This window comes from Pipistrellus hanaki (assembly GCF_964339955.1).
Source record: "Pipistrellus hanaki genome assembly, chromosome: 1".
NCBI lineage: Eukaryota > Metazoa > Chordata > Mammalia > Chiroptera > Vespertilionidae > Pipistrellus > Pipistrellus hanaki.
The window spans coordinates 148,147,473-148,219,561 of NC_140503.1; the positions used below are offsets into that span (position 1 = coordinate 148,147,473).

General features: G+C 38.9%; 3 protein-coding genes across 4 annotated transcripts in view; all 3 read left to right on the plus strand.

Moving 5' to 3' along the window:
* The first annotated feature begins 4,377 nt into the window (after positions 1–4,377).
* Positions 4,378–7,050, plus strand: H2AZ1 (H2A.Z variant histone 1). The gene is made up of 5 exons (XM_084886108.1): positions 4,378–4,798; positions 5,289–5,366; positions 5,694–5,807; positions 6,178–6,307; positions 6,611–7,050. The coding sequence occupies exons 1-5, from the start codon at positions 4,796–4,798 to the stop codon at positions 6,670–6,672; spliced, it is 387 nt and encodes a 128-aa protein (XP_084742234.1). The 5' UTR covers positions 4,378–4,795; the 3' UTR covers positions 6,673–7,050.
* Positions 7,051–8,300: 1,250 nt separating this feature from the next.
* Positions 8,301–51,986, plus strand: DNAJB14 (DnaJ heat shock protein family (Hsp40) member B14). 2 transcript variants are annotated; one of them, XM_084884485.1, is made up of 8 exons: positions 8,301–8,582; positions 25,996–26,164; positions 34,778–34,923; positions 40,657–40,842; positions 42,387–42,481; positions 43,211–43,320; positions 44,125–44,297; positions 46,682–51,986. In XM_084884485.1, exons 1-8 carry the CDS (start codon positions 8,450–8,452, stop codon positions 46,804–46,806), a joined length of 1,137 nt encoding a protein of 378 aa, XP_084740611.1. In that variant the 5' UTR covers positions 8,301–8,449; the 3' UTR covers positions 46,807–51,986. The 2 variants fall into 2 exon arrangements, with proteins under 2 accessions (XP_084740611.1, XP_084740612.1); XM_084884486.1 differs by lacking the exon at positions 25,996–26,164 and having other exon boundaries at positions 8,344–8,582.
* Positions 51,987–62,898: 10,912 nt separating this feature from the next.
* Positions 62,899–72,089, plus strand: part of LAMTOR3 (late endosomal/lysosomal adaptor, MAPK and MTOR activator 3) — a 15,557-nt gene continuing 6,366 nt past the window's right edge. Inside the window, exons 1-3 of the mRNA XM_084884505.1 lie at positions 62,899–63,803; positions 64,059–64,104; positions 66,797–66,831. Coding sequence (XP_084740631.1) covers positions 64,096–64,104; positions 66,797–66,831 — 44 coding nt within the window. The 5' untranslated portion in view covers positions 62,899–63,803; positions 64,059–64,095. The remainder of the gene's footprint in view (positions 63,804–64,058; positions 64,105–66,796; positions 66,832–72,089) is intronic.

The following is a 72,089-nucleotide window of genomic DNA, read 5'->3' on the forward strand; positions in this document are numbered from 1 at the left end:
AGCAGAGGCCAGGGCTGGCCAGGGCGTTGGGAAGCAACCCAAGCCTCCTGCTTGCTCCAGCTTCATGGCTGCAGCAATCTTGGTTGGGTTAATTTGCATACTCGCTTCTGATTGGCTGGTGGGTGTGGCTTTGTAGGCATAGTGGAGGTACAGTCAATTTGCATGTTTCTCTTTTATTAGATAGGATGACCAGTGTCCCACTAAAAATGAGAAGTTCTGTTACTGAAGAAGATGGTAAAATATTCATAGGGTTATAACTAGGAATCTCTGCCACACTTAACTTCTAGCAGCATCTTCCTTAAACCAACCTGCCATTCTGGACAAACTTGCTCCTAGTCCATTTAAACATAAAAACCCCCAGCTGCTTCTGTCCTTTAAACTACAGCAGTGTTTCCCAAACTTCTCTCATGATGAGAATCACCTGGTGGAGTTGTTAAAATACATATTTCTGAATCCCAACTAAGAAGTGCTAAACTAGAATTTTTGGGAACATATAGGTAAAATTGTATACTTAACTAGTGCTCTAAGCTTACTTAGAGCTTAGAGCACTAGTTAAGTATAGAGCAGTAGTTAAGTATACACAATTTTACCTATATGTTCCCAAAAATTCTAGTTTAGCACTTCTTAGTTGGGATTCAGAAATATGTATTTTAACAACTCCACCAGGTGATTCTCATCATGAGAGAAGTTTGGGAAACACTGAACTAGAGGAACAGTCAATTTGGCAGCCAATCGGGTACTTATTTTGTAACAGCCCTTATTAATGTAGTCATTTTTAAAATGTATCTTTATTGTTGACAGTATTATGGAGGCTCTTCTCCTTTCCCCCATTGACTCCCTCCACCCAACTCCTGCCCCCAATAATGTGGTCATAATAATTAAAGCATTGCTTAAATTTTCCTCTTCTAATCCTCTCAGCCAGTCTGTATAAAAGTATAACGTATCATATATGTATAGTATATAATACTTGATCATGATGATAAATAACTATGTTACTGGTTTATGTACTGGTTATGTATGTTACTGGTTTATGTACTTAATATACATTGTATCATTATTTTAGTGTGCTCTTTTTACTTATGAAAAACTCTGCTGTCAAACAGTATGCCTGCTACACCAACAACAGCCTCATACATCTCATGCTTAATCTCTCTCTTGATTACATTATTTTCTCTCATGCTTGATTTAAGCTCCTGTTGTTTTGTACAGCAACATGCTGTAGCCTAGGAGCAACCGGCTACATTGTATAGCCAAGCTATGTAGCAGGCTATACAATCCACAATCCAGATTTGTGTACAGGCACTCTCTGATGTTTGCACAAGGATGAAACCCCCAAAGGAGAATTTCTCAGAACACATCCTTGCCTATATTAAGGAGCTAGTTGGGCATGACACTAAACAATAAGAATTACATATATATTATACTAGAGGTCCAGTGTATGAAATTAGTACACTGGAGGGTGGGGGGGGGACCTTCAGCCCAGCCTGCACACTCTCCAATCTGGGATCCCTCTCACAATCCAGGACTGCTGGCTTATACCAACTGCTCGTGTCCTGCCTTCTTGATTGGCCCTAACCGCTTCTGCCTGACAGCCTGATCACCCCCTAACCACTCCCCTGCCAGCCTGATTGATGTTTAACTGCTCCCCTGTCAGCCTGTTTGCCCCTAACTGCTCTCCCCTGCAGGCCTAATCCCTCCAACTGCCCTCCCCTGCTGGCCATCTTATGGTGGCCATCTTGTGTTCACACAGGGTCAGGATCTTTGACCACATGGGGCAGCCATATTGTGTATTAAGAGTGATGGTCAATCTGCATATTACTCTTTTATTAGATAGGATAGAGGCCTGGTGCATGGGTGGGAGCGGCTGGTTTTCCCTGAAGGGTGTCCTGAATCAGGATAGGGGGTCCTTGGGGTGTGGGACAACCTGGGCAAGGGGCCTGTGGTGATTTTCAGGCTGGCCACGCCCCCTGGCAATGCAAGCAAAGGCGCTGGTATCTGGGATTTATTTATCTTCTACAATTGAAACTTTGTAGCCTGGAGCAGAGCCAAGCCTTCTGCTCACATCTTGGAAGCAGGGAGTTTATTTACCTTCTATAATTGAAACTTTGTAGCCTTAAGCAGAGGCCTGGACCAGCCAGGGTGTGTGGAAAGCTTGGCTTCATCCATCTCTGAGGAAACCCAAGCCTCCCTCTTACTCTCTCTGTGGCTGCTGCCATCTTGGTTGGGTTAATTTCCATACTAGGTCCTGATTGGCTGGTGGGTGTGGCAGAATGATGGTTAATTTGCGTATTACTCTTTTATTAGATAGGGTATGTGTATTAGCATAAATGCAAGTACAGGAGAGTTAAGCGAAGAACATTAACATATGTTCCCCTTACCTTTTCAGAGTAGCAAAGAGAGTAAGTAATCTTACAACTGCTGTGAAAAGTGGAGAAACTGATACTGTCCTTTTCTTCAAAGGAAAACTCTTCAGTGTATTAAATCAATTTGGAGATTTTAGTTTGTATTTTGGATGACTTGGTCATGTTTACTTTGGACAGGTTTCAGGCTTGCTGCTTTCACGTCAAAGGAAGACAATGTAGCAAATATGAAAAAAGTTTCTGGAATCAGTTTATTTTATTCCAGTATCCAATGCATAAGATAATAGCAATTATCCATGAGTACTTACTACGTGACAAAACATGCTGGAGTGTACACTGCATAACTCTCAACATGAACACAGGTGTGACTCTTTTTGCAGAAGAGGAACTGGACGCTCCAAAAAGTAAGATGACACAATAGAAAGGAAGCATATCAGAATTCACGTCTATCTGCTTCTGAGCTCATTCCCTTAACTACTAATCAGGGATGCAACAGTGAATTCCTTTAGTCTGGCCTCATAGTAAAGAGTACATCTATGTATTGTATATAAAATGTTATGACCAAATAACCTGAACTACTGGAACTATTGGTCAACCAGTCACTATGACCTGCACTGACCACCAGGGGGAAGATACTCAACGCAGGAGCTGCCTCCTGGTCAGCCTGCTCTCACAGACAACCTCCCCTCCACCCCCTCAGGGGAGGGGCTTCGGGAGGTTCACTGGCCAGCCCCCTGATTGGGACCTTGGAGGGGGATGGGGGGAATGTTACATTGAAACCCAGTCCAAAGTACTTAAAAGTACTTTTTTGCCCAGCTGGCATGGCTCAGTGGTTGAGAATCAATCTATGAACCAGGAGGTCATGGTTGGATTCTGGGTCAGGGCACATGCCCAGTTGCAAGCTTGATCCTCAGTGGGGGACATGCAGGAAGCAACCGATCAATTATTCTCTCATCATTGATGTTTCTATCTCTCTCTCCCTCTATCTTCCTCTCTGAAATCAATAAAAATATATTTTAAAAAATGAAAGAGTACTTTTCCATAAAGTTTCTTCATGTCAGAAATATGTAAAAGAGTAATTTTCCATAAAGCTTCTTCATGTCAGAAATATGTATAAGTGTATACACTTATACACTATTAAGCACTGCAAATGTGAAAGATTAGATCACTACTATCTCCAAGCAGCTGGGGGTATCCACGGGTAATATTAATATATCAGTTGTAAGACTAAGTAACAGGCATTATGATAGTATTATGCATACAATACAATGTTTTAAACCCACTGTTTTCAGTTGTTTACACAGACCATCTGTAACTGCCTGTGAGTCATGTTAGGAGTTATCCAATGACATTTATGTAACATTTGTCATGTAGCAAAATGTGTCGTATAGAAAAATGGACACGTAATAGCTTTAAGGCATCACTAAATCAACTGGAGACACCAGATTATAGGTGCAACCCACTGATGTGCAGTCTCCAGGTAAATATAGTTTATGACTTGATTAAAGAAAAGAATAGCACCTCACTCCAAGCCCTCTGTGTGCACAGACCAAAAGGTCTCTTGTATCCAGCGAGGCTGCTTTGCTGCACCATTTGTCCCCGTGCAGTGATCCCCTGGGGAGTTTCCAAAGTGGTGAGAAGGGAAGAGGTGGGAGACACCGCTGCAAAGGAAGTGGGGGTGCAGGGTCCTCATCAGTCGCCGCGGTAAAGAAATGCAAAATCTTCACAGGGGCTGTGGTTGGCGGAGGAGGCGGGACGCATTAGCGCTGTCAGTCAAACGAACCTCAGGGATGGATGATAGATAGCGGGGTGGGGAGGCGGGTGCCCCGGAAGAAGGATGTAGGCCAGCGGGTCTCCGCCGGCGACGCGCTGGGGGAGGGGAGCGTGTGTCGGGGGGAACAGGAAGGAGGGCGCCTTAGACCCGAAGGCAACTTCATGCAGCGGCCAGAACCCGGCTAGGCAACCAGGGGGCGCTGCTGCGGTGCTCCTCCCCCAAAGCCTCTGCGCTCCTCCTCCCAGACACGTGACCGCCATCGCCGGCTGCCCTCGATCCCGCAGCGCAGCAGCTCGCTCAGTTTCTGCCTCCCGCCGCCGTGCCCTTCTTCTCCCCGGTTCCCATCGCTCCCGTCTCCCCCCTCCTCTCCCCGCGTCCCAATAGCGGCCCGAGCTGCCGAGCGCCCGCCCCGCCACCCGTCCCGGCGCCTGCTCATTGGCTGGAGCCTCAAGGACGCGTCCCGAGGGCGGGAGGCAGCCATTGGTGGGATGAGCGATCCGAGTGCCCGGATGAGGGAACATTCTGCGGTATAAAGGGAGCGGGGAAGGCGGGAGACGGCGCAGTTTGAATCGCGGTGCGAGGGAGTAGGCGGCGGGATCGCGCCGGGCGTCTGACTGCTCCTTTCTCTGCCTCGCTCGCTCGGGCTTCGGCAGGATTCGAAATGGTAAACTTCGCGGGGGCGCTCGGAGGCTCCGCGGGTTTTTTTTTTTGTTGTTTATTTTTTTACACCGGAGGAGAGGGGAACACACGGAGCTGGGGGTGAAGCGGCGGCGGTTGGGGACGCGCGGAGACAGTATTTGGGGAAGCCGGGGGGGCAGGCGATGGTGCCGGGGGCGAGCCGGCAGCCTCCGATCCCGCGGCGGGCGGCGACGGTTGAGTGGCGCGCGCGGCGCCGCCGGGGAGCCGCGGGCGCGAACGGGCGGGCGGGGGCGCGCGGCCGCGGCGGGCGGGCGGGCGCGCAGCGGGGGGCGTGCGGGCGGGATCGCCCGGCGGCGCGCGGCGGCCGGAGACCCCGGCGGCGGGGCGGGGGGGGGGGGGGGGCGGGAACGCTGGATGGAGCGGGCCGCGCCGCGGTGGGGGAGGGGCGCGCCGCCCCAGTAATCCTATATTCTCTGTCCCCCCTTCCCTCGCCGGCGGGCGTGTGCGCGCCGTAGGCTGGCGGTAAGGCTGGGAAGGACTCCGGAAAGGCCAAGACAAAGGCGGTTTCCCGCTCGCAGAGGGCCGGCTTGCAGGTCAGTGGCGGCTCGGTTGCAGCTTGGGGGGGATCGTGGCGTCTCCCGATCCTTTTTCTTGCGCATCATTGCTTCTGGATGAGCGTGTCGTGTCTGTGCGTGGGTGATGCGGTGTTGCGACTTGTTTTGCGGATTGGATAAATATCGGGGGGGGGGGCGATCACGTGTGTCGATACGGGGCGGGGAGGGGGTGGGGAAACGGACCCCGGTGCTGCACCAGCGTCCTTGCTCCTTGCTTTGGCGCGCGTTTGATTTTATTTATTTATTTATTTTTAGCATCTTTGATTCATATCTCTTGTGCATTTGTTTTTGCTTGAAAATGTTAAGTTTCCAGTGGGCCGTATTCATCGGCACCTGAAATCTAGGACGACCAGTCATGGACGTGTAGGCGCCACCGCTGCCGTGTACAGCGCAGCCATTCTGGAGTACCTCACCGCAGAGGTAACTGTGGGTGCACGCCTATAATCTGGGAATGGTTGGCTGAGGGGGGGAGGGGTGGGGGGGAGCGGTAGGTGGCGAGAGGGAAGGAGGAAAGTGATGCAAGAAAACTCCCAGGCCCTAAAGGCTGCGAGGAGCCTCTGCGAACGCTAGAGGGAGCTGGTGGTCATGAAGAGATCCTACTGAGCTGGAGCTGCTCTTGGAAATAAAATTGCGTGCCCCCTTTATAGCTCAGGCCATTTTGACACTCAGGTAGTGATGGGGAGAGGAGGGAGACAATTGCTAGACGTATATGTTCGTGAAGGTGTGTTCTGTTCTGGATCTTGGCCTTAAAGAACCATTGGGAGAAAATTGATGAGTCTTTGCCTTGTAGGTACTTGAATTGGCAGGAAATGCATCAAAAGACTTAAAGGTAAAGCGTATTACCCCTCGTCATTTGCAACTTGCTATTCGTGGAGATGAAGAATTGGATTCTCTCATCAAGGCTACAATTGCTGGTGGTGGTATGTGAATTCTAAGATTTTTTTACTTCAAATTCCTTTAGGGAAAATAATTCTTAGCTTTTTAAAAATCCCCATTAGTAATTTCTAATCTAAAAGAGGACCCCAGAGCAAAATTTCACTGATGGTACAGTATGGTTCCATCATGAATATTGATGTGGAATAACTTAATGAGTTTTTACTTTGCATACTTGAACTGTCACTTTGAAAGACATCTGTCAAGTTTAACAACTCTTCTGGTTTAAGTATAGTGCAATTCTCTAAATGTGTATTAAAAACTAGAATTAATCCCTGTCCCTCTCCTAGGTGTTATTCCACACATCCACAAATCTCTGATTGGGAAGAAAGGACAACAGAAGACTGTCTAAAGGCTGCCTGGATTTCATATTATCTCAGGACTCTAAGTACTCTGAACAGCTGTCCAGTGTTGGTGATTCCAGTGGACTGTATCTCTGTGAAAAACACAATTTTGCCTTTTTGTAATTCTATTTGAGCAAGTTGGAAGTTTAATTAGCTTTCCAACCAACCAAATTTCTGCATTCGAGTCTTAACCATATTTAAGTGTTACTGTGGCTTCAAAGAAGCTATTGATTCTGAAGTAGTGGGTTTTGATTGAGTTGACTGTTTTTAAAAAACTGTTTGGATTTTAATTGTGATGCAGAAGTTATAGTAACAAACATTTGGTTTTGTACAGACATTATTTCCACTCCGGTGGATAAGCTCAATAAAGGTCATATCCCAAACAAGTTGTGTTTTTTAAATGTGCGTCATTGTAATAGAATCAGTCGCCTTCCTTTTGAATAGGTATTCATCCATCGGTAATCTAAGCATATATCTTCGCCAGAAATTCAACTTAATTTTCTATATAAACAGCAGGCCAAACTGTAAATTGTGTAATTAGCTATTAAAGATTTAAAAACTTTGGCAGGAACTGGAATGGGACAAGTTTTTTAGGCTCTTTGTTCATCTCAGTCTGCATATTGGCCAACCTTGCTGTATCTGACAGCACTGCCCTGGTGCAGGATTGCTGTGGTGGACTGGACTGGGGGCGGGGAGGTGAGGTGAGGGGGCGGGGAGGCAAATCCTGTATTTGGCTACCTTCACAAAAGGAGCTTTAAATTCCGGCCTCAGATAATGTTTTCTGTGCTGCACAATATAGGAAGCTGAATTATTTGATACTTGGTAACATCTTTCGGGAATACTATTACATTTTACAGAAGGGAATTGGGACTTGTCGGGATTCTGGTATTTCCAACAAGGGTAACAATAGCTTGAGTGAACATTGTAAAAATGGTTATTTTGTGATCGAGTTGAGTCGGTTGTTTTGACCTTTTGTTTCTGGCAAGTTGTCTCAACCTTTTAAAATTTGGGTTATGATTCCCAAACAGTGAGTCGGCCCCTCCCCCAGGAGAACAACATTCCCTGGCAATGGTACCTTTCTTCAGTGACAGTACTACATTCCCACAAAGCGGTTTCCTCCTGTTTGGGGCATAAGAAAATTCGGGATAAGACCAGAATCATTGCACACAGTTGGCTTTGAACCTCACTGGCATCCTATCAGACAATTCAATGGGATCTGGGTCAGGGGGAATGGTCTGTCCTGAAATAAGGCAGGTAAAACCAGCCCCGCAGTTAGGTTCCAACCTGCTCGCTGTGCGCTCTCCACCTGCTCCGGAAGCGCTGCGTCAGGCCTGACAGCCGGTGTCACCTGACCGCGCCCTCCCGGGCTGCGGCCGGAGGCGGGGCCCGGCCTCTGGGAATTTTCTGAAAACCATCCCCACCGCCCGTCCTCCGTTCCCCCCGGCCGCCCAGACAGCGGGCTGCGGCCGGCGGGGGAGGGCGGGCGCGCAGCGCGGCCCCGGGGCCCCTCCGCCCCTCGGGGAGCCGGCCCGGAGCTGGTGGGCGCCGCGCGCAGACGCCGCGGGGGCTCGGGCGCCCGGGGCCGGCGCCGGGAGACGGGCTCGCGCCGGGCGGCCCGCGGGGCGGGGGGCGGGAGCCGCCGGAGGAGGCGGGGCTGCGCGCCGGTGCGCCCGCCGCGCTCCGCCCCGCCCCGCACGCCCCCGCCCGCCGGCTCGCCTCCTCGGCCGCCGCGGCGGCTTCCGCCCGGTCCGCGCTCCGGAGGAAACGGAAGACGCGCCGCCAGCCATGGAGGGGAACCGGGACGAGGCGGAGAAATGTGTGGACATCGCCCGGGAGGCGCTGAACGCCGGCGACCGCGAGAAGGCCCAGCGCTTCCTGCAGAAGGCCCAGAAGCTGTACCCGCTGCCCTCGGCCCGCGGTGAGCCCGCGGCGTCCCTCCCCCCTTACCCTCTGCTCCCCTCCGCTCCGGAGGCCCGACCCCGGCCTGCCCTGCCCCCACCGGCCCCGCGTCCGCCCGGCCCCCCGGGGACACCGGGAGGAGCTTCCCGACACCCTGCCGCCCGGGCCAACCGGCCCGCTGGGCACTGGCCTGGATGGCCTGCGAGGTGCCCGCTGGCAGCTGACAGGCGAGAGCTGCGGGTTCCATTCCACCAGGAGAATGTCCCTGGGAGACTGGTCAGGTCCCCACCTCGCCTCCCCAGAGTGGGCTTTATTTCCAGGCGGGGTGTGCGGCCCTCTCTCCCTCCCCACCCTCCCCCCAAAGGAGGCCTGGACCCTCAGTGAAGTGCCAGGAGCTGGGACCTCAAGTCTCAGGTTCCAGCATCTCTGGCCAAAACATTGTTCCCAAAGCAAACGTTTTCTAACACCTGAGATGACATTGCTTTTCCCTGGGAGGGAGTTGCTTTAGGAGGAGCACAAATTTGACAAGAACGCTAAAGTGTCAGTAATAATTTGCAACATAGTGTTTGATTTGCTGACACCATAATTAGCCACAAATTTGACAAGAACGCTAAGGAACAGAGTACTGGACTCTTAGATGAATTCACCCTGTTCATGACTTTGCAGTGCTAATAATAGCGAGGTTTATTGAGCACTTACAAAGTGCCAGCCCATGTGCCTAGTGTTTTGTATGAATTACTTCATTTACTCCTCAGAACAAGTCTATGTAGAGGTACAGGATTCATTTGAACAGGTTTACCCATATGGAAACAGACTATCTTTTTGATGGATGGATGGGTGGATGGGTGAATGAACAAATGAATGAATGAGAATATCTACAAGGCTACATAGTAATTAGTAGCAAAGTCAGACTAGTTCTTGTGCTTTCTAGCTCCAAAAGGCATTTAACCACTACGCTATAGTGCCTTGCAATCTATACTAATAAAAGGTTAACATGCAAATTGGTCACAATGCCCTCACAGTAACAACCGAACAGCAGGCTGTTGGGGGCCACCAGGCTGGCCTTGGGGGGAGGGGGAGGTAGTGAGGGGTGACCAGTAGGGCAGAGGGGGGCAGTGAGGGGCGACCAGGGTGGCGGGCGGGCGGGGGCGTGGGGGAAGGGGCAAGAGACGGGAGGGGGGGGGGAGTTAGGGGAGAGCAGGGCAGCAGTTGTGGGCAACCAGGCTGGTGGAGGCGCAATTAGGGCTGACCAAGCCTGCAGGGGGGGGGGGGGGGCAGTTAGAGGTGATCAGGCATGCAGGCAGGTGAGCAGATAGGAGCCAGCGGGCCCAGATTGAGAGGGATGTCCCAGGGTCAGGCCGAAACAGGCAATTGGACATCCTATGAGGAGTCTCAGATTGGAGAGGGTCCAGGCTGGGTTGAGGGACCCCCCACCCCGGGTACAAATTTCCTGCACTGGGCCTTTAGGCCTATCTAATAAAGAGGGAATATGCTAATTGACCATGACTCCATCACAAAGATGGAGGCCAAGTTCCCATAAGGAGCTTTAACAAGCAATCAGCAGGGATCTGAGGCTATGCTCTCTCCCGCCCCCACGGGGCTTGACAGGGGATCTCAGGCCGTGCCCCCCAGCATGGCTTGACAGGGGACCTCAAGGTGCAATTCCTGTCCTAGTGCTGGGCTAAGGTCCTCAGGTTGCTCTCCCTGTCCCAGCACCAGGGCGGGGGACCTCCGGCCGCTCCACTCACCAGGTGGGGCTTGATAGAAGACTTCAGACTGTGCCCCCCCCCCCCCCCCAGCAGGGCTTAACAGGGGACCTCAAGGTGCACCCCCAGTGCTGGGTCTGGGGAACTCGGCCACGCCCCCACCCAATGGGGCTTGATGGGGGACCTGAGGCTGCGCCCACCTCCCCCTCCCGGTGCTGGGCCAGGGGACCTGAGGCTGTGCCACCCTGCCTGGTGGTGCTTGCCGGAGGACCTCAAGGCATGCTCACCGCCTTGGTCTGGGGACCTGGGACCTGAGACTACGTCCCCTGCCCGGCAGGGCTTGACAAGGGTGGGACTGGCTGTGTCTGGATCTAGCCCAATTGGTGGTGGTGGGGAAGGAGGTTGGGGGAGGACAGACCAGGTCTGGGTCTCATGCGATTTTGAGTTGCATGTGGGTAGGCAGGGACTTGACTCTGGGTCCCGTGGCATGCCCCAGACTCTGACAGGAGGAAGGCTTTCATATACATTTTACGAATTTTCTTTAATCTCTGACATTTATAGAGAAAGGGCAAATAGCAATATTAAATTATTTTCTCTAATTAACCCCCCTTTAATTTGCACAAATTTCATGTGCTGGATTACTAGTGTATATATAGATATATAGATATATGCAAATTGTCCCCACAGGAGTTCACCAGGGGGCGGCGTGGAACGAAGGCAGGCCCCAGCTGGCATCCCGAAGGCCCAGATCGGCCCTGATCACCCACCAGGCCTAGGGACCCATGCATACATTACGTGCACCAGGCCTTTAGTAGGATAATATTTCACTGGAGACTTAGGTATTTCCAGGTTAAGAAGAAAATTAATAATGAGTATGTGGAGTTCTCTTAGTTCTTAGTTTCTACATTGTTGAAGCATTTGTATTCTTTTGTTTTTCTCTGCCCTTTCATTATATCACTATTGAATACTATAACAGAGAGGATGGGAAAGGGAAGTGAAAGAAAAGAGTTAATATATTTTTTTAATTTGGCAAAAAACACTTAATATTTACCTTTTTAACCATTTTTCAGTGTGAAGTTTAGCACTGTTAATGATTTTCACCTGTGGTGCAACAAATCTTCAGAATTTTCCATCTTACAGAACTGAAACTCTATACCAGTTAAACAGCTTTCCATTTTCCCTACCCTCCATCCTCTGGCAACCCCCATTCTATTTTCTTTTGAAATGTGACCACTTTAAATACTTTATACAAGTGGAATTATATATATCAATTCTTCACTTAATATAGTCCATATGTTCTGCAATTTTAACCAAAAGGATGTATAATGAAAGCATATTTGCCACAGGCTAATTAATATAAACAAAAGTTAAGTTCCTGCCCTGGCTGTTGTGGCTCAGTGGTTGGATGTAGTCCAGGGCCCCTAAAGGTTCCTGGTTCCATTCCCTTGGCACATGCCAAGTTTCAGGTTTGATCTAATTAGAAGATGTCCGAGAGGCAGCTGATTAATTTTTCTCTCTCACATTGATGTTTCTCTCCCTCTTTCTCTCTAAAACAAAAGAAAAAAAGGGGAAAAAATCTTTTAAAAAAATTAAGTTCCTATGGCATCTCATCAACCTTATAACAAAATGAAGTTGAGCAAAACAAGGGCATGTCTTTTTTTAACTGGTTTATTTAACTTAGTATGATGCCCTTCAGGTTCATCTATGCCGTAGCATGTAGTAGGATTTCCTTTTTGAAAGTTGCACAATATTCCATTGCCTGTGTATGCCACATTTTCATTATCCTCTTATTTGTCAATAGACACCTAGACTGGTTTTTATATTTTGGCTATTGTGAATAATGCCACTGTGAGCATGGGTGTGCAGATACCTCTTTGTGGTCCAGCTTTCAATTCTTTTGGGAATATATGCAGAAAGGGAATTGCTGGACTATATTGAAAGTACTATTTTTACTTTTGGGGGGACTGTTACACTGTTTTCCACAGAAGTTGCACCATTTTACATATTCCCACCACCAGGGCACCAGAGTTCCATTTTCTCCACATCTTCATCAACACTTGTTGTTTTCTATTTACTTGTTTTTTATTGTTGTTTTATAGTAACCGTCCTGACCAGTGTGAGGTGATAACTCACGGTGGTTTTGATTTGCATTTATCTTATGATTAGTGGTTTTGAACATATTTTTATGTGCTTGTTGGCTATTTGTATATAATCTTTAGAAAGATGTTTGCTCAAGATGTTTGCCCATTTTTTAATTGGGCTATTTTTTTAGTTGTAGGACTTCTTCATAAAATCTGGATATTGCCGAAAGTGGTAGAGCGTCGGTCTGCGGACTGAAAGGTCCCAGGTTCGATTCCAGTCAGGGGCATGTACGTTGGTTGTGGGCACATCCTCGGTAGGGGGTGTGCAAGAGGCAGCTGGTCTGTGTTTCTCTCTCATCGACATTTCTAGCTCTCTAGCTCTCTCCTTTCCCCTCTGTAAAAAATCAATAAAAATATATTTAAAAAATAAATTAATTAAAAAATAAAATAAAATCTGGACATTAACTCCTTATCAGATACATGATTTGCAACTTTCCCCCCTAGTCTGTAGATTGTGTTTCATGATTGTGTCCTTTTATGCACAAGAATTTTTAAGTTTGGTGTAGTCCCATTGGTCTATTTTTGCTTTTATTGTCTGCTTTTGATGTTGTATCTAAGAAATCAGTGCCCAGAGTTAATTTTTTAAATTCTCCCTACAGTATGAATACATTTCATTTAGTCACTATCTAGTCCTAAAGGGACAGTTTGAACTTTAAGCAAGTAACCACCTGAGACAATGTCCTGTCTTTTGAAACCTAGTTCCTCCACCTACTAACTTGTAACCTAAATCTTGGGCAAGTTAGAGAAACCCTCTAGCCTTTAGCTTTTTCCTCTGCAAAATGGGACAATAATGTACTGATTTCATAGAGCTGTTATGAAGATTAAATGAGTTAATACATGGAAAGCATTCACAGTAAGCACTCTATTATTTTGGTATCATTTTTATTTTACAAGTGTAAGGCCCTGAAAAATTTTAAACTTATAAGTCTGGCATTCTTCTGTCATACAAGCAAGTTGAATCAATAAACTAAAGGGATACTGTAAGATATTAAAGCACAAAACAATTGTTGCTCTTAAAGACATGAACATAGGAAAAATTAAGAAATGTAAAATATTACAATGTATTCTAAGGCAGCGGATGTAATTACCAAATAAGTGATAGTATACAGTTGTGGAGTAGTCTGAAAACCTTAGTTTAGATACAGACTTTGCCTCTGACAACTTTGTAACTAGGGACAAGTTACTTAGTTTATCTAAGCCTTGTCTACTTATGTGTAAATACTTAGCAAAGTATATTTTACAGTGAATATTTTCAGAAGATGTTGATTGGAATAATTTAAGATTTAAGAGGAGGGAAAGGTCTAGAACACTTCTGTAAGCTCCTGGTAAAATGTTTAGTGTAGAAGGAAATTGAAGCCACTGGTTAAAATGAAATTTTGTATTTTTATTCCTGAATTTTACTTATTCTCCACTACCATCAAACCCTTATACCTCAGAGCCCTAACGGGTTTGGCTCAGTGTATGGAGCATTGGCCTGGAGACTAAAGGGTCTCAGGTTCCATACTCCTCAAGGGCATGTGCCCCAGTAAGGAGCCTGCAGGAGGCGGCCAATTGGTGATTCTCTCTCATAATTGATGTTTCTGTCTGTCTCTCCCTCTCCCTTCCTCTCTGAAATCAATAAAATAATATTTTTTAAAAACCAACCAAACAAAAACACACATACACACACATACCCTTGTAACTCAGAATTTGACTCAGTGTTTTCATAGTAAGATGCACAAAAGAAAACATTGCATTTCAATGTTCATTAATCTTATACAGTGAATGGGAAGATATGAAACTAAATTCTAGAATCTGTACCTTTCATTTTTGCTGGGTGAGAAGTCTGATTGATAAAACACTTTTAAAAATTGGCAAGAGTTTTCCTTGAGGAAAAACTTGATCTTCAGATGGATCTGGGATATTGTTGTTTTCTATGTTTTTAGTTAAGAATATTATTTTACAATTTATTTATTGCAGTGAACATCTAAGTGAAACAAATTTACAGCTTTCATATATTTTCATATTATGTGTTCAGTTGAAAAGGATTAATATACATACTCAGAACCTACTACATAAGAAATGTAAACATTCTGGAAAAATAAGGTCAGCAACAGAAGTAAATTACATTTGTTTCTTAAACTATATTTATTTATTTAAAAAATAAACTTTATTTTACTTTTGAGGGAGAAACATTTGAGCCACATTAATTTTGTAATCACACAAATAAACGTCACTTCTAGTTTATAGGGGGGGGGGGGGCGCCCAAAATTTGTTTTTCAAATTATGTGTTCTTATTTTAGATTCTGCTAATAATGGACCTGATGTAGAATAGGTGTGTGACATAAAATTATTAAATAAAAACAGATCTTTGAGCCGAGATCGGTTTGGCTCAGTGGATAGAGCGTCGGCTTGGGGACTGAAAGGTCCCTGGTTCGATTCCAGTCAAGGGCATGTACCTTGGTTGCGGGCACATCCCCAGTGGGGGGTGTGCAAGAGGCAGCTGATCGATGACTCTCATCGATGTTTCTAACTCTCTATCTCTCTCCCTTCCTCTCTGTACAAAATCAATAAAATATATTAAAAAACAAAACAAAACAAAAAAACAGACCTTTGAGTAACTTGCTTTATTTTGGGTTCTGTTATTTTATTTTTAATTTTAAATGAATGTGAATTCATTCCCTTTTGCTATTGTACAGAATTCAGTAATAAGGAAATGGCACAACTTATCCATTGCCCCATGGGTAGGTTATTTATAATTTTCCTATAAAACAATACATATCCTTGTGAATATCTTCATGAACACATATGCCAGTGTTTTTCTAGGGTCTAATCTAAAAGTGGAATAACTGAGTCACACGTGTATGAATTCCTGTTTCTCTAGAGATGGGCTAATTATTTTGCAAGTGGCAATATAATTTTCCCTTTTCTTTCCAACACTTTTAAATTGTCAGGCTTTTACATTTTACATGCTCCAAGATGAAGAACGTTAAAATTTTGTTTTAATTTATTTGAATGTTTTTCTTTTGTTTATTGGCCATTCCACCTTCCTCTTCTATGACTTGCCTATTTAAGTCATTTGTTCATTAATTCCTACTATATTTTTTACTTCTTTCTTACTAGCGTGTAGGACTATTCCGTATTGTGAATACTCATCCTTTATTGATGTATGTGTAGCAAATGCTTTTTTAAAATCATAACTAGTCTTTCTCCCTTTTTTATGGTGTGTTTTCATACAAATGTTTCCAATTTTAATATAAACTTTGCAATATTTTCTTCTGTGTTTTGTGCATTTTGTACTTGGTTTAAGAAATCAATTTCTACTGTTATATCATAATTTTTTTCTTCTAAAATTTTGAAATTTTGCTCTTTCAATTAATCCTTTAGATATTCTTTGCAGGGTTATTTCTTATAAATGAGTATTTAATTATCCCCTAACTTTTTACTAAAATCTCAGTTCATCTTTTCCTGCTTATATCTAAACCTACCTATGTTATATGCAATTTTTTAATAGAAGCTTGGGCTTTCTGGCCCCTTTAGTCTCTTACATAGATCTAGTTTTCAGTCCTTACGCCACACAATATATGCACATTTTAAGATGTAAAATAATATACATGTATGTAGTAAAAGTATAAATTCTGAATGAGAATATACTGTCACCTCTAGAAATATAATTATCTTAGGAGTGAGGGAGAAAAATGAGATTTTAGATGGGAACAAAGGAGGTTTCAAATATTTCTGTAATATTTATTTCATTAAAAAATTTAGAGCAAATATGACCCAATTATTTGTTAAATCTAGATGATGAGTTTTTGTTAATGTTATTCTGTTTGCAATCCTGGTGTTTTAACAATGTTAAAATAAATAATTTTAATCTAAAATAAAGATTTCACATACTGGGTGACAGTTGGGTCTAGAATGAGGCCCATTTTTCAGTGAATGCAGGAGATTGTCAAGAGGTTGAGACTAAAGGAGGGAAGGAGGACCCAGGGGCCATACATGTTGCTCATCCAGTTTTATTTGTAGAGATATCTGCTTACTGGACCCAAAATTATGTTTATAAAATGCAAAAATTAAAAATAAAAAGCAGACCAGAAGTTTTTCATTTCTGGATTATGCACAAAAACATTTTAACCCTTTGCACTCTGAACCATTCTGGACATTGGCTATCAGCTACTCGATGCTACTTTGCGGCGGACACGTGAGTTGAATTAACTCAATTCCCCGTAATCACTAATAAACTGCAATGTCCCCCCTGAGAGGGGACATCCGAGTGATATGCTAGAATTCCGATGTCCCCTGAGAGGGGACAGCAGAGTGCAAAGGGTAAATATTGTATTTACTTTTCACTGGTTCTTTGCTTTAAAATATATTTTTATTTGTTTGAAAGAGGAAAGAAGAAGGAGAGAGAGAGAGAAACATCAGTGATGAGAGAGAGTCATTGATTGGCTGCCTCTTGCATGCCCCACACTTAGGATCAAGTCCACAGCCTGGGCATGTGCTCTGACCAGGAATCAAACCTTGACCTCCTGGTTCATAGGTCAACACTCAACCACTCAGCCATGCTTGCCGGGCCTTTCACTGGTTCTTAATATCAAGTATACTTAATGCATATTACATTAAACCCCAGTCAAAGCAGTATGTCAAGAAAGTGAATGCATAAAATAAGGCTGAATAGTTTAAACCAAAAGTAAATGTAATTTGGTTCATAATCACTGTATTTGCCCAACCAACGTTGGTAATACTGCACATTATTGTAAATGAGATTTCATGTGATAGCTAACACATTTAATAAATCAGGAAAATCCAATGTGCTAAAAATTCTGGCAGTACTTGAACTAAATTATATTACCTTCTCAGGCAGTGGTTCCAGTGATTACTAATACAGGAAACCTTGCTGATTCCATTTTTAAGATGACAGAAATGGATATTGAGACCCAGAGGTAATGGAACTTGTGCAAATTTTAACTCTGTGTAACTAGTGTTTGGTGTGAGCACATGTATAACACAGTCATTGTTAAGCAGAATCCTTATGTGTGAAATTGCAGAAAATTTTTCAGTATCGTAATTGCTGTTGAAAATCTAAAACAACTATATGATACTACTTTAGTGCAGTCTTCAGCATGTAGTTATTAACATAGAAGGTATCCAAAACACATGTTTGTGCTAAGAATGAAAGGGAATGTACAGATAACTTCTAACTAGCATGCAAGGGAACTTCATGGCTACCTGTAAATACTAAACACATGTAATCACTTTCATATCTGGCTTCACAATTTTGAAAAAATAATTTATTTAGCTGAAATACTGCTATAAAGAGACACTTCCCCTTTATCTGTCTTAGAGTTGCACAGTGGTGCAATTCACATAGGAAAGGTGGGATAAGTGCTTGATTGCCTTGATCAGTTTTCAAGAAAAGGAGTTGGTTCTTTCTATTTTCCAAAAGCAGTGGGATCCCCTTTAGGTTAGTTGCGGAGTACTGGACACACTCTCAGTGGTTTTTAGTACTAGTTACCTTGCCCTTCAGTATAGTATTGTTTCAAGTTCCTCTAGTACATTTCCTGTACTAGAAATTGGAAAAAGTCATATTTCCAAAAAGTTGTAGTTTCTTTTAGTGGAAAAATGGGGTTTCAGCATCACAATCTGGCATTAAGAGTGCCGTGGATACTAAATTATTTATTGTTTCTGGGCTTTTTCAGTGTACAGAAATAATTTCTTCCATAGTAGTAATTGTTTCTCAAGGCCATGGTACATGGTAGATATGTCATAATTATTTATCTGCTTTATGCCACATCACATAGATAAAAGTTTCAGAGTAATATTACCACCACTACCTACTAACAAATTATTGAAAACCGTTAAATTGTCTTTGCTTATACTCCATTTCCCTCCCCATTTTATATTTTTTTAAAATTTTGAAATAATTTCAAATTTAGAGAAAAGTCACAGAAGAGTACAGACTTTTATATTGCTCAGGCTTTCTATTGGGTAAAATTTTGCCACATTTGCTTTATCATGGACTTCTCCCTCCCTGGTATCACCCCCCCCCCGCCCCTCCCACACACAATTGTTCGTATTATATTTTTTTCCTGAACTAAGAGTAAGTTGTAAACATGATGTCCTATTAACCTTAAATAATTCAGCGTATATTTTCTAAGACAAGGGCACTCTCAACATAACCATCAGATTCATGAAATTAATGCATGTACTTCATCCAAATTCCACCAGTTTTTTCAGTTATATCTTGGATAGCAAAAAGGATACAAGTTGCATTTATGGGCATGTTTTATTCTCCAAATACAGCTTTTCTCTTTTCTTTCTTTAGTTTGTCCCTCAATTTGCCTCTGACATTTACACATATAAATTTTTGGCAGAAATACCATAGAAGTGATGTTTCTTAGTGTAATGTAAGGGAACACGTTATGTTGATTTGGTACTTACTGGTGAGATAAACTTGGATCACTTGATTAAATTGGTGATGCCAAGTTTCTCCACTTTAGACTTACTTTTCTTTCACTTTATAATTAATAAGTATTTTGTGGGAAAATACTTTGAGACTATGTAAATGCTCTCTTTCATAATACATTTTCACCAACTCCCTTTAGCATTCATTGATGATTCTTTCCTAGGTAAATTGCTCATGGTTGCTAATTCCATCATTCTTTCTACAATTAATTAGTTGGCATTCAACCTATTCAATTTATTAGTATGGGTTTATGAATTTCTATTTAATCCATTACTATCATTATTTCTTTTGATGCTCAGATTTAGTCAGTAGGAGCAGTGTCTTTTGACATGTCCTCATCATTCTTTCAGCATCTCTACTTTATGGCACAAAAGATTTTTCAGCCCCACTTTATTTGCTATTTTGGGAATCACTTGTTTCTCTAAGGAGCCCTGATTCTTTTTAGTGGACAATGGTACTTGGAAACAGATAAATATATATATCTATGTATATGTATATGTATATATGCACACACACATATACACACACACACACACACACACACACACACGTGTGTGTGTGTGTTTATATATATCTATATATATATGTATATATATATCTATATATCTGTAGATAGATAGATATATAAATATAGATATATGTAAAAGCCTAAGTGACCATTATGACTGAATGACCGGTTGACCAGTCTAGATATAAACACTAGATAAGCTCATTGGGACAGGAATGCCCCCAGGTCTCTTCAGGAGACAGAGCTGGGAAATATCTATATGTATACATATCTGTCTGTGTATGTGTATGTATATCTCTGTGTTGTTTGTGTTTGTATTAGGAATATATATATATATATATATATATATATATATAGTAATTTAATCTATGTTAATTTTTATATCTGTATGAGACTTATACACCTCCCTTTTTAGTTCACCACAGAGTTCATTCTAGCCTGCTCCATTTCCATATTTGTAATCCATTCTCTGACAATAAGAAATGTGGCTCCTGTTATCTTCAGTTACTTATTCAATTTCTTCTGTTTATAATTAGTTGCCTCCTTGAACCATTGGTACAGACCCTATCAAACTCAGCCTTGTTTTTGGCTATAACTCATTCCTTGGTCCAGGCCTCAGCTCAGCTGCCAAAAAAAAAAAAAGTGAAGGGAAGAGTAGAGAAAGCCAATAATTTTTTTTCAAGGAAAAAGAAAGTGTAAGACTACCATTTAAAAAATATTTCAACTTATTTACAGTATCAGAACATACCATTACATACTATCTGCGCTCTCTTTTAATCATCATTTAGTCCTATCTTTGTAGATAACTATACATTTAATTCTCCCCATCAGTCCCATGTATCTCTAATTATTTTGGAATCCTGAAGCTTGTCAACTGATAGGTTTCCAGGAAGGGCCTATAGGAATTATGCTAAGTTCTGAAATATTGAAAACAGTTCATCTGTCGTCTTAGTGCTTATAGGTAGGTAGATATAAAGTCCTTGGCTCCAGTTTTCTTTCTTTGGCTATCTATGTTGTTTTGTACAAGTACTTTTTGATGAGCCAAATCTGATAACAATCTTATTATTCTTTCCTTTACAAGTCAGTTGATATTTTTACATAGAAGTTCAGTAATTTTATTAGAATATAGCTTGGTGTTCATTAATCTGGGTTAGTATTCTTAGGTATGTGATTTGCCTTTTCACTATATGGCTTCAGATGTTTCTGTTTTTATATCAGAAACATGTTCTCCAATTATGGTTATATAAATTTTGTTTTTCTTCATCAGGATTCTTTTGTATGTATGTTGAATCTTCTTTAATTATCTTAATTATTTTCCATTTTCTTTTTAATTTTTGTCTTTTAAAAAGAGTTTTACTTCTTTTAGTAACATAGTATCTGTTGTGTTTATAACTCCCTGTTTCTTCTAATTTATTCTTTTTAAATTGATTTTTATTTCTTATAGAAAGGTACTTTTGGAGGTTGTCCTAATTCTAATTTATGTTATTTGTATTATGTCTAATTTCTTAAAGTCTTCAGCTTGGTTTGAAGTAGTAGGTTATAGTATTTACCTGTTTTTCAGCAAATCTTTGTGGTATGCTTTCAGTGAATTTTGTTCTTATTCTCTTTTTTCTTATAATAACTTTGTTTCAGATTTTATTTCTTTCATTTTTTTTTTTTTACACATTTTTATATGTAGTTAGCCATTCTAAATACACAGACACCCTTCTTCTTTTTGTGTAATGGTTGAAAATATTTCACCTTATTATGTAAGAACTCCTCACTCCTTTCTCCTTCCCAATGTTACCTAGAGTTTCTCTTTTCCTTTTTCCTATTGCCACTGTCCTCTTCAGTCTGGGGCCTTTTCCCTGTAGTTTCTCTTCAGTGTTGCTTTGTTCTAGAAGAGAGCTTTGAGAGTTTAGTTTTGAGAGTTTGCAGTGACTGAAGGGTTCTATGCCCTAAAGAGTTTATTATGAACCCCTTCACTCACATTCTATTGTAGTGAGAAGAACACATTCCTTTTTATATACTTTTCTCAATTTTGCCTACTATGCAATATATAGAATCCCTGTTGGTAATTTTGGAGTTCTTCTGTTCTGTCGAAAATCATATGCCCTATTACTGTCCTCTTCTTTGTACTAACCACATAGATCTATTGGTGGGATGTTCCCACCTTCTTGTATTTTGAAATATTTTGCATAAGGTTTTGATTTTGCTATTTAATTGCTCTGTTTTTATAAGGGAATTTGCAGAGATTTAAATTTTAAGTTGCTGTCACAGCCTACTTCTTGAATTCTCATAAAATTTTTCGTATTTAAAAGTTGTAAACCACTACCTCATGGACTGTGCAGACTTCTGATATCAAAGTTAACATTGTGTTTGTAAATAAGAAACTGCAGTTAAAAACATTCTATATACTACAACATGTCCCTCCAAAAACGTATGCACACTGTAACAGTTGATAGCTGTAGATTCTATTACATAATGAAATGAAATATTTATATATGTAAAATCCTAAGCAACCATTATGACGAAATAACTGGTTGACCAGTCACTATAATGTGCTCTGACCACCAGAGGGCAGACGCTCAAAACAGGAGCTGCCCCTGGCGATCAGTGCACTCCCACAGCCAACCTCCCCTGGCCGGCCAATCTTCCACGGTCCCTCCCTGCCAGCCAGCCAACCTTTTACAGTACCTCCAGTAAGCTGGCCCCAGTTGGCCCCAGTTAGGCCTGGGCAAGATGGCCCCAATCACCGGCCACGCCGAGGGACCCCCACCTGTGCATGTTTGTGCACCGGGCCTCTGGTGTTTTAATAAACTGCCTTTATAGTGTGTATCCATTTTGGGGGGACACCCTGTATATATTATCCTTACCTTGTTAATAACTAATAAATTGTTGTCTAATTAGGAGCCTTTCGGTACCATCTACTACTAGATTGTTATAAAAACACAATTTCTTATGTCTTTGGTGACCTCTTAAATGCATTAGCTAGGGGAAAATATGGTAGAAAGAAGTTTTCACATATATATATATATATATATATATATATATATATATATATAGGAGTAGGCAAACATAGGTTTATAGTTGTAATACAAATAATACAACAATTAATAAATAAAAATATAAAAATAAAATTTTGCATGCTAGCAACTGTAAGCCTATGTTTGCCCACCCTATTAGCTACACTAATAAAAAAGAAAGATGCAAATTGGCCATACCTCTGCAATGCCCACCAGAAAATAAGGAGTAAATATGTAAATTAACCTAACAAAGATGGCAGGTTAATTTGCATACACAGGCTCCTAGCGGCCTGGGTTCCAGGAACATTCTTGGGATCCAGGCCACGCAGAGCCTGTAGGCCCACATGTAGGCCTTGGGCGGCCAGGGTCCCAGAATGCCCCTAGCCATTCATGGCCTATGGGTTTTGGCACTGAGCGGCCGGTGGCGGAGTGGCAAAAGCTTGAGCAAGGCCAGAGTGGACCTGGGTGGGCCCTGCACAAGCCATATCGGAGGCTTGAGCAGAGCCAATGGCCCTGCCCAAACCATGGCAGGGGCTTGATCAGAGCCGGAGGAGGGGGGGAGGGGAGTCCTGCCCAAGCTACAGCACTGGCCTGAGCAGGAGAGCAGGGCAGGCAGGAAGCTTGGCTTCCTTCATTTCTGGGCCAACCCAATTCTCCTGCTTGCTCCAGCTCTGTGGCTGGACACCATCTTGGTTGGGTTAATTTGCATACTCACTCCTGATTGGCTGGTGGGCATGGCTTGGCGTAGTGGAGTGATGGTTAATTTGCATGTTTCTCTTTTTATTAGTGTAGACTAGAGGCCCAGTGCACAAAAATTCATACACTAGGCGTGGGATTCCCTCAGCCTAGTCTGCACCCTCTCACAACCAGGAGCCCTTGGGGGATGTCCAACTGATGGCTTAGGCCTGTGGGGAGCAGGCCTAAACCAGCAATCAGACATCCTTACTGCTGCTGCGGAGGTTAAAAAGGCTCCTGCCACCACAGCTGCACTCGCCAGCCTGGAGCCCAGCCAGGAGCGGCGCTCTCCCTTTGAGAACCATCTTTGTGAGGGCCTGATGGTCAATTAGCATAGTCCCTCTTTATTTGATAGGATAATTCTCTTAAAATATACCATTTAGTAGGTTTTAGTATATTCACAGAGTTAAGTAACCATTACAACAATCACTTTTAGAACATTTTATTTACCTCAAAAGGAAACCCCATGCACATTAGCAATCACTCATTTCTCCCTAATTCCACCCTTCACTTCCCACTAGCTCATTTTTTGAAAACATATTTTTATTGATATAGAGGAAGGGAGGGGAAGATAAAGAAACATAAATGATGAGAGAGAATCTTGATCGACTGTCTCCTACATGACCCCTACTGGGGATTGAGCCTGCAACCCGGGCATGTGCCTTTGACTGGAATCAAACCCAGGACCTTTCAGTCTGCAGGCTGATGCTCTATCCATTGAGCCAAACCAGCTAGGGTCCCACTAGCTCTTGACAATAACTAATCTATTTTCTATCTCTGTAAATCCCCCTGTCCTATATATTTCATATATATGAAATCATGCAATATGGTCTTTAGTGACTTTTTCACTTAGCATGTTTTCAAGGTGTATCTATGTTGCACTGTATATCAGTAGTTCATATATTTTCATTGTCAAACAATATTCCATTGTCTGGGAATATTGCATTTTATTTATCAGCTGATGGACATTGGATTGTTTCCATTCCCACCCACCCCTCACTATCAACAATGATGTTATGAACATTTGTGAACCAGTTTTTGTGTAGATGTATGTTTTAATTTCTCTTAGGTATATACCCATGGATAGGATTGTTGGGTCAAATGGTAATTATATGTTTAGTCTTTTAAAGAACAAACAAATTATTTTTCAAATTTTACATTCTCACCAACAGTATATTAGGATTCCAGGTTTTCCATATCCTTGCCAACACTTTTTATTGTCCATTTTTTTAATTATATCCTAGTAGGTGTGAAGTAGCATGATTTTTTTTAATGTATAGTTTTAACTTATGGAAAGTTTCAAGAATTCATAGGAGAGGGAATAGTGTTATCAGTCCCTGTCACCTTCACATCTTAATGATTATGAGTATGTATGTGGCCAATCTTTTATTTTATATATTCTCTCTACCTTCTCTTTTATGACCCATCAATATTTATATCAAATTCTAGAAATAACTTATTATTTTATACACTTAGTGCTTAGATTTACTTATACATTTATCAAAGTATTTGCTCACCATTTCTTTCTACAGCCTGTCTAGAAGCATTTTTTGTCTTTCTAATATCCAAATATATAAAAAGCCAGGGGCTGTCACAACCAAAACAACTGGATGGATGGCTGCATGGGGCGTCAAGGCTGGCAGGAGGGTTAGTGAGGGACGACCAAACAACTGAACAGCAGGCTGCATGGGGTGACCAGGCCAGCAGAGGGGGAAGTTGGGGGCAACCAGGCCGGCAGGGGGGTGGCAGTTGGGTGTGACCAGGCCAGCTGGGGGGGAGTAGTATGGGGCAACCAGGCTGGCAGGGGGGGACAGTTGGGGGCAACGAGGTTGGCAGGGGAACAGTTAAGGGCGATCAGGCAGGCAGGCAGGTGAGCAGTTACAATCCAGTGGTCCTAGATTGTGAGAGGCATGCCCACCAGGCATGCTGGTTTAGGCTCGATCTTGGGGATATCCCCTAAGGCACATGTGTCAAACACAAGGCCCGCGGGCCAAATCCAGCCCGCCAGGCCTTGCAATGTGGCCCGCACCGCGCTGTCATCACTGCACTCCGCTGTCAGTTTATGACATTGTCAGTTTATGACTGTTCAGTAAACCATTCGGCCCGCAATTTAAGCTGGATTTTAGATTTTGGCCCCTTCTCTGATTGAGTTCGACACCCCTACCCTAAGGGGTCCCCTGTTGGAGTGTACAGTCTGGGCTATGGGAGCCTCCCCCCACACACACATGAATTTCATGCACTGGGCCTCTAGTGTGTGTGTGTGTGTGTGTGTGTGTGTGTGTGTGTATACATACATATACATACATATATATACACATACATATATACACATATAATATGTATATAAATATATATATACATAAATGTGTGTGTGTATATATATATATATATACCCTTTAGAAATCTTAAAAGTAAAATTTTTGGTCTTGTTTATTTGAAAATGTTTCTAATCTGCATTTTTTAGAAAATTGGTGTAGAACTTGAGTTGAAAGTTATTCTTTCTGAGCATTTTGAAGATATTTCAGTGTCTATTAGTTGCCATTTTTGCTGTTGAAGAAATAGGAAGTCTAATTTATGTTTCTTTGTAGATAATCTTATCAACTACTTTTTCTTTGGTATTCCTCAGTTTTATCATAATATGACAAATAAAAGTCCCATAAGTTACAATGATAGTAATTTTGAGCTATTAGCTTTAATTTCTTGTTGTTCTAAATTGTGATCAGTGTTCTGTGAACAATTAAATACATTAGGAACACTTGCTCTCTAAAAAGACGCTATGGAGAATTTTTTATGGAGTAAATGATTCTTAATTCATCAACTTTATAACTTCTCAAGAAGTTATAATGTGTATGTGCCATAAACAGACATAGTGTTTTTTGTATCTCTCTACAGCCCTATTGGAAATAATTATGAAAAATGGAAGCACAGCTGGGAATAGTCCTCATTGCCGAAAACCATCAGGTAGTGCTGATCAAAGCAAGCCTAACTGCACAAAGGACAACACGACTGGTAGTGGTGATGGAAAAGGCTACACCAAAGACCAAATAGATGGAGTTCTCAGGTAGGAATAAATATGACATATTTCAATTACAGTTGCTGCTAATGTAATTTTTAAATGGCATAGCACCTAAAAAATGTTTGAGTTAAAATTCAGTAGAATAGACATTAAGAAATTGAACTCTGGGTATGTTATGTTTTATCTATATTATTAAAGGTCTTTGGTCCTAATGCCATAACGATCAAAGACCAGTGCAGTGAGGTACACGCGGGTGGGCAGGACTGGGGAATTTCACGCACTGAGCTTCTAGTGTTCTTTATAAAATCAGTGTGTAGCCCTAGCCCCGTGGTCGGCAAACTGCGGCTCGCCAGCCACATACAGCTCTTTGGCCCCTTGAGTGTGTTTCTTCCACAAAATACCACGGCCTGGATGAGTCTACTTTAAAGAAGTGGTGTTAGAAGAAGTTTAATTTTAAAAAATGGGGCTCTCAAAAGAAATTTTAACGGTTGTACTGTTGATATTTGGCTCTGTTGACTAATGAGTTTGCTGACCACTGCCCTAGCCGATTTGGTTCAGTGGCTAGAGTTTTGGCCTGCGGACCCAAGGGCCCTGTGTTCAATTTTGGTCAAGGGCATGTACCTGGGTTGCAGGCTCCTCCCCAGTCTGAACCCTGATCGGAGCTTGTGCAGGAGGCAAGCAATTAGTGTGTTCCTCTTACATCAGTATTTCTCTCAGTCTTTCTCTCTTCCACTATCTCTACAAATCAATGGAAAAATATCCTGGGGTGAGGATTAAAAATAAATTTAAAAAATAATAATAAATAATAAACAAAATGAAATCAGTCTATAAACTGCCATCTTTATATTTTTTATAAAGTCAGATTGTACAATACCAACTCTATGGAAGGCTCCATCTTTTTTTTTTTTTTTTTTTTTTAGTACTTCTAGATTATTATTTATATTCTTTACTAAGGTTATCTTTATATATATACTAGAGGCCCGGTGCACAAATTCATCACGGTGATCAGAGCTGATTGGGCTGCCCTCTGGTGGTCATTGTGTGTCATAGCCACTGGCCATTTGTTCGCTTAGGTTTTTATATATATAGATTTATATATAGATAGATAGATAGATATAGATACAGATATGCAAACAGCATAATGTTCTTTTAAGTTTTGTGAATTTATTGGGATGATATCTTGCCCACTCCTGTCAGTTGGCTGTCCCTGATTGGCCCCAATTGGCTCCGATTGTCAGCCAGGCTGAGGGACCTGACCCAGGCACAAATCTGTGCACAATTGCCTCTAGTTGGTTAATAAAATTATATAGGTTTCAGTATTCAATTCTATAATGCATTGTCTATAGATTGTATTGTGTGTTCATAAACATCTTTGATCATCATTTATCCTCCTTTTTACCCTCTCCTACCTCCCTCCACCCACCTTCCCCTCTGGTAACCACCAAATTGTTGTCTGTGTGTATAAGTTGTTATTTTTTATTATTACTAGAGGTCTGGTGCAGGAATTCGTGCACAGGTGGGGGTCCCTCTGGGTGACCTGTAGGAATCCGGCCCTAGCTGTCTTCTCCAGCTTTGCAGCCCCAGCTCGTACCCCCAACTTTGCAGCCCTGCAGCCCTGCGTGGCACCCTTGCTTGGTGCCGCCCAGTCACCTGCTCCACCATCCCACCTGCAGGGTGATTGATTGAAGCTGGCTCCCTCAGCACCTAGGAGCTGGATGGAGGCCCCACCCTCCACCTACACTGCTGGTCACTGTCTGCAGGGCAATAAGTGGGGTGATTGGGCCCCCACTCGCACCCACCTCGGCCTGGTCCCGCCCACTCACCTGCTCCACCATCCTGCTATGGTCCCGCTCTCAACGGGGCCCATTGAGGTTGGCAACAACCCTCCACTGCCGCCCTCAGTCAACACTGCCTCTCCGATGCCTGTCATGTTCCGCGTCACCCTCTGATGGTCAGCACACGTCACAGTGAGCGGTCGAACTCCCAGTCAGATAATTTGCATTAAGCTTTTATTATATAGAAGAATTATTATTACTTAATCCTTTCACCCTTCTCACCCAGCCCCCCAATGTTCTAATTTTATTTTTTTAACTGTCTATTTTCTCTGCGTGTTTTACTTTCACCTCATGATACGCTTCCACTGAAAGCAGAAGAATTAAATAGAGTTGAAAAATTATGAACTGGGTTTTAGAGATTTTACTAGTTTTATAATTAAGAAAAAATTTTCTGGAAATCAGATGAACCTCTGAGTATGACACACTAGAGAAAATACTGTTTTGCTTCCTGCTACAACTTTAGGAAGCTATATTGATGTGGTGTTAATGTTGCTCTCTAGAGAAACTAAAGTATAAGGATAAAGGACCCTGAACAGTGATTAATCAGGTAATTCACACAGAGAATGAATTAAATCAAGTGACTTAGCTAAAGTGAAGAGTCGGTAAAACTAGTCTTTTTGCCTTTTCTTATCTCTTTTATTCTTTTCTTTTTTCTTCATTCTTGCTTTTTAGTTTATTCTATTTTTACTCACCATAATTTGAAATTAAAATAATTTAAAATAAAATAGCAATTTCTTACGTATTTTGCTTTTTTCCTTATATATTTAGATGCTAAAACTTGATGTAAAAGAATCCCTAATTATGGCAAAGCCGTGACAAAGGGTATTTGATTAGCATGGAGGGTAATGAGACACTTTAAGAAGAGGAGTAATGTTGCCCAGCTGCTGTGGCTCAGCAGTTGAGCATCGATGCAGGAGCCAGGATATCACTGGTTAGATTTCTGATCTGGGCACATGCCCACGTTTCAGGCTCGATCTCCAGTAGGTGCATACAGGAGGCAGTCGATAAATGATGTTTCTCTCATCAATGTTTATATCTTTCTGTCCCTCTCCCTTCCTCTTTCTAAAAATCAATAGAAACATATTAAAAAGAAAAAGAATATAAGTAGTGTTGTTAACCACACTTTTATAACTCTAGTATTTTGTCAGGGATGGCTAAGAAAGTGAGAAAGTGAATACATGAGACTTGCTTTTGAATTTCTTTAAGAAAAAGCTTTAATTAACCAATGTGTTGAAATGCACTCCCAAGAAAACATACCTATTTGAAAAAAAAATTTCATTTTTTGTAGAAATTGCTCTTTTGGGGGAGAACATGTCCTCAATGAAAGACCTAAATAAAGTTAATTGTATACATGTCATTTTTACTTAGAATCATCTCGTGATTTTTTTAAGAAAGACTATAGAATCACCTATATATTTGAAAATGTAATTTAAACATACAGTTGAAGTTTTTGGCGAACAGGAATATTCTAAATCTGGTTTAAAAAAAAATCTTTGTTTAAAATTTTCTCTACTCTAACTTTGAAGGGAGGAGTACATCATAGTAGCAGTCAAACTCCCAGTAGAAATGAGGCATGGTAAAAATGCTTTTTTTTTTTTTTTGCTATCTCTTTGTTCTAGTATTTAGGGGACATCTTAAGAGTGGAAGAAAGAAAGATGATTGTGAGTACAGATACATTTGTATATGGTCAGAGTTGGCCAGATGGAAACATAAAATGTTAAGGGAGTTTCTGTCAGTTGGCTTCTATACTCTCTGAAATTGGAGATGAGGTTATCTTTTGAGAGTTAGGAAAAAAGAGATGAGATTGAAAGCTGGAGGAGAATGGTAAAAGAATGAAATATTTGCAGAGCAAAAAAGCAGAGGGAATGGAAAGATTGCTGGTTAGCATTTGGGACCCAGCTATGCTTGAGATCATGAATTCTTATCTGGAAGAAGTATTAGCTTAGTAGTATACCTACATGAGAAATTGTTTCTCTGCTCAATAATTTTATTATACATTTTTTATTAAGAAATTTAGTTATTTTTCGCTTTGGGGACTAAATATGATTGAAACATCCTAATATATAAAAACCCTGGGTCTGTCACACCCATACTGACCGGGAGGCTCGACCAACTGAAAGTCAGCCCTTCAGGCATCTCTGAGTCGTCGTGGCGACCAGTGCTGACTGCTATGGCTACAGACATGGTGACCCAGTACTGACTGCGGGGCCTGCGAATCAGGCCCAGAGAGTGGCCTGAAGAGAGAAGCAGGGTCTGAATTGCATCCTCTGTGGCAGGTACTGATCAGCACTTGCTTCTTTCTTTAGCTCTAGGCCTGGTCAGAAGCCGCATCTCCATTTCTCTCCAGGCCTCCACCAGGGCTGCTGATCAGCCCTGCCTTTCTGATTAGGCCCTGTTGATAGGCCCAGAGACCCTGACTGGCATAAGAACCAACCAATCAGAACCAAATCTGGGTCAACTGTGAAGAGCCAATGGTTGCTTAGGAGGCAGAGCTGCCTGGCATAGAAACCGACCAATCAGAACCAAATGGGTGGCAGAGAGCAGTTGGGGGTAAAATCAGGCTGGCAAGGGAAGGCAGTTGGGGGCTATCAGGCCAGCAGAGGAGCAGTAAGGTGTTAATCAGGCCAGCAGGGGAATGGTTAGGGGGTAATCAGGCTGGCAGGCAGGCAGGTAGGCAGGTGAGCAGTTAAGAGCCAGCAGTCCCAGATTGTGAGAGTGATGTCTGATGCTGGTTTAGGCCTGATCTCACAGGCAGTCAGACATCCCCTGATGAGTCCCAGATTGGAGAGGGTACAGGTTGAACTGAGGGACACCCCACCCCCAGTGCACAAATTTCGTGCACCAGGCCTCTATTTCTTAAAGAGAATCCCTAACTTATTCAAAATACTTAGTTAATAACTTTATAAGAGTTGATTAGTTCAATCGTGGAACACGTATTCATTATATTAGTCTTCCTAAGTATTGCTTTAGTGAGGTTAACAGATCACCAGCAAACACTTACATGCTGTATGTTTTTGTTTTTGTTTTACCTATACACAGGGGATTTTTCAGAAGAAAGTTATCTTGTTGTTAGCACAATTATGCAAACAAGTTGCTCAGTGACAATTTGGCTCAATGGGAGAAGCCATGCAATAATGCTGCATCTATTACATAAGTAAGACTAGCTTACAATAAGACCGAAGAAAAAGGGATATAACTTTGTAAAAGTAACTTTCTGTGAAACTAAGCACATAACAATGAATTGAGGTATAATATATTGAAATATATTGAGTTGAAATATATTGAAAATCTGAGGAAAAGGTGTCATGGATCTAATATGAAAGATTTTTAATATCTCATTTTTAAAAGTCCATCTATTTTAACAAGATGAGTGTGAAATCATTAACTGGACTGTCTTTATAGTTATTTATTCAAAACACTTCTGTATAGCCGTTAGGTAATTTGAATGATGGGGATTTTTTTTTTGATTTTTTACAGAGAGGAAGAGAGAGAGAGAGAGCTAGAAACGTCGATGAGAGAGAAACATCGACCAGCTGCCTCTTGCACACCCCCTACTGGGGATGTGCCCGCAACCAATGTACATGCCCTTGACCGGAATTGAACCTGGGACCTTTCAGTCCACAGGCGACGCTCTACCACTGAGCCAAACCGGCTTTGGCTGAATGATGGGGATTTTATTAGGATATGATTTAAATTGTAGTTCTTTAAATGAAAAGAAATTATTTTGCTAAACTTATAAAATAAATAAACCTTTGCCTCCAAGAATAAACGTTTCCTTAAACACTAATAAATATGGAATCTATTTAAATAACCATCTATATTATATTTAAAAAAAGAATTGAAAAAAGACCCTCTTCCCCTGCCCACAAGGTAAATAAGAAACAGTGCCTGCCTTCAAGGGACCTAAGTCTAGAAAGACTAGTCAGGCATGTAGACAGGTAGCAGCAGTGCAGTGTGGTAATTGCTGGAATAGGGCTAAGTTCCAAGAGCTGTGAGAGGCTCTGAGAGGGTCACCAACCTAGTCTTGAGGATTTTTTGAGAGAAAGAGCCAAGTGAGTTTGAAGAAGTGGTAGAAACTAAGCAAGAACGGAGGCAGAGAACACATGTTCTGGCACGGAAAGACATTTGAAAACATTTTAGAGGGAAAAAAGTGAGTTTAAACCCTTATTAGAAAAGCAAATTGCAAGGAAGGAGATGGTTAGTTCCTCTGGAGTCTGAGGAGGTTCCTTTTCTTCTTCATTCTGGCTCTCAACAAGATTTTTAAGTTGTACAAACTGATATTTGAATTCTTACTCGTACCTTTCCTAATCACTGTAGCAGGCCTCCTCTTCCATTCCTATTGCCACTTTACTTTTCTCTAAATATTCATCACCATGTGATATACTTCATATTTTACTTGTATATCTGTTCATTGCCTGGTCCTGTCCCAATTGTAAATTGAATGTGAGCAGGCATTTTTTGTATTGTTTTATTCCCCACTATAGCCTCTGAAACAGCATTTAGCAGAAAGTAGATGTTCAGTAAATTTTTGTTGAAGAAATAAGTCCTGGTTTCTTCCCATCTATTACTTCGTTATATGACTTGGCAATTTACTTAACCTCTCAAAGCCTTGATTTCCTCATTGGTTAATTAGAAATAAAATCTACCTAATGAGGAGTAAATGAGATAATTTATGTAAAATAATCAACATAAGATTCTACAATTCTCTATGTGAAAATTTGCTGGACCAGATATAGTTTGTAATTTGAATCATTCATATTTAGAAAGGTAATAAGAAGTATGCATTATACGTAACGTAACTGGTAAGCAGCTCAATCAACATAAGATTCTACAATTCTCTATGTGAAAATTTAGTGGACCAGATATAGTTTGTAATTTGAATCATTCATATTTAGAAAGGTAATAAGAAGTATGCATTATACGTTACATAACTGGTAAGCAGCTCGGACCCTAACGGTAACATTTCTGCAACAAAACATACAACTATTCACTTAAATGGGATATATGAAGACTGTGTAGCAGTTTCACATTGTTCAGGTCAAATTTTACCTTTAAGAGTTCAAGTCAGGTTTTTGCAATCAGATTGTTAATAGAATAATTTAACATTTTTCCAGAGCTTATTAGAACATGGATATTCTTAATGGATATTGGAGCATGGATACTGCTTTTAAAGCAATTTTACTATACCCTTTTTAGAAGTCTGTGTCTGACACACAGTAGGTGTTCTATAAATGTTCCCTTCCCCTTTTTTCTATTGCATAGTTTTTAATCATATTCAGGAGAGTGAGTTTCTTCTATGGTGGGATCATTTTTTGTTTTGTTCACAAATGTATCTTAAATGCCTGGACACTATCTGGGACATAGTTGGTACTCAATAAATATTATTGACCAAATAAAGAAAATGTCATATTCATGAAATAATATTGACTTGTGTTAATATTTGTTATCTAAAGTAGAAAAATCCAATTATAATTATCATTATTATAAAGAAGGATTGGGCATCAGATTTTAATTTGTAATAATGGAAAAATTTCTATAATTTTAGTTATATAAGGTCTTCTTTCTTTTTTTCTCCCTATTTTACAAACCAAATGATAAATGATTTCATTATAAAAGAAGAGCTTTATGCTCATTTATTCCAGAAATATTTACTGAGAGCCTATCATGTACCAAGCGGTATGATGAGTAATATATTTAGTAGTTTAAAAAACGATCAATCCTGTCTCTCTTCTTTGAAAACTTTGAGTCAGTGTTTGAAATACTTTTGCTGCCAGTGAACAATTATACCTCAAATATCTTTTTACCTGTTTCTACCTCTGTCATCAAGCCACCTACACGTGGAACACATCTAGAGTCATAAAGTCGGCTACAAAAATGTATATGATGTAACTGGATTTTAGTGAATAAAAATTTTTAGGTTGTGAGAGAATGTTAGGATCCAAAAGTATTAATTTTCTCAGTCCCATTTAGAATATTTCTTTTCCTAATATACTTTAAAGACTCTGGCTTTAAATCAATTACATCTTTAGGGTTATAAACTATGTAAGTACAATAGGACCTTGGATAATGATTCATTCAACATTGTTTCATTATAACATTGATGAGATGTTATAATGTAGGAACTTAACTCTTGTTTATGTAAATTAGCCTATGGTAAAATTTGTTTTGTTACACATCATTTTGCTAAGACACAAAACCACATCAAGTGAGGACTTACTGTAATCTTTAAAAATATGCTTATCACAATGAAAATGGGAGTAACAAATATTTTTGTGTCCCAAGATATATTTTATCATGAGATTTTATCTTTCACCAATGAATTCTCTTTAGCATGGCCAAGATGAATTGACTTGCCTTGACACTTAAACCATAGTGTGCTGTGATTGTTTTTACATGCACTAAACTGTTGTTTGATATTTGGTTAGGTATACATTACAGGACAACAAAACTCTTAAGTGTAACATAGACTGTTCTTTAGCTGCAATGTACTTGTGAGGATTATTGAATTTCTTTATGCTTATCCTTTTTGCTCTGTCCTTCACCCACAGTTGTTACGGATTTTGCTTTACTTCTATGTAGTTCTGATAAATTACACCAAGGACATTCTCATGGTCAACTCTTCTTAGACTGGGAAGAAGTTGGAGCAATGGTCTGGTCAAAAAACAGATGAAAGCATTAACCCTTAATAGGATAAGCTATCATTTGATATTGAGGAAACAATCCACAGACAGTTCTTTATACTCTTCTAATAAATAAAACATTGGAGCTATTACATAAACTTCTTCCTTGAAATTTTCATTATAACACACTCTCTTGTTCACAGCATAAACAAATGTAAAAATTACTATGAAGTACTTGGAGTTACCAAAGATGCTGGTGATGAAGATTTGAAAAAAGCTTATAGAAAGCTTGCTTTGAAGTTTCATCCAGACAAAAACCATGCACCTGGAGCAACAGATGCTTTTAAAAGTAAAGTAAACCCTTTAAAGCAATTTTACCAAGCTCTTCTTAGAAGCCAGTTAGTGTTTCAGAATATTAAATTCTGCCTTTAGTCTGGTGCCTAGAAGCCAGCATAAGGGTCCTCAAAATCCTTTAAAACTTCACTATGAACTTGTTCTAAGAGCCAAACAAATGCAGTTTGGTTTCATGAAAGCAACATGCTTTCTAATTTACTGCGCACAGTGGGTAATGATTATGCATGAGCCTCTAGCGTATTACCATCTGGTTCTAAGGGAACTAAAAGGAAAATAGAGATTTTGTGAGTTTTTTAGATATTAGAAATATTAAGGTATTAGAATTGGGAAATTACTTGGAATTGCTATCTGCCCAGTGATTTTACATTTCTATCAACTCTGGCCAAGTTTTGTATTTTTTATATGTAGTTCTAACTAATGTGACTTTTTTCTTTTTAATTATTAGTTTCATTTGTCTGGCCTACTCTTTATTTGTCTTAATTTATCAATATTATTTTTGGGGGTCTATTTAGGAAATAAACATAAAATAACTGATTTTGTAATTTCATATTTTGCTCTATAGAAATCACTCAATAATTAACTTCTAGTTCATAGGAAAATGCTTAAATTTATGATTATTTGTTTTTATGAATTTGGCATTTATAGAGCCAAGTACAATGCTTACAATGAAATAAATGCTGAAATCTTGGAATAATAGGAAGGATATACTCATTTTTAAAATATTTCTAAAAGATAGAGGACTCAATTGATTTTTCCTGCAAAACGGTTTCCAAATGGTTTTATTTCTTAAAGGAAGTGGCCAAGCAAAATGTGTTTGGGATTGTTAATATATTCCAATAAAAACAGCCGCCAAAGTGATACTAAGTGAAAGTAAAATAATCACCATGACTGAGCCTTCTCTGTTTGTTTCCTTAAATTAATGGTGTCTTGGGTAGTACAGGAAATTTTTCTTTACTCAAAAACACTAATTTAACTCTAGCATATATGCCCCCAAAAGTTAAGGCAAAATTTTCACATTATGAATTAAAATTAAAATAACTTAATATTTTTATTTTTTATTTTTAGTTTTTTATATATTTTATTGATCTTTTATTGAGAAGAAAGGAGAAGGATAGAGCGTTAGAAACATCGATGAGAGAGAATCATCAATCAGCTGTCTCCTGCACACCTCCTACTGGGGATATGCCTGCAACTAAGGTACATGCCCTTGACCAGAATAGAACCTGGGACCCTTTAGTCCCCAGGCTAACGCTCTATCCCATGAGCCAAACTGGCTAAGGCATATTTTTTGTTTTTCAAACATTTAAAAACATAGCGGCAGTGAGTTATTTGCATGTTTGTGATCTGCTAGGTGATATCATTATTCATGTTGAGAAAGTTAAGCTGCTTTTTTTCTCCCATTTCTGCACTGAAGTCATGTTAGCATTATTGGTTTTGGAATAACAATAAGTGGATCTACCAATATTTGTATAGCCTGTGTTGTATTTTGAGGTGGTGAACAGCATAAATGTTTCCCTAGCTAGACACCCAGAAGGAGTTTAACAAAGATGATTCGTTATACTTTGGTTTTAGTATATTTTAGATTTCAATATTCTGCTTTACAAAATTAGAAAGTTAATATTTACCAACATGCTAGAAGTTTATTTATCTCTAGAGGAAAGACTTACATTATCCAGTATGCAGGAGATTATCTATAAATCAGAATGCCAATTAATCCCAAAGAAGATTAGAATAGGGAGTTTTTTATGAGCCCATTTTTCATTGAGTGAAAACTGCATAGAAAACCCAAATTGTAATCTATAGATAGTTGGTGAGTAAAGGCAGTTAATTAGAAAATATTACATCTAGTGTCATCATACAGAAATGACAAGTTTCATTCATCCAGCACACGGGATCTTTTCATTACCTTTTGGGTCATCTTACTTTAATTTTAACCAGTCATACCTAACTTCTGTTTTGAAGATAACCAAGCTGTTTCTTCTAAGCAAGACTAAAGATAAATATAGGTAAATATAGGTTGATTGCTCTGTAATTACCAAAACATTTTTTTCAGAACATGAAACCACTTGCTTTTAATTTCCTCTTAGAAAAAGAGGGATAGCCGAAACCGGTTTGGCTCAGTGGATAGAGTGTCGGCCTGCGGACTGAAAGGTCCCGGGTTCGATTCCGGTCAAGAGCATGTACCTTAGTTGCGGGCACATCCCCAGTAGCGGGTGTGCAAGAGGCAGCTGATCGATGATTCTCTCTCATCGATGTTTCTCTAACTCTCTATCCCTCTCTCTTCCTCTCTGTAAAAAAATCAATAAAATATATTTAAAAAAGAAAAAGAAAAGAAAAAGGGGGATAATTGGTCTAGGGAATTAAATTAGTACAGATATTTTCTTTTGTGTTTTGTAAAGCTTTAAAAATAAAAGGTTCCAACAAGGAGGGTAGAGTAAATGGACTTTCAAGTTCATGTGGCTGTTTGTTCTTTACAGTTAGGATTTTAAGTTTCTCAGAGCACGGAATATTTTATATATATATATATATATTTTATTGATTTTGTACAGAGAGGAAGGGAGAGAGATAGAGAGTTAGAAACATCGATGAGAGAGAGTCATCGATCAGCTGCCTCTTGCACACCCCCTACTGGGGATATGCCCGCAACCAAGGTACATGCCCTTGACCGGAATCGAACCTGGGACCCTTCAGTCCCCAAGTCGACGCTCTATCCACTGAGCCAAACCGGTCCTGGCTTTATTTATATTTTGAGAGTGATTGCATAATATGTATAAGCACACTTTAAAGCAATACTTGACTGAAATACTTCCCTTCTATTTGACCTGGATATTTTCAAAACAGTAACATTGTCTTTAGAGAATTTTAGACACTATCTGAATAGTATTTGTGTGTTTTTATGTATACATGAATGTCATAAAAAGGGACATGATTTAGCTTGTAAAATAAGAATGGATCAGAGATATTGCCTGTGTTAGGTCTGGTACAATATTTTTAATATCTAGAGTGTATCTCTAAACATAAGTCAATTCTGCTCTTTAGCCTAATTCTTATAGACAATATGAGAATATGAAACACCCTCTTACTCAAAGAATTTGTCATTCATAAAAGGGAGTCAAGTCTTATAGACTACATTTGAAATAATAATAATACTTAACATTTGGCAAGCATTTTATAGTTTTTTATTTAATGCTTATTAAATACTAGTGACCCAGTGCATGAATTTATGCACATTGAAAGGAAATTAAGTAGGATAAATATTTTAATATCGCTGTTCGCCATTTCTCTATAATAGAAATGTCAACCAAAGTCATGATCAACAATGACAGGTCGAAACACACGCGTGCAATTGGTGGCAGTGAGAGCCTTATATGTATTGTTCATGTGCAAGTCAACTTAGCCTTTTATAGATAAAGTATAAACTTGCTTAATTAGACCTACTTTCTGATTTAGCTAAACTTTTTCCAGCCCAGTGAAGCACCCCAACTTCTCTTTAAGTAATTGTCAGCACCACAGCAGTAAATGTCAACACGAAGCAGATTATTATTGTAGATTAGGCAGGGAGAACAAAGGGTAAAATATTTACTGTAGCAATGTTTGACTATATTCTGTGCAGTGAGAAAACCTGAAGTCGTTTTTAAGGTCCACCATTTCTTACCTCTTTTTAATTGGGTCAAGTTTCTAAGCTTTCCAAATCTCTGTTTTCTGGATAATGAAAAGAAAATACAATAGGATTTCACTGAGTCTCCTCTCTACCTACTCCAGGACTTCTGTGAGGATCAAATGAGATGAGGCACGATTAAGTTCTAAAACTTATATTATTAAGGGAAATACAACTTTGGCAGATATTGATAGCTATGCTTTTTTTGTAGGTATGGGTTAAAACCTTGGTGTTGTTTGTCAGTACATTGTTTGGATCTCTGATTACTAGTATGCTTCCACATTGGAGCAACTTTATAAAGGATAGCTGTATTTCTAAGCATTGATCTGTCTGAAATCTGAAGAAAGTTTTGTACCATCTCTTCAAATAAAAGGATCATCCACCTAATTTTTCATACATTAGAGTTCACATACCATCAGAGACATATCTTTGAAATCCAGATTTAAGAAGCCCTATCAGAAGAAAAGTTCCAGAGTATCTGTATCATTAATTTCAGTGATAGGTGATCAGCCCAAAACAACTGCCTAATGAGCATCTGTTTGCTTGCACAGTACCTATGGCAGCCACCACAAGGGACTCAAAAAGTATTTTTAAAATATCCCTTATTGCAAGAGGTGTATGTGATCTAGTTTAAAAAGGAAACTAAATGATTATTAGAAGTGTCAGAATGGTAGTTTCTGCTTTTGTAAATTACAGTAAGACATTTTAATAACCTATGTACAATTGCTTCTTTTTTTAAATAATTTTTAAAAAGTCTTCCATTACATTTAACATACAATATTATATTAGTTTCAGGTGTACAACCTAGTCATAAGACATTTATATAACCTATGAAGTGGTTACTCTGATACCGTTGCCTCTCATATGGGAGTATGAAAGAGAATTCTTTATAAATAAGTATGAAGAAAGTAACAAAATGAGATGGGAAAACTAGAGACTATCTGGATACATTCAAAAGTGGCTCAGTGGGTGAGCATCAGCCTATGAACCAGGAGGTCATGGTTTTATAACCATCAGGGCACATGCCCAGGTTGTGGCTTGATCCCCAGTAGGGGGCATACAAATGGCAGCCCATCAATAATTCTCTCTCATCGCTGATGTTTCTCTCTCTCTCTCCCTCTCCCTTTGTCTCTGAAATCAATAAAAATATATTAAATAAGCCAAAACTGGTTTGGCTCAGAGGATAGAGCATCAGCCTGCGGACTGAAGGATCCCGGGTTCGATTCCGGTCAAGGGCATGTACCTTGGTTGCAGGCATATCCCCAATGAGGGGTGTGCAAGAGGCAGCTGATCGATGTATCTCTCTCATCAATGTTTCTAACTCTCTATCCCCATCTCTTCCTCTCTGTAAAATCAGTAAAATATATTTTTTTAAAAAGAAAAAAAATATATTAAATAAAAACAAATTTAGACTTTATACTGAACTACTGGAATAATGCAGTGAAAAAGACATAGCTTCTTCTCTCATGAAGTTTACAGTTTTAAGAGGAATACATTTTTCAGAAATAGAATAAAAATAACTCATTCTGGGCTGGAGTATGCAAATAACAAAAATATATTATGTAGGTTGCATAGAGTTGACTTGCTAAAAAGCTTTTTTGACATTGAACAAGTTTCCTAATCTTGAGCCTTATGAGGCTCATTTGTACCATGGGCATAATAATGAATAATATATAAGGTTTGGGGTTCAGAGCCTGGCAGTAGTACCTACTACTTACTATTATTATTGGTCTGAATGGCACTAATGAATAACTAGATCAGGATACTCAAAAGTGAAGAAGCAGATTGTTAGGGGATGAAGCCCAATAGTAAGAAAGTAAGATGGACATTTCCTTACATTTAAGGCAGTAGGGAGACTTGCTTGTCTACTATAAAGAATTGTATTGGGAGGTAATAAGATGTGTAATTGCAGGCAAGTATATCATCTTTACAAGAAAGTGTTACTGTTTTACTATTTTGTTGATGAGCCTCAAATAGTTTTTGTTATTGTTAACATAACAGTTTTTATATGGGGCAGTCTTTCGTAATATAAAAACTTTGCTTACCAACTCTTACTCATTACTTTTTCAGAGATTGGAAATGCTTATGCTATTTTAAGCAATCCAGAAAAACGAAAACAGTATGACCTCACAGGCAATGAAGAACAAGCATGTAATCCACAAAACAATGGTAGATTTAATTTCCATAGAGGTTGTGAAGCTGATATAACTCCGGAAGACTTGTTTAATATATTTTTTGGTGGTGGATTTCCCTCAGGTATTTTAATGTTAATTATAAGTGTTATATTTTATGAAGCTAGAGATTCTTACTTCCAGGTAGGCTATTTAGTGATTTATCTACCTTCTTGCCTGTATTTCTTACAGCATTATTATCCTGTGATGGTTTTTTATGAAAGTAAAGAAAAATGTTATACTCATTATTTTTACTATAAGTCTGCCTTTTTCCTAGGACATAATTTAAATTAAAAGAAAATATGAAGAGTACCAATTTTCTATATTTTACATAAAGCTGAAGAAAGGATATAAGTAGGAAATCCAGTGATAATGTCTTAGTTAAGTGCAATTATGGCTATGGATAACTATTTGACATTGATTCTCTGGAAATCTTTGTATATATTATAATATTACAGATTGTTAATTTTGATATATGTGGAAGTGCTTTCCATTGAAATATTAAAATGTCTGATTTATAAGTTATATAAAAAGTGAGTGGGTTTTAAAAATTATATTGGAATAGAAATAATTACTTGAACTAGGCTATCAAAGTAAAATATTGTAGAGTAATACTAAATGAATAGATTTTATAATACTAGCATAAGTAGTATTATGCTAGTTTATATTTACTGTGAGTTGTTGTATGGAAATTAATTTTCTTTAAGAGCAGCTCTTCTTAGGTGTTTATAATTAAAGCTCCGGTCTTTTTTTTACAACATTTCCTTAAGGTTCTAAGTTAAACATCCTATTCAAAATTAGGAGAACTTTTATAAACACAGCAATATAATTTGGTCTGGTGGCCCTGTCTGAATTTTTCTGAGAAAGATTGTAGTCATAGATAGGACATTTTATAAAGAATCCTTGAAGGACAGAGAATGGGTAAATACATATGAATGACTGAAAATATAACCTGCATTTTTAAATATTAGGATATATATCTCAGAAAAAATATTCAGACTAAAAATATGCTAGGAACAATTAAATATTTTTTAGGTAGTAGTGAATTTTCTGATAGTATTTTCACAGTTCTTTTTTTGCCTTTGTAATATAGCTTGTTTTGTCAGTTGTAGCTATTTCTGGTTGGTCACGTTATTTGAAAACAACTTGAATATCCGTAAGAAGGAGAATATTTGAATAAATTGTGGCTTACCTCTATCATAGTGTAGTCTACAACTATTTTTAAAAATAATTTTTTATTTTTAGATATATTTGTGATTAGTTGATAAATGCAGAGTGCGGGGTTTCAGAGAAGTGACCCAAGGTTCATAAAAGCAAGCAACCACAACAAAAGTTCTCTGTGTATGCATATTAGGGAATAACTTAGATTCTGGTTTTCATAAAGAGAGAATTCTACTTTACTTAAAGGAAGCAAAGTCTGGGAAGAATCATTCCTATTTCCCTTCATCCTTCACTCATAAAAGGAGAAGCCAATTAAACATTCACTGCTCAAACATGTATTATTTTGGTAACTTTTAAAAATTTAAATATTACAAATATAAATAAAACTAAAAGTATTTTCTTCGTAAAAAATATGATTTTTAAAAATCATAATTGCTCTCCCTAATTTAACCTTTTAATTTTCTCTAGGTAATGTACATTCATTTTCAAATGGGCAAGCTGGTTATAGCCATCAACATCAGCATCGGCATAGTGGACATGAAAGAGAAGAAGAAAGAGGAGATGTATGTTTATGATATGTTTAGAAATTATAAAATGGCAAATTTCAGCTCAGGAAAAGCAATTCGAGTTGTCTGAAAATAGAGCTAGTTTTTCTAAAAGGAAGTAATGAGTTTTCTCTTACCAGAGTCATTCAACAGAGACTAGAATATTCCTTAGAGATATTAGGGGAGCAGGAAGGGTGGTTGGGCAATATGAAGCCTTTAGATTTGGTATTCTGTGATTCTAACGAAGGTAATCTGCAGTGTGTATATTTTGAAGGTTACTTTTCATTTAGTCCTAAAGAATTTAGAATTTATACTGAAAAACTTAAATTGGATATAACAGTTATACCTGATTGCATATAGCAATTAGATCACATGAAGTGGAAAGAGCACTAGACTAGAAATTAAAAGGCCTGGGCACCTACTCTACCATTCAATCTTCCAGTGCTCTCTCTACCTTCACATCCAGAGTAGAAATGCAGCCTGTTGCCTATTGATAGAATCTGTGGGTGTGAAAGAGAGAAGTTCTCATCTGTAAAATAAGATCAGGTTGTTTCAGTGTTTTCCAAATCAGGATTACTAAGTGAAGCACCAGAAAGCTAAATTTTTAAGAATCACCTCAGGAAATTGTTATGTTCAGGCAGATTTGAAATGATCTCTAATGGCCCTTCTGCCCCTAAAAATGCATAACAACTGTTGGATTATTGATAACTAGTTATAATTTGTTATTCTTTGATGATCTTTTTACAGGGAGGCTTTTCTGTGTTTATCCAGCTGATGCCCATTATTGTATTGATCCTTGTGTCATTATTAAGCCAACTGATGGTCTCTAATCCTCCTTATTCCTTATATCCCAGATCGTAAGTAGTTGTGAAGTTTTGTAAATAAGAATTATTGTTTTTATCTGACTTTCATTAAAAGGCCTTGTGATTTTTTTAAAACTTTTAAGTGCCAAATCTTCTGTGACTACAAGTATACCAGGTTTTAAAATGTCTAATTTTAAAATAGTTACTCAAGTGATACATTTATAATATGTTGTTAGTTTATATCTGTTCCATTATGGATAAGGACAGTACTATATTTGAACTTGATAGCAATTTCATGTAATAAGTAATGGCATTAAAGGAAAAGCACTTTAAAAGACAAAAATAGAATTGTCATTAATCTTACAGAGATTTGTGTTATTAAGGAGGGAATGATTTCACTTTTCTGTTTGTTAAATATTAAGTAAAAACATATTTGTTATATGAAACATTTTTCCATAATATATTTGATATATGAGGTCCGTATATAAAAGAAATTTAATGCAGCATCTATTCTAGAAAACTTTAGTGTAATACAATGAATATATAGGAAACTTTGTAAAATCATACTGCCAATGATTTTACAGTATTAAAAGCATTGGTATAAAAAGAAGAAATAACTTTATATTTCTTCCACATAAGATTTTTATTCACTAAAAATTGAGAAAACTTATAAGAACATAGTATATTAAAATATGATTACTTTTTTATTACATGAATGGTAGTATTTGTGAATTTGAGATAATGTAAATAAGTGATTACCAATAATTTTAATTTTTAATTATTTTTGTTAGCTTGGTTTATAGTAGATCAGCATGTAAAATTTTAATTAAAAATAATGATCAAGCATTTCTTTTACAGTGGATCAGGGCAAACTATTAAAATGCAGACAGAAAACTTAGGTGTCGCTTATTATGTCAACAAGGACTTTAAAAATGAATATAAAGGAATGTTATTACAAAAGGTAGAAAAGAGTGTGGAAGAAGATTATGTGACTAATATTCGAGATAATTGCTGGAAAGAAAGACAACAGAGTAAGTTAATCAAATGTTTAACATTTAAAAACTTATTCAAAATCTTGGAAAGTGATTACTGTAGATCTTCTTACTTAAGGAATGTTCTAGAATTGCCTATTATATAATCAGAACTCAATTCTTAAACGGGACAGTATTTTTTAATGTACATGTGGCCTGTAACAGTATTCCTAATATAGCAAGGACTTAAATGGTATTTGTGTTACTGTTGTCATCAATAAATATTAGGTTGAATAAGTGAATATCATCATCATTGGGATAATTGTTGAAATTGAATGTGGACTACATATTAGCTGGTATGATATCATTGTTAACTTTCTGAATTTGAAAATAGTATTGTGATTATATAAGTGAGTGCCATTGTTCTTAAGAAAAATATGCTCAAGTAATTAGGAATGAAAGGTCATGATGTCTGTAACTTATTCTCAAATGGTTCTAGAAAGTAGTAATAACCACCACAACAATCACAATAGCTTTTATTGTAGAGGCAGTAAAAGCAAAATTGACAAAAAGTGAGGATAGGTTTGAATTTTTCAAAATAAAATCCAATAAATTCAGTACATAGTGATTTTGAATGAAGATGGAAGTGAGAGGGACTCAGAATAACATCAGTTAATATCAGTGAATGTTTTACTAGTTAAGTAAAATGAGATTATCTTCTTTGCAAATTAATACCATCAATAAGATTTTTGGGCCCTAACCGGTTTGGGTTAGTGGATAGAGCATCAGCCTTCGGACTCCAAGTGTCCCAGGTTCGATTCTCTACAAGGGCATGTGCATGTACCTTGGTTGCGGGCACATCCCCAGTAGGGAGTATGCAGGAGGCAGCTGATCGATATTTCTCTCTCATCAATGTTTCTAACTCTCTATCCTTCTCCCTTCCTCTCTGTAAAAAATCAATAAAATATTTAAAAAAAAGAATTTTGGCCAATGAATATTCTTTTGCCAGTGTTTTTCTGTTTTGGAGTCACTTCTAACACTCTCTAATGCTTAAATTGGTAAAATAGATGTTTTATGAAATACAAGAAATAATCTGAAGTAATGGAAAGAATATTGGACTAAGATTTGGTTTGGAATCTAGGTTCTGCCATTCACTAGCCCTCTGAACTTTGAGTTAACTACTCATTTGGGAAGAATCAGCTGCAAAAGGATTTTCTAAGTGCCTCATTTGTAAATATAGTAGTTGTTAAATTCAAACCTGAATGATTGAATAAAGATCTTTCTTGAAGATATTTAAAAAATAGAAAATACTCTAGCCGAAACTGTTTTGGCTCAGTGGATAGAGCGTCGGCCTGTGGACTGAAAGATCCCAGGTTCGATTCCAGTCAAGGGCATGTATTTTGGTTGCAGGCACATCCCCAGTAGGGGGTGTGCAGGAGGCAGCTGATCCATGATTCTCTCTCATCAATGTTTCTAACTCTCTATCCTCTCTGTAAAAAATCAATAAAATATATTTAAAAGAAAGAAAGAAAATACTCTTTCTTTGGGTATTCTGTTTGTGGTCCTGTCTGATGTCCTCTACTCTGGGCACTGTTACCCCCTTTTTTTTGTTAAATCTTCTCTAAGTACTGCCACCCTTTCGAAGTGGTAACAAACAGTGAAATGGCTGAGAAAAACAGGAAAATAATAAGGAAAACTCTGAAGAGTATTTGATACCTACTTCATTTATTTTTCTTTAGTAATGCATTCCACATACTGAAGGCAACCTCAGAAGTACTTATTGCTGAATGTCACTGCTATGATTGTAGAGGAAGCTTTTTTTTCTCATTTGTGTTCCTTCAGTACAGTTATTGTGTGTGTGTGTGTATATATATGTGCTTTATATATATATATATATAATTTAATACTTATATATATATTTAATATATATTTAATATATGTAATATATTATTATAATTATATATTATTATAATTATATAATATATAATATAATATATTAATAATATATATATAAATTATATATATATATTAAATTCAAGCAAAATCAGAACAGATTTCAAAGTTTTCTACTTCCAAGTTTTGAAAATAATCAAATAATGTGAAACCTTAATAAAAGATCACAGCAAAAACCACCACCAGCAGAAAACCATATGGACTCAAGATGCTGCTTTAGAGCAGTACTTCTTAAACCATTGGGGACAGGAGTAGAGGGAAAAGGTTGACAGGACTCCATCCTTGTTTCTCTTCCAGAGCAATTCTGTGTTTTACATGCTAGGTTTCCAAGTAGCTTTTAGGAGTAGCACTTGGACTTCTTTCTTTAAAAAAAAAAAAAAAAGTCAATTAATAGAAGTACATTGAAGAGTTTCTTATGAAACATCATTTGTGTTAAAACTTGTTGATTTAAATTATTATTTACTTAGCAAAATATTTTTGTTTATGAACAGAAATAGATATGCAATATGCAGCAAAAGTATACCGTGATGAACGACTTCGAAGGAAGGCAGATGCCTTGAGCATGGACAACTGCAAAGAACTGGAGCGGCTGACCAGTATTTATAAAGGAGGATGAACTGGAATTTTATTTATATCTTTCAGCATACTATTTATTTTTTCTGTGAGTTTAGTTTCATCATGAGAGCTAAAGAAAAAGATTTGTTGTTAAAAACTAAACTGAATAGTTGGTCCCTGAAATTTTGGACTGTTTATGACTTATTCCTTTAAATAGTAATAAACTGAACAACTAACAGTAATATTTTAGTAATGCTTCTGTAATTATTTTCATTTTAAAAGCTTTTACGATTACTAACTAAAAATGTCTCAAGAAAGGATTATCATACCTGTAGTAGTTTCCAGTTTTAGTGATTCTCCATTTTTCTCCATTATGTAAATATTTGTGAAATGATAATTTTGTGTATATGTAAGTTATTGCCTTTTTATTTAAAATCTTTTAGTGTTTAGCTCCATGAGACACTTCACTTTAAGTTGATAGCATAAATATTTTGTGACAGAATTACATGTTACTTTTTAGATGTTGAGTGTGTAAACACTAAACTTTTTCAAAAAGAAAAAATCAAAAGATATTTAAATTAATTTTCTGTAAAATCTTGTAGCATTATTTGCTATTTTAATGTTGCCATTATATTCCAAAATATATATTGAGGTAAATGAACTGGTATAGAATATCAATTTGCTATTTATTTAGTTTTATGAATTGCTAAGCCATGCAGAGAAATGAAATGCTATACTGATAGATTTTAAAGAAAATATGAGGAAATGGCTATATAGATATTAAACAAAAAGGGGCTTCAACAGTAAACTGCATTTATGTCATTTGCAATTCCTATTATTAAAATGCCCCCAAATGTTCAGAGACAGGGGAGGACAAAAGTAGGTTTACAGTATTAACACAAACAAATAATACATAATTAATGAATAATAACAGAATAAACTGTTTTGTGTACTCACAACTATAAACCTACTTTTGCCCACCGTCGTATATGTATTTGAAAGCTGCTAAACTTTACGAAGAGAACTACATGTTTCCTCCTCCCCCATGGAAATTTGCAGTTTCTTCTTGGTGATAATTTAAGCAGAATCCAAAAGTAAATGGTTTCTTCTACAAATAATAGGAAAAATTACTACTTTGCTTTGTGCCTTTTAAACTGATTGCCAACTCTTAAATATATATGTAGATTACAGCACACTTATTTGATCAGGGCATGATCTGTTTGGCCACATACAACAGTGAGCAGAAATATAGCAGCAGGTAGAATAGTGACTTATAGCAAGTTATCCTTATAAAATTCTGAGCTAAAATCTATTCACCATTGAGAGTTCAGTTAATCCTTTAGGAATAAGCTCCTTGTAATTAAATCCACAATACAAATTTGAGAAATCAGATGGAAATTGAAGATTTTAGTGCCTATATGGGGTATGAAACTAGTTGATTTCGAATCTATGTTTAACATAGTAATAATTTTGCTTCATTCTCAGTTAATGGAACATGAACCACATCTTTGGTAATTTTTTTATGTTTGAGAGAATGCTAATTAAAGTGTTCCTTTGTTTAAAGTTTTTTTTTTTTTTCTGAATGTAGTCAATTTATAGCATCTGTTAAAATTTTAAATGACCATTCTTTAAAAACTCTGCTCTTGTATCCCCTTTCCAGATGAATCAGTAGAAATATTTGGTTGAATTAGTAGTTTAAACTAAACAATATATTGTCATAGGGAAATTAGACAGCTTAACTTCCTTTTAGAAATGCCATCTTTAAAAAAAATAGCAGTGCTTAAAAGAAATACAATTTTAAATATTTTCTTGAGCCCATATGATGAATTGTTTTAAAGGCCACAGCATTCTAATTAACTTTGAAAGTTCATATGCATCAAAAAACTTACAAATGAAAATTTTCATCCATTTTTTCTTTCTTTTAAAGTATATTTTTATTTTTATTTTTTTACAGAAGAAGGGAGAGGGATAGAGAGTTAGAAACATCAATGAGAAACATTGATCAGCTGCCTCCTGGGATGTGCCCACAACCAAGGTACATGCCCTTGACCAGAATTGAACCTGGGACACAACAGTCTGCAAGCTGATGCTCTATCCACTGAGTCATATCGGCTAGGCTATTTTTCCATTTTATTGGATATTTACATGATTGTGGTTGATGCTCATGTGACTAGACTCTATTGCCTGATTCTTTTTCTCTTAATCCTGGCTTTAAAAAGCAGATGAAGTTATACAAATAAATGAAATATATTAAGAAGTCATACATGGCTTTTGGACAGTATTATATTTCAGTTGCTTTTCTACATTCTGTTATATTTCATAAAATATTTGGGGAAATGTGTTGATAAAAATTTTCGAACTGTGGGAAATGACTGAGTGCCTGACAGCAAAAGCTACATATAAAATATGCAAGTTAAGATTAAGTCCTTAATGTTACCTGTATCATGGTGTAAAGGCCCAGCCAAGGGTGTTATAATTTTTGGTTAATTCTACAAAATAAGACGTTAGCTATTTTAACACATTGCGGACGGATCATGAGAATTCTCGCTTCATATTACAGTGTTTTACAAAATATACTTTAAAAAGATACTAGCTTGTAAGAACATGTAACTTCAAAATGCACTGGGTATTTAATTTTAAAGCATGCTTTTAACATTTATGTAAAAACATTTTTGTACTCGTTCAATAGAAACTTATCTGGCCACTGGGTAAAGCTAGCAATAAAACTACTGGTCTGCAATGTGTTAAGATGTAAGATTTTCATATTTTTTGCTACTTTTAAAAATCCAATGTTTTGTCATCTTAGTTTTACCTACATGAGTCTTGCAATTTCATTTGAAAACTTGTACTGTTCATTTTAATCATTGCCTAATAGCCCTCTTGAAGTGTTGCTTTACTAGCTTTTTATTTTAGAAGTTTGGCAGCAAGTATATTTATTAATGCTTTACATTTTTATCTTTCTTTACAACACACACATAAACATTATCTTTGTGAGGATTTGGGGGAAAGTAAAATAATACCTTTTCTTCTACTTTTTTTTTATTCCTTAGTTCTCACATAGACAGGTGCTAGACATTTACAAGTTTCAGAATTTATTTTAATGAAATCTGATCATTCTCAACAATGAGAAATCTCAAAGTATAATCCATCTAATAAATGAAAACTATATTTTAGAAACATATTGCATTTGAATGCTTAAATAAGTAGTTGTTTCATAATCATTACATGCTTACTTATGATTTACAAAGATCTGGTAGAGAAAAGAAGGTCCTTAAGGCATATATATGCCAAGGTATTAAGCCACTCTGTCTTTTGTCAGCTCAGGTGTTCTCAGAACAGGAATGTAAAATTCCAGCTCTTTACTTTAATTGCACTTTTGTGCTTAAGTTTTCTTCCTATTAACTCCTCAGTTACACTAGAATGTAAAATAGTTACCAAGAAATGACTAACATCTTGATTTCCTTTGTTGATCTTAATACACTTGACATGTTAATATTACCTAATAATGCATTCCTATATAATCATTAAAAGTAAATTTCCCACTTTTGTTAAGGCAGTGAAATATTTTTTGATGTTAGCCTGCGGACCAAATTAGCCATTTTTCCAGTTCAGTAAGTATTAAGTCAGAGGACTAAGTGGTTCAAAAGGAAAATTAGTGCATTTAGCTTCCCCATATGAAGCTTGGGTTTAGTATTACCCATATAACTATCTTTATACTAAGTGAAACAAACTAAAATGGCATTCATAGTCTCTTTTTCTTATCAGAAGAGAAAAACTTCCAAAAAAGAACAATAAACCAGAATTTTAATCTTGACTAAATAGCTAAAAAGCCATGTCTTTTGGCCACAATGGGTTACTGCCCCGTTAAAATCCATAAAATTTTCTATATACCAGTGAAGAGTCATCTGATAACTTCCCAAATATTTTAATGTAATTTTTAATTACAATGAAAAAGTGGGTAGAATGAGGATATTCAAGGAATTCTTGCATATTCCTTTAATAATCTGGGAGGCAATGCAGTCCTAGAATTCAGGTTTCCTTTTTCGTTTTATTACTATTTAAATAGGTACTTACATATAAATGGAAACATTTTCCCTCAAACATTAATTCAAAACATACTCCTTATATTAAGGATTACATAACCTCATTTTTTGGTAAGTTCCCTGTGTGTAACTTTTTCCTGTGGTACGTGATTATTTGATTTTATTATCTGCTGGTTTGGGGGCCAATAGATTTGTGACTAGTCAGTCTGTGGATGTGTCCGTGTATAGCTGTATATATATTTCCAGCTAATACCTCAAATGTGTGATTATTTTAGACCACACTAAGTTTGCACTGAGCAGAGCTTCCATTAGCCGTGGATATTCTTATTTCTAACTTTGAAAGTAGTTCACAGAATTTCACTGGTGTGATACTTTTCATATTTTAAAAGTTTCCTATTGTAAGGCCCATACTTCAAATATAATTGTGTCTTTCTATATCTAGCAATCTGGAAATATGTAGGTGGTAAGAAGTGTTTCTTGAAATGGCTTAGTTCAGTATGTTATTGAAAATTGGGATTACTGGTTGCCAAGCTGTGTAGTAACTGCATAGCAGATGACGCCTGGCATGGATGTGAACAAGTCTCCACTTCAGCACAGGAATCGGGACATTCCTATCTGATATTTGCCATTTATGAGCACTTATAAAATGATAGGGATTTTTCAGTGACATTGGAGCATTTTAAGCACCAATTTCAAAATGAATTGTTTTGAGTTGGATAACTATGCCAATGAGAAGAAACTCACACGTAAATGATATTGTATAATTTATTTGTATTAAGAAATGCTTCTTACCTATTTTTGTTTTGTTTGGGTTTTTTTTTTTTTTTTTTTGGATTGCTACATAAGATTTGCCATTTAAGTTTAAGTCATGTATCTTTAAAAGCTGCAGGTAATTTCCAAGGTGTGGTGGAATTTTAATGGAAGCCTTGGAATAGTTAAATGAAATGAAACTGGTAAAGGAAATCTTTAATTTATTTGTCTATAGTGCACACGAGATTATATGATTAGACTTAAAAATGAAATGTCTGATTTGTAAAATATTTAATGTTATATCAGACTTACATAAAATAAATTTTTGTGTGAGAACTCTGTTAAAGAATGAATTTTAATGAATGTTCTGCTGAATGATTTATAATTATTTTCTTTGTCTTGAAGTTTATCTCAATATATGAATAAAAAGGTCTGTTCTCACTCTAAAGCATTTGTTTTATTATGTTTTATATTCTTAATATGCCCTTTCTTTCAACCATTCAATAAATAAATGATTGCCTACTATCCCAGGGAGGGAGCTGAGGGCTGAGAATTAATCACTGAACAGGACAAAAATCCTTAGGAGGTTTATATCTAACAAGATGTCAAGTAAATGACCATGATGAAAGCCACAAAGAAAAATTACAAGGCACAGTGAGAGCATATATCTAGAAGACTTAAACTACTTTGGGAGCACCAGGAAAGATTTCTCTGACAAAGTGAGTTGAAGCTGAAATCTAAAAGATAAGAGCAGCAGGGAGGTGAACCCTAGAGAAATATTTCAGGCAGAGAGTGTTAAGTTGATAAAGTCATAGAAACTTCACAGCAATGAAAACAAACTTTTATGATTTGGGCATAAGGAAGCCAGGGTAAGTTAGAAAATTAAGATAGGAGGTCATTCATAGGATCATATATAAACCATAATGGTGATAATTGGACTTTATCTTAAGTCAGGAGAAAAGCTTGGTGATTTTTAAGGAAAAACTTATATTATGATATCTGTTTTTTAAAATATCATTTTGGTTGCTTTGTGGAGAAGACTGGAGGGTGAAAGTGAATGTAGGAAAGATAGGAAATTGTCTAAGGAGAGGTGATCATGGCTTGGACCAGAGTAGGAATATAAATAAGTAAATGATTTTGAGAGATAAAAAGGAGGCAGAACCAAAAGTATAATCAAATTGATTGATTTTGAGATAAATGGAGGCAGAAATTACAAAAATTTAGCTATAAAAGGAGTAGAGGAAAAGGGGTATCTGGGAGAGAATGTGGTTTTATTTTTTTTAAAATATATTTTATTGATTTTTCACAGAGAGGAAGAAAGAGGGATAGAGAGTTAGAAACATCGATCTGCTGCCTCTTGCACACCCCCCACTGGGGATGTGCCCGCAACCAAGGTACATGCCCTTGACCGGAATTGAACCTGGGACCTTTCAGTCCGCAGGCCGACGCTCTATCCACTGAGCCAAACCAGTTTTGGTGAGAATGTGGTTTTATAAGAAAGCTTTTTTCCCCAATTATTAATTATATGAAACCTTAATATTTATTACATGGGAAAACTTACTAAGTTTTTATTTTTATATAAAGGGTCAAGTAGAAAGTGAAAATGAAAATAGAGAAAGGATAATAGCATTAAGTACCTGATATGTCCAGAAAATAAAGAATCCATTGCAAAGATGAACAATTCCTTTAGCTAAGAGACACCACCACCATTTTTTTCAGAAGGGAATGCACAGAGAACAGGTGCAAATGCAGTAATATATGTAGTGTTGGTGGGACAACATTATAGCTTGCATTTTCTTGATGAAACAGGCAATTTGTTAAAGTGGAGGAGGGAGGAAGAATGATAAAAAGGCCTTAGAGAAAGTGAAGACAATTTGAAGGATCATTTTCACCAAGTTGGATGATTAGCGATTAAATGGGTCCCAGGTTGGTGACAGGATTTACAATGTTTAGTTGTATTGTATTTTCTCCAGCTTAAACCAGCAGCCTAGGCATAGGCCTGGAGAATACCTCACTCAAATTTTGGGTTCGGTCAGGCACTACAGATGGTAGGGGGGTTTAAGATGACATGAGAGTGATTCCCTGATTTACTACTGGATGTAAACTAGAGATGTGTGCGGGGTGGGGGGAAGGAGAGGGACAGGGTAATGATTTCTGAAGTGACTGAGTAAAGTCTTGGGTGTGATGCAGTGGATGGTAGTGTGAAAGAGAAAGTTATTGCTTATGACCTATAGTTTTATCCTCAATAGGTCAAATCCTAAACAGAATAAAAATTAGTAAGACATCTAACTTGGACAGTGTCAGCAATAAATTTTTCATTTTTGTATGCTGGAGAATAAACTAAGACTTTTCTCCCCATATGAGTTTGAATACCAAGTAGAATTTTCTTGCAACAAAATCCAGATGATTGTTGATTTTCTGATAGGAAAGAAGCATTTTTTTTTAAAATGTATTTTATTGATTTTATACAGAGAGGAAGGGAGAGAGATAGAGAGCCAGAAACATCAATGAGAGAGAGTCATCGATCAGCTGCCTCCTGCACACCCCCCACCGGGGATATGCCCGCAACCAAGGTACATGCCCTCGACCGGAATCGAACCCGGGACCCTTCAGTCCCCAAGCCGACGCTCTATCCATTGAGCCAAACCGGTCCCGGCGGAAAGAAGCATTTTTAAAAAGTGGAGAACTCTGCCTTATACAACAGCTAAGAGAAATTTATCTCTGTTATAATCAATCAAGTTTGAAACTCAACAATGTATATTAACTAAATAATATGCTAATATGTTGTATACATAATAAAATAGAAAATTTGGATGATGAGATAAAAATTTTGTGTGTGTATGTGTACAATTTTTACTAGTTTCTTCCTGAACCTCAGGAATCATCTGGTCCACCCAGCTTTGGAGAATTTGTACATAGTGCTGATAATCTTTTAGGCTAAGAAATATTTCCCCTAGTCCCAACTAACAGCAGTGTTATTACTGAGAAAACACAAATAGTCAATCCCAATACATAGGAACTCTCCCTCTGAAATGCTGTAATTCAGAAATCACCGCATTTGGAAATTAGAAATCTCATTAGTTCTTCAAGTTTGAGGACACAGTAGTGTTTGGAGATCTTGGAAAACTATGGTCTACCTTTTTCCCACTCATAAAGAAGAAAAAAACTAGTAATATTTTCCAGGTCAACTTCCCTTTATTATGGCCATTAACATGGAGAATTTTGTTAAAATGAAAGGTAGCATTTCCAGAAATTAAAAATTTCACTAGATTTTGTATTGGGTGGGGAAATGGTGAGGGATAAAAAAGTTTTAGTCAGGGTCAGGATTAATGATTTCTTTAGTCACTTTTATGCCACAAATGTTGAATGAGGGCCTGCTGAGTGTAAGAAACAGGCAAAAAAAAAAAAAAAGTAAAAGATGACCCAGTCCTCTAGACCTTATAGTCTCATAAGGGAGATAAACCAAAACCATGACACATAATTATGCATGAAACATATATCAATTTTTGTTGGTAATATTATGGAGTGGCAGTCAAGAAGGTGGAGTAGGTAAACAATGTGCTCAACTCCTCCCACAATCACATCAAAATTACAACTCAATTTACAGAACAACCATTGTTGAGAACCACTTGAAGACTAGCTGAACAGAATTCCTATAAATGAGATAAAGAAAAAGCCACTTAAGACTGGTAGGGGTGAAGATGCAGAATGGGTGATTCCCAAACTCATAGTATAATCATGGTTAAGATAGTTCCACTGCTAAGGTCTCTCACCTAAGGAGCAAGGGGTCCCAGCCCCGCACCAGGATCCTCAGCAGTGCTCCAATGCCTGAAGAGAAGTCCCATGACATCTGACTGTAAAAACCAGTGAGGATTGTAGCTGATCCTGAGAGCTGCTGGAGACCTAGGCACTGCAGGGCCTAAAGGAACCATGCACAGACTCACAAACTCACTTGCTCTGAGTTCCAGCACTGTTTCAGCAGCTCCAAAAGCAGCAGGGACATATGGTGAGAAGCTGAATTGACTAGGTTCACGGCAAAAGCTGGAGGGAGAGAAGTCAGGGAAGCTCTCTGTGGTTAGAAGTGCTCATAGACACAATTTTTCCTTGGTTGAGCCGTCCCCACACAGTTGGTAGGTACAGGCAGGGGACAAATCTGAGCTTCCCATTAACTTGGCTAACACCATTTGGCCTACCTAATAATTCTGAGACCTCGTCCCACCCAAATGGTGCACCAGCTCAAACTTCTTCCAGCTGATCCCCCACACAAGCAGTCTACCTTGGCCTATTCGGGGCAAATTTCCAAAAATCTCTCAAAGGCTCACAAACCCCAAACAAGCAGCAGCTGGCCTAAGTATGCCTGTACCTCTCCCTAGCAGTACCAAGCCAGGCAATAATGGCAGCTGGCCTCAGTTAATGGCCTAGTCTCTCCAGGTCCTAAAAAAACAAAACAAAACACACACACACACACACACACACACAAAAAAAAAAAAAAAAAAAAAACACAAAAAACAAATGGGACACACCAAACTACCGTATTTTCCGGCGTATAAGACGACTTTTGAAACGAAAAAAAGTCAACCGAAAATCGGAGGCAAAAGACCAAAATTGCACAAAAATTACCTGCAGATCTTGACGGCAAAGTAAGTCTTTTCTTTGAAGTGGGGGGGTAGTCTTATACAGCGAATATAGGCCTAAACCTATGTTTTAACTGTAATATTAGGGGGTCGTCTTATAAGCTGGAAAATACGGAGTTTTTGCAAAATGAAGAATACCATCAATAAAACAAAAAGACAAGTACTGAAAAAGAGAATATATTCATGCCAAAGATACATCCAATAAGGGGTTAACATACAAAATATGTAAGGTACACATACAACTTAATACCAAAAAAAAAATCCCAGTAAAAAAATGGACAGAGGATCTGAATAGACATTTCTTGAGAGCTTGTTTGGAGGTTCTAACAGGGGAGCGCAGCTACTCGTATACCTTTGACCGAAGACCGGTCCTCTCCTCTTGGGGAAAAGTCGTCCTCTTCGACCGAGCGCGCAGCTTCGGGAGGGACGCACATGGATCGGTGAGGGAGGAGGGGGACACCCGCTTAGCCAGCCAGATCAGCTGAATCAACCCTGGCGATCAATGGGGTGACAGATGTCGCAGCCAGATCGCCCTCACATCCTGAATAGACATTTCTTCAAAGAGGACATAAAGATGGTCAATAGACATATGAAAAGTTGCTCGATATCACTAGTCATCAGGAAAATACAAATTAAACTCACAATGAGATATTATATCATATGTGAAAATGGCTATCATCAATAAATCAACAAACAAAAGTATTAGCCATGATATGGAGAAAAGGGAACCCTAGTCCATTGTTGATGGGGTTGTGTTAGTGCAGCCACTATAGAAAACAGTATGGAGGTTCCTGACAAACAAGAACAGAACTACCTTATGACCTAGCAATTTATCTGAAGAAATCCAAAATACTAATTTGAAAAGACATATGCACCCCTATCTCCATTACAGCATGATTTACAATAGCCAAGTTATGGAAGCAATCTAAGTGTCCATCAACAGACGAATGGATAAAGAAGATGAGGTATATATACAGTGTCCCAAAAAATGTATACACAGTTTAACAGCTGATAGCTCAATTTTGAAAATGAAATGCATTTTAATAAACACCGCCTTTATAATTATTCTATGTGTGTGTATGCATTTTCAGGACACCTTTACATAATGGAATATTACTAGGCCATAAAAAATAATGAAATCTTGCCATCTGTGACATGGGGATATTATGCTCAGTGAAATAAGTCAGACAGACAAAGACAGATATGTAGCGAATATAGGCCTAAAGCTATGTTTTAACTGTAAAATTAGGGGGTCGTCTTATAAGCTGGAAAATACGGAGTATTATTTCACTTATATGTGTAATCTAAAACCAAAATAAATGAACAGAAACAAACTCAGATACAGAAAACTGGTGGTTACCAGATAGGAGGGGAGGTTGGCAGTTATAAAAATAGTAATGGGAAAGTGAAGTATGGCATAGGGAATATAGTCAATGATATTGTAATAACTATGTATGGTGTTAGATGGGTAATTGTCTTATTGAGATGATTACTTCATAAATAATATCTAATCACTATGTTATACACCTAATATTGTAGCAGTCAAGTTACTGTATGTCAATTAATATTGTATGTCAACTAATACTGGAAGAATTAAAAACAATGTTCTGAGGAGTTATAAGGGAAACAAGATTTAAATAGCTATGGTAAAAAGTTAAGTTTCAGAACATGCCACACCAAAGTATGCCATTTTGGCATATTAACTATTTTGAGCTGAAGGAGCAAGAAATAGCAGATGCAGTAAAGGCTCTCTGACCTCCCTTTTCTACCTAAAAATCAGGTCATAACATTTCCCTTGAGAAAGGTGCCTTCTTCCTACCAGGAAGAAAACATTCCTTATAACCAGATACTGAGGATTGATGCTGAAATGGACCTGTACAAACAAACCTACTAAAATAGCCTTATCTCCCTCCCCCCCCCCCGCCATATATTTAATAGTTACCATCCCACAATAACTGCCCCTAGCCTAAGCCCCTTTGTCTTATCATATCCACACAACTTGTCATTTTTTGTTTAAAAAGGTATATAAGCTTTCGAGCCTAATAGCTTCATTGGATCTTCATTTTCCTTTGAAGACTCTCATGCACAAGTAAAAATATATAAATTTGTATGATTTTCCTCTTATCTATGTCAGATTAATTCTTAGGCCCAGCCATAAAACCTAAGTGTGCAGAAGGAAATTTTTCCTCCCCTACAAGAGAAGCAATTATTCCAGATTAAAGTAACCTCCATAACTAGTATGAGAAAATAAGACATGTTAATGCATGAGGGAGATAACTAAATTGGCTGTAGTATAGGATTCACATTAGAATGAGTTTAGAATAGAACGATATGTTAGTGCCAGGTTAGACAAAACTTTGTCACTGTCTACAAAGGTACATCACTAAAAAAATTTTGAGTAGGAGTAATGTGTGTTAGGAAGGCTTATCTGGTTGCTGTTAAGTAGCTATTGATATAGTTATGATGAATAATGGTTTGAATGAAGAATTTAAAAAAATATAAAGATGCAAATGGCATTGTTAAGGAAGAGGAAAAGAGTGCAAACATGATACATGACTGGTAGAATCATAAAACCAATACAGACATAGACCAGGAGAAACAGATTTATTGGAAACCTTGAAGCTTTTGAGTTAGAGCTGACAGTAAGACAATCTATCCAACAATCCACCAAGCAGCTGAAAGTATGAACCTAAAACTCATAAAAGGTGCAGATTTAGAATTCACTCTCAGAATAAGAAAAAAATATAGCACAGAACTCCAAGGCAGGCTTGAATGTCATCATTTAAGTTAGGAGACTAGAATAGATGAGAGTATAATATTAATGGAGCTGTGTCCCAGATGCTAAGGGTTTAAATAAAGAAAAGGAAGTGATTTTCAATCAGGTCATTTGCTATGGAACTGCTAAATTCATTTATAATAATGAAAGTCATTTGTAACATATGTGCTATTTCTTCTTCTCAGGAATAATAGAAAATAAATATCCAATTCTTTTCACCATATCTTGGGCTAGAGTTAATTATTTTTGTATTTGCTAGGGATTGGAACTAAAGACCAGTCATAAACAAGTTCCCCTAGACTTCATTTCCTTCTATCTACCGTAGGTTTCTGTAAAATGTGCAAACAACAAGGCTCCAAAAAAAAAAAGAATAGCATTCCTTACAGGCACAGCCTTCTAATACAAGAGCCTATGAAAGAAGGTTGTCCAATATCTGCATATGTTGAGCTACACAGATAATTGTGAGAACTCCATAAAGCCCATGGCTCCTCAAGTCACTCCAGACAAGGTCATAAGTAAAGAGCAGTAGGTGGTGTTAGGTCCGCACCAATAGGAACCTTGTGAGAGTTTAAGAAATTTTATTACATCCTCTCAAAGTGGGCCGAGACCAGTATAGCCATGTCAGCAAGCAAGAGTAGGGGGGGTGGGATATTTATGCCTCTCGTGAAGGTCCCTGGGAACCGGATGCAGGCACAAGAAGCCAGGTCTAAAGCTGATTTTCTTAGCCCTTCAGCTTTCTCTGTGACACCTGAAATAATAACAGAAAAACCGCAGAGAGAGCACGAGATCCAAGTGTGGTACAATGGAAAAGTACCGAGTGCAGGGGGATGATTCAGAGTATGCCTAACGTTCTATCCTTTTATTTTCCTTCTGTGAACTGGGGCTGACGAGGGAGGTTGATCTCATTCTTCTGCAGCTCTTCCTGCTCAGGTGGGACGTAGAGCTGTCCCTACTTAGTCAGGGACTGAGGGAGGGGATGATATCTAATGTAGGACTGGAGAAGCATTATTTCCCCTATAGATCTATTGGTGATAGTCTGGATGTAGTTTTGGAGGAAGAAATGGCTCTTAGGATGCATGAGCCAAAGATCAGTGCCAGAAAGAACAGTAAGAGGGATCCAACTAAAGGTAGAAGCCAGGCCCTAATCGGTTTGGCTAAATGGATAGAGCGTAGGCCTGCAGACTGAAAGGTCCCAGGTTCAATTCCGGTCAAGGGCATGTACCTTGGTTGCGGGCACCTCCCCAGTAGGGGTTGTGCAGGAGGCAGCTGATCCATGTTGATGTTTCTAACTCTCTATCCCTCTCCCTTCCTCTCTGTAAAAAATCAATTATATATATATATATATATATATATATATATATATATATATATATATATATATAAAATAAATAAAGGTAGAAGCCAGGAGATCCAGTTTAGATTCTGTGGCCAGGTGCCCAGGATTCTGAAAGTTGTTGGAATTTTGAGGCCCTACCATCTAGTTTGTCCTTCCTGCTCCCAGAGTAAGCAGTGAGAAGCTTAAAGGACTGGTTATTTGGGGCAATGTCTATCTCAGGGGTGATGGACTAGGGTACAGGTCCTAGTCCAGTTGGCTGGCAGACAGAGATAGGTATTGGTACCACACAGTAACAAGATTCCTTGATTTTTTAAGCAGAAGTTTTTTTCGATGGTGAAGAGGTGAGTGAGCTTGTTGTTTTCATTTTCCCAAATAGAAAGAGTTCCAGCCAAGGTTGCTCCTGTAAGGAGCTGAAAAGGGCCTCCAGGATTGACCTGGGTAGCCCCTGTGGTGGTATTCTCAAAAAATATGTATTTTCTGTCAGTGTCTACCCAAAATTTGGAGTGTGTGAGGCCATGGGAGGGGATCTGGCGGCAGTTAGAACATGACTGTGATTTGCAATCCTGCCAGGGGAAGTAGTTAACGCAGGAAAGAGGTCGACCTGAACAGAAGTGGGAGGTGTGGGTTGTTGGAAGGGTGGTGAGATGGTAGGCCAGGCTGAGAACTGAACCGGCTTTAAGAAGTAGGCTGTTTGGGTAACTACATAGCTTGCCCAGCGCTTGAAAGAGAGCTGAATTTCAAGAGTAAAGTGGCATAGGCATTGTTCAAGGTATCCTAAAACCTTTCCTGCAGGGTGTGTCCTGTCGATGCAGAGAGGGGCCTGAGATACTACAATATGATGGTGTTGGTTGTTATTGGTCTTAAGATGGGGACTTTGTTGGAGTGGTGTTGGGTTATGTTGTTTAATATGACTGGAGTAACTGTACAGCCCTGCCTGTGAGTGATCCTTTAGTCAATTCTGTGATTTTGAAGTTATAAATTTTATCGAGGTGCATGAGTTGGAACGGGAGTCCTCCAGGTACATTGTAGCGGAAAGATAGACTGGAGTTGGCCTATGCATGTAGGGAGGTTGGGGTTGCCATGTAGCTAGCTGAAAAGAGGGGAAAACAGGTTATGATGAGAAGATATGTTAGGTCTAGGGTTCGAGAGAGATAGTGAGGTCTTAGGAGGTTTTTTAGAGGTATGGGGTAAATCTGGGTACAGAGTAAGGGGAGAAGGATTAAGGAGATCATCGTACAACCCTAACTGTGTTAAGCGTAGTTCCAACCAGGTGACATCAGAAGATCAAGAATGATAAGGATGACCCACAGGAAGACCAGGCACTAGAAGAGGGAAGATTTTATAGTATCTTGGTCAATCACCGGGGACAGGTTTGACCAGATTGTAATCTGTTCCCAGGAATAGTCAAGAAATTCCTCTGGGAGGAATGTGTCCCATAGGAAAGACAAGAGGTAAGATTCCGTGGGGGGTGGGAGCTGAGAGAAGAACAGCTGCTATGAGGTGCAGAGTACCAGTGAGGCAGGGACCAGTACAGATAGAGCAGTAAGGGGCAATGGGGGTGGGAAGGGGTCTGGCTTACGGGGGATTAGGTAAAGGCCTGGGGCTTACAGTTCCTTGGGAATTTTTGTGAATTTGAGGTGGGTTGGTCCGAAGCTGACACTCCAATACAAACAGACTGGTGGAGCCTGGGGTGCAGGGGCTCACTTCAACTGAAGATATCCCTGTAACTTGGCCACCTTCGGTGTGGTCAGAAGTACCTGGTGTGGGCCCGTCCACCTGGGCTTTAGGGTCCCCGGGCTGCTGGATGCTAGACTATCCAGTCTCTTGGCTTTAGTGGAGGATGGGGGGGTGGGAGGGGGGGAGAGGAGGGAAGTCAGTGGTAGGCTTAGGGAGAACTGTGTCAGCATGTTGCTGATGGAGATGACCAGTGAGGTCCAGGGTGGAGAGATAACCCCATAAAGGGGTAGAGGTGGTTGGGATGTTCCCAAGTAGGAAGGGTCTGCAGTACAGAAGCTGGGAAGGGCTGGAGGCTGGGCTATCCAGGAACGAGTGACATGGGGCTCAGTAAGAAGGCTGAGGGGGTGGAAGAAGAGGTGGAGTCGAGACACAGGGGCCTGCGGAGGAGTGTTTGGGGGGGGGGGGAGGTCAGAGGGGAAGGGAGGACAGAATGAATGGAGGGATTGGAGGGAGGGTCTGAGGGGCCAGACAGGTGCAGGAGGACTAACCAGAAGCCTCAGGGTAGGGTGGAAAGGTCCAGGGCTGTTGGAAGGGGGCTTGGCATGGAGGAGTAGGATCTGATGGGAGGAATATGACAAGAGAGAAGGACGACTACAGAGTAAAGAACTGAAAAACTTTATCAAAACCCTTCATTTCAGTTACACTTATGGTCTTAACAACTCTATGAGATTGCAAAGCCAATTATAACTTTGGTCGTTTTGCGGATACATTTTTTTTTTAACAGGGATAGCATGACCTTGACCACTTTAAGGAGGCTGTAAAAAAAGGTGGGGGTGGAGGTAGCAGCCCCACAGGCTTTCCAGCTGCACCAACCACATCCTTTCCTTCTGGGGCAGCCAGGGATCCGGAAGTGAACCCTAGCTCCGCGCCCCGGGTCACGGGCAGTAACTCTTACCAGAGATTGGAGTAGCCGGTGCGGTGCGGAAGAGCCTGCAGCCGGGAGGGTGACCCTGTGGTCTCCTTCTGTGATCCTGGGTCTCAGCACCCAACTGTTAGGTCCCCGCCGACAAGGAGCCAGGCCAAGAGACCTTGTGAGAGTTTAAGGAATTTTATTACATTCTCTCACGGTTTATCCGTGTCAGCAAGCGAGAGGAGGGAGAGATGCCGGCGGTGGCGGGAAACCGGGCCTAGGGCTGCTTTTCTCAGCCGGTCAGCTGTCTCCCGTGGCCCCTGAAATGAGAATAACAGGAGAATCGCTGAAAGGGCAGGACCCCGAGCGGGGAGCCATGGGGGCCAGGCCTGCGTGCAGGCGAAAGGTTCCGAATATGCCTGCCAGGGGGCCAACAGGGGAAAGCCCAGAGACTAGGAAACCATGGGACTCCTAACCGGCAGCTTGGTGCTTGCTGCTGCTCACACCTGCAAATTGGTTCAACGGAAGGAAAGGCCTTAGGATGCCGGATCCCAAAAAGAGAGTGTATATCATACACTCCGCACAAGACAAACATCTCCGCTGGACTTACGGCGGCGGGGAAACTCGCAACGACCCGGTGCAAACCCGGACCGCGGGGATCCCAGCGGCCACGCCCCCTGGCGTCTGCGCAGGCGCAGGAGGAGGAGGGCCGGAGGTGTGGGGGCGGGGCGCGACGCCAGCCCGCACACACGGCGTGCTTTGCCCCGCCCCGGAAGTGCCCGTGTCCACGCGCTTCGGAGGCGTAAGGAGTGCTTCCTGGGGCACCAAGGAGGTCACAAGTCATGTGACGGCGGCTTACTGAGGAACCTGTCTTGGAAGCTGGTCCCTGAAGAGGCAGCGGACAACCGCGAACCTTGCTGCCAGAGAGCCAGGTAACTGGGCCACTTTGCCGGGTGTTCGGGCCTGGGCCCGCGGGCGGCGCGGGAGTTGAGCTGGAAGAGGAGTGGGCGCTTTGGGCTGAGACCCCGGAGGTTGGGGAGGTGGAGTGGGCCCAGGCATATCGGTCTCCGGGACCTCCGACTCCCTTCGGTTGTCCCCACGTCCTAGAGGCGCGGAATCCTGCCGCTTGTTAGGGTCGGGGTGCGAGGGAATCTTGACGGGAGAGTCACCTCGAGTTTCTTTTTCAGGCGTGGATATCGAACCTGCGGGAGAAAGGGGTTCGTCATGGCGGATGTGAGTTACCCCCACAGCCCCAGAGGAAGGAGAGGGTGGAGAGTTTGGAGGAGGCTACTGGGCGGGTAGAGGTAGCGCTTCCCAAGTAGAAATTTGTTTCGTTTTGCTCCCCAGCCCCAGCCCCGTAATTATTTTCTGTAGGCCCTGCAGTGAGAGACTAGTGTGAATGGATTTGCTGGGGTCCTGAGTGGGTCTTGGAATGGGGGTGCAGGACACCGAGTTGCCTGTTCGTACTCCCCAAATCCTGTGGGCATAAGAGGCTCTGAACATTTGCCATTGGAGTGTCTAAATTGTGGTTTGCTGCTCGGAAAACTTTTTTTTTTTTTCCCCCAGCAAGTGGTCTTGGTGTCTTTCTAGGTTCATTGTAGCCATTTTAGTTGATTTCCAGCTGACAGCTCTTCAACACAGCAACAAAAGTCAAATTCTAAGTTTAGGTAACTTGTGCTAGTTACTAGAAAATGCAGGACATTAATACTCATACTAATGGCTATGTTTTACTTCCTGTTACTTTGCCTACGTACATGCTGGGTGTTCTAAATACTGAACATATATTCACTTCTTGTAACTTTTGTGAGGTAGGCACTGTCACTGCTGTGTTATAAATGATGATAAGGCACAGGAAGATCAGGTAACTTGCCTCAGGTTACACAGCTAGTACTTGTGGGGTCCAGATACCAACTCAGGCAGTTTCGCTCCAGAGTCCAGGCTCTTAACCATTACACTAAATAGTCATTCAGCATTAATATGAATCTGGTTTCTTTTCAGACTGCAAGATTATGTGTTTCAATAGTAAGCAACATTTAATGCCCTTACCTCTCCATTTTTGAATGTCTTCATTATATTTTTGAGACCTTATTAGGCATAATCAAATCACTATCTACTGAGTATCTGTCTTGCAAAGGTGTCTGTCCTAAGGACTGAGGGTGAAATAATGAAGATTAAGGTATAGTTCCTCTACTTCAGAGTTTTACAACTTAAAAAAAAAATGCTATGCAAGGGATCATAGTTATGCATACATTACTGTGTGAAAACTTCAAGTGATTACCTCTGGTTTGTGTCTATCAGGATAGCCTGTTTGGAGTATTTGGTGGTTGATAATAGCTCTAAATGATGAGTGGCAACTTTTTAAAAAGTAAGAGAGGCAGAATATTACTACAAGAATGAATAGTCTAAGCAGACTTAGGAAAGTGAGAGGTGTGTATGGCAGAGCTGTGAACAGTCCAATTTAGCTGGGGCTAAGTGTATGTATGAGGGAATGGTTGGAAGCAGGGCTGTAAACTTAGCCATATGCTATGTTGTAGAGTCTCAAATGTCTAAAGAATCTATAATAATAAAAGCATAATATGCTAATTAGACTGGATGTCCTTCCAGAAGTCCTTCCTTCTGGACAAAGCCCCAGTGGGCGGGGACTGAAGCAGAGATGACCACTGCAGCGGTGGGGGCCAAGGAGGTTCTTGCACAAATTTCGTGCATTGGGCCTCTAGTTTGTACATAGTTCAGTATAGAGTTGAGAGCCTTTCAGACATTGGTTCTGAACCGGCTGTACAGGGAATCATCTGGGGAGCCCCTCCAACTCTGACATCAGAGTGTGTGTGTGTGTTAATGCTCCTCATATGTTATCCATAGCAAAGGTTGAAAATCATTGCAATTATGGCTTTAGAAAATGAGGAAAATTGGACTCTTGGCACTATGTAGAACTGCATAGGATAGAAACATGAGACCAGTATACCAATTGGGAGGTTAGTGCAAGTCATAAATAATAAATTGAAAGTAAACTGTAATGTCTGTTGAAAAGGAGAAGGAATCTGTTTAAAAACATTTGACTTCACAGGTGATTTAAAAGTGACAAATGTGAGCTTAGGGTTAACTATTACTCATAGCTTCTAATCTGAATAATGGGTTTGGTAGTGCCATTAGTGGGAACAAAATGATTGAGAAATTTGGATTTTAGATGACACCTTGATAAGTTGAGATTTTCTTGTGTATGTTTAAAATGAGAGGAAAACTAAACTGGTGGTGATAACATGAAATAAAATGAATATTAAGGTTTGGAGAATTGTAGGGTTTAGAGGTTCAAAACAATAGGTATCTTATTTATCTTTGTAGAGCTCTTAATTGATAACCTGCTTATCAATAAAATTCCCCAGATGAGGGGAAATAGTTTTTTCTTGTCATAATTATGTCACATGCTAAATAAACACTTGACATCATATATTTAGTCATGTGAGGAAATTAAATTTCAGAGAAATAAATGAATTTACCCAGGATTGTAAGTGATGTGTATAGATGGAAAGATATTCATAATATATTCTCAAGTGAACACAACAATAGCAACAGGATTTGAAATAATATGAAAATATGACCTAATTTTACAGCTAATATATATTTGTGTTTCCCATTTCTAGATATGCTAATCACTTTACATGCATCTACTCAATAAACTTTAAAAAAGTCTTAAGACCTAGATTGTGCTATTGTCCCTACTCAACAAATAATGAAACTGAGGCTTAAGAGAAAAAGGTTAACTTCTTAAAGTCAAACTGCCATTAAGTATCAAAATCAGAAAGGGAAGGAAAACACAAACAGGAAGGTTAGGAATGATGGCGTAAGGTCCCTGAAATGTGAATAGGGCAAGATCTAAAGAATTAGTATAAAGCATGTTATTAAATCATTTGTTAATGTTCTCTTTCAGGATCTAAAGCGATTCCTGTATAAAAAGTTACCAAGGTAAAAAAAATTTATTGTCATTAAATAAATTCTGCGTAACAGGTTAATTTTATGTAGCATTTTGTATCTTGCTATCTTAGACTAAATATTGTGTGTATATAATGCTGTTGTTTAGCACTTTACCTAACATAGCCCTTAGGCAGCATGAATAATATCCTTTGAAACTTGCAGATAAAAAGCATGGGGCCTAGAGAGGTTACAAGAGTACATTTATTTCTCTGTGTAAAAAAAACCCAAAAAACTTATCAGGAGTAGTTTGAACAGTGTTTGCCTACTTCTTTCCATATATCTTAAGATATATGAAAGCTATGTCCTTAAGATAGAAACAGGCAGCTTTTCTGTGCCATGGCAAATTGGCATGCTCCTAAGTTTGAATCAGTTTTCAACATTTTGTCCAGTGTTGTGAAATATCTCTGAGAGTTCTTTAATAGGAAGCGCTTTTGCCAGTATCATTTCCTCTGGGGCATCTTTATCCTTTTCATCACAACTGCTTTCTCATTTATGTCAATAAGTCCATCTTCACTAAGTTCTTTGGCTGTACATTTTGTGCAGAACAATGATAATGTCAACCTCTTAGCCAGCTATTTTTTTTCTAACTCCATTTAACTTCTATTCAGATTTCACTTCCCCATATTGCCACTTTTCGTTTCTTTGCTGTATTTCATCTTTATTGGCCTCATTTCAGTTATTCTTTTTAGTATCACTGGACAATGAGATAACACTGCATGTTTTGTTCTCTGCATAAACAACAGATGCTCAGTGATCAATCACCAACACTCTTTGAAAAAAGTGATGTGACTACTTATTGATCACAATGTGTATCTGTTATTTCAGTTATTAGTAATGTGTGAACTAAAGAGATAGTGAAGTTTGTATTCTCTATAATTAATTTACTTACAGAAATTTGACACATGCTATTGAGGGGAAATGGTGTTATTAAATCTGGTAATTAAAATGTTTCTAAATTAGAACTTTACAAAAATGAGGGCTTTCTGTGTTTGTATTTGCCTTCTTAGAAGTTTAGCATATTGAAAGGATGCTACAATTGGTGATGGGAGGGGGAATATCACACTGATGACAAAATACAGAAATGGAGGTATAGCTGATATTTGTAAGAAGGATATTTGTAAAAACATAATGAAAGTCCTTTCATAATGGAAAGAAAAGGCTTAGTACAAATTGGTGTTTTTTTTCCATCATGACTGAGGCTAGTTTAGTTCATATTCGTGACCATTTCTTCTTGATGGTAGGCATATTGCAACTCGAGCCAAAAAAATGGAGAAATAATAATATTGAACATTTATAAAGGAAATATTAGAATACACACTGATTTGTTGCTAGATGTATGTAAGTTAAGGGTTTGGACACAGGCAGCCTAGCTTTTAATTGTACTACTACGCCTCTCAACCAAGTCAGTTTTGTTTTGTTTATTTTTTAATTCTCTGTTAAATATAGTGCTTAGATTTGTATTTTTAAATCTAGTTGTGACTCAAGCAGTCTCAGGCCTAAATAGTCACAACTTAGTGTTTTAAAATAACAAAATATTTCATTATTATATTAATAAAACTATGATGTCTTTTTAATATATTTTTATTGATTTCAAAGAGGAAGGAAGAGGGAGAGAGAGGTAGGAACATCCATGATGAGAGAGTCCCCCACTGGGGATCAAGCCCACAACCCAGGCGTGTGCCCTTCACTGGAATCGAACCTGGGACCTTTTAGTTTGCAGGATGATGCTCTATCCACTGAGCCAAACCGGCTAGGGCTAAGTATGATGTCATTGATTACCAGTGTAACATTTGCTTTTGGGGAGAGGGGAGATAAAAATGTTTTAGTGCCAGTGTTGCTCAGTCACAGGTTGATTCCCTGTCAGGATACATGCCCAGATTTCGGGCTGGATCCCCTGTAGGGGGTATGCAGGAGGCAGTGATTCTCTCTCATCAGTGATGTTTCTCTCTCTCCCTTTCCCTTCTCTGAAATCAATAAAAATCATGTTAAAAAATGTTTTAGTAAGTGTAAGATTTAGATTTTTGCAGAATATTTCATACAATTTCATTTATTCTAAAAGTATAATGTACCTATCAGTGCATTATATTTATTTTCAATTATTGTAAAAATCTATTCCAGTTATTCTTTGTTAAATGCGTATAGAATGGGAAACACCTTTTATATTTGTCTCCTGATTTCTTTTAAGTGGTTACTTTATGTAATTTTTATACTTCGTTGGACAAATTATCTCTGTGAATTTGAAATCCATTAAAAAGGAGATCTTTTTAATTTCTACCTCCTCTTTTGGTGCTTTAGCTAGCATTTAAGTTAATTACTATTGAAAGAAAAAAGGCACCTATAGTGACAGATTTTTAAAACATTTTTGTAGTACTCTTTACCTATTTTTTAATTTGCTTATTTTTTGAGTAGGCAATACGTTCATAAAGTTCACTATTCAAGAGTTAATTGAAAGGTATACAATGAGAACTTTCCCATCGCTGCCCTTCAGCCCCATAGTTCCCCTCTCATAGGCACCCATTGTTACCTACAGGCAAACATGTATATATAAACATACATATTTGCGTGCATACAGAGAGGTCTCAGACTGCTATAATACAAAGTGCCATAGATTGGATATTTCTTTTATTTTTATTTTTATTGATTTCAGAGAGGGGGGGATAGAAACATCAATAGATGAGACAGAATCATAGATCAGTTGCTTCCTGCATACCCCCTTCTGAGGATTGAGCCAGCAATCCCGGTATATGCCCTGACTGGGAATTGAACCATGATCTCCTGGTTCATAGGTCAACATCCAACCATCTGAGCGACACTGACCAGGCTGGATATTTCTTAATGTAAATGATCAAAATTTATTTCTCCTAGCTATAGAGGTTAGAAGTCCCAAGATCAGGGTATCAGCATGGCTGGGTTCTGGTGAAGGCCCTCTTCTGGGTTACAGGTTGCGGACTTCTCATGCTCACACAGGGAAGGAGAGCTAGCTAGCTTTCTAGCTTCTTATAAGGGCACTGAGTACATTCATGAGGGGTCCACCCACATGGCCCAATGACCTCCCAAAAGCCCCACCTCCAAATACCATCACATTGGGATTAGGGTTTCAACATATGAATTTGGAGGGTGACAAACATTTAATCTATTGTAACATACACATATGAATGTCTACATGTGTTGTTATATAGGTTGATTCTTGTACACACTATTCAAAACCATGTGCTTTTTCACTTAACATCTGTAAATTTGAGATCAGTCCTTCCCAGTACATGAAGAGCTGCTAATTTGTTTGCAGAGTATTCCTTTGCATTTATGTCATAACTTTTTAACTTGCTCTTTTTGATGGTTAGTTAGGTTACCAGTCTTTTTCTATTTCAAGAGATGGTGCCATTAGTAACTGCACAAAGTATGTGTGGGTGTCTCTAGTATCTGTGGGATATATTTTTATGTAATCTAGTTTTTAACTTAGAAGAATATATTGTTTTATGTATTAATCACATAGGTTATGTTTCAATCCATAGATAATTTTAGGATTTAATGATAATAGAAAATAATACTAGTAAATATATACAATTGTTTCATCTTTCTTATTTTTTTTTATTTTTTTACAGTATATTTTATTGATTTTTTTACAGAGAGGAAGGGAGAGAGATAGAGAGCTAGAAATGTCGATGAGAGAGAAACATCGATCAGCTGCCTCTTGCACACCCCCTACCGGGGATGTGCCGGCAACCAAGGTACATGCCCTTGACCGGAATCGAACCTAGGACCTTTCAGTCCACAGACCAACGCTCTACCACTGAGCCAAACTGGTTTCGGCTCATCTTTCTTATTTTTAATGTGAGGCAGACAAATGGGTTTGTTTGCAACAAAAAATTTTCTCCTCAAATTGTAATAACACTTCTCTAACAAACATTTTTTGACAGTGGGATTTAAAAACATAATTTCAGGAATAAGAATATAAGTTAATGTGAATATTACTCATTGCTTAGTTAAAATATTAAGGTTAACACAATAAGGAATGATAATTCTGGGTTATGTAGTAGGAACATTGAGCATATTTCTGAGTTGCAACCTACATATGGTATAATTACAAGGCTCTAGGTTTTGCATAAATACTGAAAGTTTGAGAATGTTTCCTCATTATAATTTTTGACACTACTTTTGTGCTCTAGCAGTTCTTATAATAATTTAATACTTAAACTGTAGTGATGAATTATATCATTATCAGAGTGCACAAATGATACCCTGATGTTAATAATAATTAGTATTTTAATGTAAACTTATATACCAACCTCTACATGTATTATTTTATTGAATTTTGCCATAGCCAAAAAGTACACTTTCCTCATTTTCAGATTGTTAACTGAGGCTTAGAGAGTTTTATAAATGGCCCACGGTAGCATAAATAGTAAGCAAGAGAGTATGGGTATAACTCAGGCCTTTTTAACTCCAGAGGTATAGTCTTGACCATTCTTACTGCTCCTTATATAGACACTAAAGGCCTGGTGCATGAAATTCGTGCACTTAGGGTGGGGGAAAGTCCCTCAGCACGGCCTGCGCCCTCTCAATTTGGGAACCCTCAGGGGATGTCTAACTGATGGCTTAGGCCTGGACATCTGGCAGTGGGATGTCCTTAGTGCTGCCACAGAGGCAGGTGAGGCTTCCACCACTGCCGCTGTGCTCCCCAGCTATGAGCCGGGCTTCTGGCTGAGCAGCACTCCCCCTGTGGGAGGGCACTGACCATCTGGAGGCAGCTCCTGCATTGAGCGTCTGCCTCCTGGTGGTCAGTGCACGTCATAGCGACCTATCATTCCCCAGTTTGGTCATTTGCATATTAGCCTTTTATTATGTAGGATGGCTGAAAGGATTGCTGCATAACATACATTCTTCTCATCCAGTTTCTTCAGCTTTGAATGATCTTTGTGCCCTTCTCTTAATCAGTGCCATAACGTCTAAGCTGAGCTTTTACTTTCTCAGGGAAGCCTTCCTTCACCCACTTTGGCCCTCCCCTCTCCTCTGTGTTATTGACTATCATATCCCCACAAACCACTTAATTGGCACTTTCCACAATTGTAGCTTTATATTTGTTAGTGCAAGATTATTTGATGGATAGTTACTTTCCTTTTAAATTGTAAATTTTGTGAAGACAGTGACTTTATTTTTGCTTAGCATGGTATTCTAAATATTCAGTGCAAAATATTGGGCACTCGTTAGTAGAATGAATGAAAGGAAAGTCTGTCTTTGCCATTGTATCC

Excerpts from the sequence above, each read along its gene's own strand:
- H2AZ1 (XM_084886108.1), top strand. Across the intron at positions 5,367-5,693 it reads CGCAGAGGGCCGGCTTGCAG|TTTCCAGTGGGCCGTATTCA; the intron begins GTCAGTGGCGGC and ends GAAAATGTTAAG. Across the intron at positions 6,308-6,610 it reads GGCTACAATTGCTGGTGGTG|GTGTTATTCCACACATCCAC; the intron begins GTATGTGAATTC and ends TCCCTCTCCTAG.
- DNAJB14 (XM_084884485.1), top strand. The coding sequence starts at position 8,450 with ATGGAGGGGAACCGGGACGAGGCGGAGAAATGTGTGGACATCGCCCGG. Across the intron at positions 40,843-42,386 it reads TGGTGGTGGATTTCCCTCAG|GTAATGTACATTCATTTTCA; the intron begins GTATTTTAATGT and ends AATTTTCTCTAG. Across the intron at positions 44,298-46,681 it reads CTGGAAAGAAAGACAACAGA|AAATAGATATGCAATATGCA; the intron begins GTAAGTTAATCA and ends GTTTATGAACAG.